Here is a 71,304-nt window from a genome sequence, read left to right as displayed (position 1 = left end):
TTGCTCTCTGAAAAGGTTACAGGGAAAAGAAAGAAAAATAATTCTTTTCTTTTGCTTAGAATGTCTCCATTAAAAAAAAAAAAAAAAAAAAAAAAAATCCTACCTATAATGGAAAATTCCCAATAAAGAATAGTACAATGGCCTCAGAGATAACAGTGCTTGCCTCAGGTTAATCAGACCAGGAATGCTCCCTGCTGAGTGAAATATAGCAGAAGTGTGCATAGGATTTTGTAAGTTATTTGCAGAATCGACACGGTTCATATGTTCCACGACCTCATTACATAGATGTGTTAGGGTCGTGATGAGGGGTAGATCATCAGCTAGAAACAATATCATACACCAAAACTACTTATTAATTATTATTATTATGCACCGTTTGAGACAATATATTCCCAAAGCTACGTCTTCCTGCAAGATTTGCAATAATCCAGAACTTCAAATATATGATTTGTGAAGCATCCAGAATCAAATCAGCTGTGAGTTCTCACAGCTACCATCCAACCTGTACCTGGGAAGACAAAGTCGTCTCCATTTACCCTCCATCTCTGAGCATTTTATGTGGGAGTACGACAAATGAAAGACATGACACAACCTGCAGCATTTTTTCTCTAGTAACTCAGAGGTTACTAGTTTCGCTGTAGAGATGCGCATAATTTTCGAGAGTAACTAATTATCACAGCTGTTTCAGTTCTTTATGGCCAGCTCAAGACATTTCTTACAGCTCTGATGGGAGTATTTCACTTTAAAGTCAGCCCCTCCAGCATGTCACAGGCAGTAAACCTAACTTGTGCAATGGAAACAGCTAATGAAAACCCATTGCTGCTGCCCTGAGTGCTTGTCTGCACTTACACAGAGCTGGACTAGGATGTCCTGAAGTCCCTTCCAGCCTGCATCACCTACGATCCTGTGCATAGTTCCTAGCAATACCTCTGCTCAACTCACATGGCTGTGAGGCACAGGATGAAGGAAATTCATCCCCAATCAGCTCAGAATAGCAACTCTTGCTAGGCACTGGGCTTGCAAGTTTCCACAATTTTCCTGTGCAAATAGAGAACTGGAGGGCAGTGGACAAAGCTAATTAAGCCAGGTCAAGGGAGAGGACCTGGAGCTCTCAGCACTTGGAACATATCTCCAAGGGGCAGGTCAACATGCAGCATGAGTTTCCTGGCTGACAAAAGGGCCAAGGGATTGAAAGCCCTAGGCAGTGCTTCAAACTCTGTCAAAGTGGCTGAGACCTACCTCTAGGGTTTCCTCTGGGAAGCACAGGTATTTTGTCTTATACAGCACTGCTTAAAGATCTGCAGTTCTGGCCTTCCTAAAAAGAAAGGTGAACTGCATTTCAGTAAGAACCAGCTTTTAAAAGAGAAAAACTAGTTCAGATGTCCTGATTTGCCCTTATTTGAACAGAAACTACCTCCCTTGACAAAAAAATGATGATTCTACAAAATTGATATGACTTTGCTGTGGGCTTCATGCTGCTCTTCTACTTCAAGCTTCATTATACTTGCTTAACTTAGATCCACTGGGGAGTAAATATGTGTTTTAAATGAGACGCAAATTAAATTAATGATTCCTAAACAGCAAAGTAGCTTCTGAATTGCTTTTAGTTGATCTGAAATGGATGAGCACCTTCGTGAATGCTGCTGGTGCAAAACCTTCAAAAAGAAATAACAGAAAACAAACTAGCTGGTCTGGCTCACATATGCTACGGGTGGCCTGAGGGAAGCTGATGCAGTCTTTTCTCAAAAAAAATTTCTACAGAGATCTTTTCGAGCAGCCAGAACAGTTTTTTAAAAATCACACTTTGAACAACTTCTCCCATTTTGCTGTATCTGTCTTCGTGCCTGGGCTGTAAGAGATGGCTGCACCATGCTCTGCTATGCCAGGGATTGCAGAAATGACACTTGAGCAGATTTTGGGAAGGATGCAAACAAACATCTGAGTTGGGGCCCACAGAGCAATGCAGGCACCCTCTCTCCTACCCCACTTGGAGGAACTGAGCTGCTGCCAACAGCTAAAAGTGGAAAGGGTGTAGCGGGGTTATCTTGAGAAGGCAGCTGCAGTGGAAAGGGTGTTAGGCTTGTAAAAAGTTTGAGGCATGCTAGTTTAGACTATAAAACTCATTTGGATGCATACTTTCAAGTAGCAACCAACTACAGGAAACAGAAAATTGGAAAGATGGAGGTCTTGTGATTTCTTAGTTGTCTTGCTTTCTGTTCTTCTGGATTAGTGTTAGATTTACATTAGGAAAGTCCATCTTAAATGTGGGTTGTGTAGAGAGTCCAGTCTGCCCCTGAATTTGGTCTGGTGACAGAGTTCCCTGGCTGTTAGTGAAGTGGAAACCCCATGAGGAAGTCTCTTTTCTGAAATCTTTTTTTCTGATATCTTTTTTTTTCTGTCATGCTTTTGCAACGGCGTTGATTCCAGAATGACACCTGAGATTCCAGTACAGGTCTGGCTTCTCAGGCAATGGTAGCGACACATCCCAGCTTTCTGCTGACATCAAGGGACAGTACTAGCTGTAGCCCTCTGCTTGCCTGGGGAGCTCAGGAGCAGTTATTTCTTTATAGTCACAAAGTGTAAAGAAACTTCCTGCAAGAAGGACTTTCCATAGCAGGTCTGTCAACAGCTCCTATTTCTCCCAAAATTTCACCAGTATGATGGGAGCGCTGCTATTGAGGCTTGCCATCCTTTCCCAAAGTCCTTTTGTTGTGATGATCATCAGTGAGTTTCCCACTCTTCTGCTGGCTATAATTCCCAAAATGTTCCCAACGTGATGGGTTAAAGCCGGGTTATTTCTTTCTCAGCAAAGTGAAACATACTCTTAAAGTGCTCCACTTTTTTTTTTTTTAGTATTCTTTATGCTTGTCTGGTAATGTTAAAAAAATGCATTAAAAATAGAAAGAAAAAATGAAATTTCTGAAGTAGTCTGATAATGACAGCATGTACTGCAAAACAACAATTTCAAAATAATGAAAAAATAAGGCTGGGTTACAGGATCCTGGGGACTCTTTCACTTTATCCTTACTCAGGGTCAAATTTTCAAGTCTGGCTGCAATAATATCTGCCTTTTGTGGCTGTGTTTTGTTGTTTTGTTTTGTTTTGTTTTTTTCTTTTTTTCTTTTTTCCTTTCCCTTAAAGATGCTCTGTAAAAGCAGTCTATTTTCTCCTCCTCTCTTAAGCAATGTTCCAGAGAAAGTTTTAGCATGATGTAGCTTTATAGAGCAGCAATTTTAGTGCAAAGCTTTATGGTAGATGGAAGGCATGAGCTCTTTTCCTTTTTCTTTTTCTCATTTGGAAGTTTTAAGAGCCTTGCTGCAAAATATTAAGAAAACAGTAATTCGGTAGGATTTAGCCTTGTGCTGTCATGGTGACTGGAAAAAGGAAGGTGTAACAAAAGTCAACAAGGTGAAGAAATATGCAGTGTGTTTTGTTTTTTGGTTTTTGGTTTTTTGTTTTTTTTTTTTTTAAATCAGCCTGTTTGCAACCATAAGAACACAGTTAAAGTCAACACAAAGTAAATAAAACCAGGAACTAATTTCAGAGTGTGCTTCATTTACTCAAACACCTTGAGTAAGAACAACCAAACATGCAAAAGTGTCCTGGGGACATCTGGGCAAATAACACAGCAAAGGAAGCTTTGTGCGGGCTGCATTTTTCCCCTTCTGTTTACCCATGTTTTGCTAGGATTTAACCAAATAATTATATGTTTTACTTTTATTTTTTGCCTTAAGACACTGGCCTTGCTCACTGTACACCCTGGATGGTGCTCAGCTCATGAGCAGTATGTCAACATGTTGTTCTCTTCTTGTTGCTCAGAGTTCAACCCTTGACTCGTGGTGTGGTATTTAAAGCCTTCTCTGGCCACCAAAATGTTGGTCTGGTCCCATCAGTATCACAAGAATTTCCTTCCATAAAGCGCCTTCATGTCAAGGGAGCTTTTTCTCATTTCACCGGTGGGAGGAGAAGCAACAAGAGAAGATGCTAAGGCACGTGTACTAATTCTGAGTCCTCAGGTTGGGAGACCCAGAGCAGGATCTTTGAGTAGCTGGTATTAAATTTTTTATTTATTTATTTATTTATTTTTGCATGCACAAATCCAAAAAAGTACATCTCCCACTGACCAAAGCCTCAGCTCTCAGAGTGCAGGCTCTGAGTCACGGTTCAGCAATCCAGAAAACAAGGAGCATGAGAACGGGGCAAGGCTCAGCTGATGAATATCTGTGTGTTGTGTCTGTGGTGGAGGCAGGGTGAGGATCCAGCTCTCCAAGGAAGCACTGGGGCTGTTTAGATCACTTATTTGTCCAGCCATTTGTGTGAATAATTCATGAGTGAAAGACTCTGGAGGCTCCTTGAGCCATAATGAAAATACGTCCATTACAGCCTGCTGATTGATTTTTGAATTTCAGCCTGGCAAGCCAAACAAATAAGGTAAACATTGCAAAAACAAACCCAGAGCTTGTCAATTGGCACTCCCCCGCTGCCCGCCTCCCTGAAATGGTGCTGATATTTATGATTATTGTTGCAAATCTCTCTCAAAGCACCCATCCAGAGTTACCATGTAGACTTCTGAATGCTTTCAGTGATGCCTTATTATTCGGAAAATTAATTACTCAACAGCATCCTCCGATGCCATTGTATGATCTTTACATCTAAAAGCATCGATTTATTCAGCCCAACCGCACACTTGAGTACATAACATGGCCTCTCTTCCTGGGCTTGCAATAAAAGAGGCACAGGAGAGTTGCTTTCAGCTGTCAGCCTTGGATTTCCATGGCTTCAGAAAACCTGCTGTAGAGTCCTGGTGTGAAAGCAGGGAGTTGTATAATTCATGACCACAAGCTGTCTCCATTTGGGAGTTTCTCGTGGGGACACTACTGCAACAGAGTGCAAAATGCAGAGCAATTGTTGCTACAAGAGCTATTTTGAAGGTATGGTTGTGTAAACACACAAGCACAAGGTGCTGAGAAGCACTGGGCACTACGTTGGCCACATTCATCTTACTTTTTAATGGCTAAATTTTTGTGTAAGTAGTGCTCAGAGCAGGAGTGCTCAGACTGCATGTTGCTCCACCACTTCCTCGTAATACCCACCGCCAAGCTGCTGCCCTTCAGGCAAAGACCTCCTCTTTATAGCTGTGCATTATCATAAGGCAGACTTTACAGCCAGCCTTTTCCACAGGGTAAATGACTGGCCTCAGGTGGGTTATTTTTTTTCCAAAATTGTTGTCTGCAAGTCTTAGCAAAAATGATGAGGAGGCAACACAGGTTCAAGCCTTTTCAGGTTAGAGAGGACTCAGAAACCAGGTCTGCTATTCCCTGGGCAAGACTGCAAATAAGTTACTAAGAAGAATTCAATCTTTTTTCACTCTCTTCTGAAGAGGAGACAGCCATAACTTATGCATACCAAGAAGAATGTATAAATCCCAAGGAAGCAGGTAGACAGGTATTTCAGGAGTACCCTTGTTTTTTTTTTCTCATTTCCTCTCTCAGTCTGAGGGAGGATGCTGATCCAATTTTGAGGCACTCAGCTCTCCCTCCCTCACTGGATAGATATGGCTTAGCCTTGAGATTTCATCTCCTGGAGCAAGCAGCTCTGTTCTGGGCCACACTTGAACATCACACCATGAAAGTCCGCTTTTTGCACCTTTCTTCAGTCACAGGAACAGTTTTATTTTTTGCAGCTAAAGATGCTCCCTGGGCTTCTGGCTTCAAACATGTTGGCAGGGTCTACCAACCCTCACACTAAAGGATGCCAGTACAGAAGAGACAAACTCTTAAAGTAGCTGAGAACTAGAAAAAGCTCTGCTTCAAAGGAAAATAAGGAAGCCAGTCTATAAGATTACCTTTAGCCCTCCTGAGTGAGTGGGTTCTTGCTGCATTAAAAAATACATGTAGGTTTTAGTCATTATTTCTAGCTGCCAGTATAATGACTTTGTAAATGGAAAGACTTTGCTGAATGTGAGTGGGTGCTAGTGTTAAAAAGAGGTAGAGGAGGGAAGAAAGGGAGAAAAAGATGAAAAGCAGAGGTGAACACGATGCCTTCTTGTCCTGGATCCACACAGCTCCATATGTGAGCACTCACATGGAGATGCAGTGCAGCAAAGAGCCCTTCTCCAGCTCTGGCAGACCCAACATCTGATGCAAGCTCAGACCTAAATCTTTGTTGGACCATCTTCAGCACCTTAGCACTTCTTCACAGACACAAATGGCCCAAAACATGTGAGCACAAGGCCCAGAGGAGGAAGCAGGTTGAAGGCAGAAGAATAACATTGCAAGAGCAATGCTGCAGCTTAAACAAGGTGTAGGAAGGATCTCCACCATGCCCATAAAGGCTGGACATGCAGCTCTGCCTCAAAACTCTTCAGTTTTAATAGCAAGGCGTCAGAATATTTCTAGCAGTGTTAAATGAGTGATTTCTTTTTTTTTTTTTCCTGCTGTCAAGCCAAGATAGTATCTGGAAAAACTGATATGAATGTTCACACACAGGCAATTCTCAAAGGGAAATATAGTGATTGTGAGGAGTTGGGGTGGGTGCTTTTCCACACAGACTGAGCTCCCGGGGCTCTTCCTCTGAGCAGAGGGATTTAGGAAGCAGGAGGCTTTGCTACTTTGATTGCATCTCAGCACATTGCACCAGGCAAGGCATTAAGCTTGAGCAATAAGGTGAAACTCAGTGCTGTCATCCAGCAGCGTTTTTTTTGTTGAAGCTCTACCCTGTTCTTGTATCAACAATAAGCTTTAATAAAAACAGAAATTAAGAAAGGAAGCACCTAATATGCTCATTTGATCTCTCCTTCTCCCTTGTGCTATGTTGCAGCAATAGCTGCATGTTTCCTAACTACTCTTTCCTTGTGCCTTCCTTCTTAATAATGCTGCCTCTGCGCCGTGGCTTCAGTTTTCATTAATTTTCTTCCTTTCTCCAAGACAAGCTACATTCCCACAGCCTCTTTCTAAGGCATGCATTGCTTTATTGTGCCCATAATTTCATTTTTTTTTTTCTTTCAGACCAGAATACAAAGTCCCCTTGGAATGGAGGAGCCGCAGCTCTTTGAACCATTTATTCAGCCATTGCTCAGCTGCACTGAAAGAAAAAAAAAACTCAACCTGAAGGAAGACAAAGCCTCTCAGTCCTAGCTTCATGCCACGTAGCATTTCGTTGCATTATTCATAGACGGTGACCTCCTGCGGTGTGGTAGGAAGCCAGGAGCAGGGCTGCACAGGTAACGGAGATGTGCCCTGGCGGTGCAGCGAGCCTTCAGCGCCAAGACCCTTCGGAAAACCTCCAGGAGGTGAGAGGTACTGGAAGAAAATTGGTGGTGGGGAAAAGAGCAGGAGTTCGAGGAAACAAGCGAGTGACAAAGGGAAAGGTGATGAATTAAAATGAATTCACTTAACCGCATGGGAATTTGACCCCTGGTGTTTGACAATCTTTTTCTTTCCGAGAAACTGGAGTTTTCTCACTTCTGCTAATTGTGAATCTTTTAGCACTTGAGTGAAAATTGCATTCACTTTATGTACAAGACCCCAGAAACCCTGTGTGCTAAAGGTTTCCATGAAACTCTAGCAGAGCAAGTTCAAAATCTTCCAGTAACACCAAGTGCATTAAAAATAGAGTTTTACTGAATAAAACATGCAAATGAATAATGCACCAAGCACACTATTCTTTGTGTCATTAATTTGACAATAAGTTTAATTAATTTAACGTTGCCATAAATTTTGATTTTCCTTGTGTTGCCGAATCTCAGGCTAGAAACACCAAAGGCAATACCGAAATTTTAGAGAAATCACCGGGTACTGCTGCAGGTGAAGAGGGGACAGCTGGAGTCCTTGGGGGATGCAGGGCACGGGCGACTGTGCAAGGAGGTGGAGCACAAACATAGGTCTCCTGGATCTTCCAAAATAACCAGTAATTGAACAATACACAAGGCTAGCACTGGAAAAAAAAAATAGTAATAATAATCAGAATTACTCTCTACCAGCTGAGGTAGGTTGGGAGGATATGCAGTGTCCCGTGAGCATTTGCCTAAGGAAAGTTGCCAAGTGAGATGCATGTCCTTGGGGTCACATCGTGATTATTGTTCCAATGAAAAGTTTCATTATAAAATCCATAAAGCTGACAGGTGGCTTTTTTTTTTATAAAGAGAATATTCAAAAGGAGCTGTGGTCTAGCAGCAAGGACCGCCGTCAAAGCGAAATGGCCTCTTCCTCGTTGCTTGGATGTGAGCATCCCACTGATGTGCTCTCTGAGCTCACAGCAAAGCAGTGATCTTAGAGGTTTCATTTCCCAAGTGATTTTCTCACAGGGATGCAATTGTAAGCCTGTAGCTGGCTCTGGTACCTTTGTGTAGTTACACCAAGCCACTAAAGAGCTGCTGGAGGGAGATGTTCACTCGTTCTCCAGGCAGTGAGATGGATCCCAGGGGGAAACGTTCAGGAAATCACGTTTTATCTATATATTTCCTTGGCAATGCTCCAGTGTACCCTTAAACACAGGGCAAGAGCCTGTCTGCCTTAATGTCAAGGTGGTCCAAAAGCCATCAGTCTTGGACAAAGGCACTCAGAGGAGGAGGGACTGAGGTAAATGCAGAGGTGTTCTGCCTGCCTTAGTCACTCCAGCAGCCAAATCTTGCATGGTTTGGTAAACCTGAGTACCTAGAATATATTGCTGTGCATCTTTCTTTTTTTTTTTCTTGGAGTTTATGTTGCACAAAGAGGGCACATAGTGTGCCTGGCTGTTTCACAGAGCTGCTTTCTAGCAAACTTTCCCCGTTTCCTCAAAGTTTTCATTGGTAAATTAAGTAGCTGCGCTGCTGGCTGGCTGCCACGCGGCTCTTTTCATTTGCAGCTACAAAACAGGATCCTCCTAAATAGAAGCTGTCACTGACAGCAGAGCAAAGACTTTTTGTCTGGAAAATGGCACAGTTGGTTCTTCGGGGAACCAACCTTTTTGCTCTGTTTTTCCAGACCAGTGGAGCACAACTCCAGCGTGCTTGCTCGCACCTGCCTCTGTGGGTTTTGATTCCCAGTCTTCATCCTTCCATCATCACAACAAAGATGCTTGATGGGGTTTGAAGCCAAAGGAGATCCCATGGACACCTCAAAAGAGGTGTTAAATACTAGCATATTTAATTGTCATTTTGAGGGTGTTCATGCCAAGCCCGTGTGGTGTCTCCTGAGCATCCATGGGCATCACATCTCCACCTAGAGGGGCTGCAGGGCTTACTCCTGCTCCTGGCAGGATCTCCCTGCTCCCCATAAGGAGCAGGCACCTCTTCAGTATCTGGGTATCATTCCCAGCATTTCATAGCATGCAACTGAACTTACCTTCCCCCTCCCAGCACGGCCTTTACTTGCAGGTATAGGCAGCTATGTGCATTACAGTTCTGTGTGAAAAGCCCACACAGCTTCCAAAATCTACAATGAATGTATTTTAACTCAAAAACATTTAGGTTCACTCTGATATTAACTCCACCATAAAGCAAAAGAAAATGTACCTATAGCAGGGCTTTGCTTCATGTGCTGCACACGGTTCTATTCGTAGAGTTTAATAGCACTGGTTTTCTGTAAAACAAATTATTTAAATTTTTTTAACCTTTTTTTTTTTTTTTTTTTTCTAGAGGCTAGTGGATATTCTTTCTCCTCCCTTCCTTCCTTGGGAAGGTGAATAGCTCCCTCAAGTGCACCACCGAGTCCTTCAGATGACAGAAGAGTACAGCTGCCATCTCCCTCGGGAATCCTTCTGTCTGTTCTGCACTTCAGACTGATCCTTACAAACCAGCAGCTGAAATACAAATCAACCACATCCCTTCCATTTTGGAGGCCAGGAGGGTATAATAGCATGGACACGGGACACCCCATGCCAGTCATCAGCCTCCAAGCAGGAAAAAAGTCCCACAAGCAGTTCATGGCATGTACACGTGCACAAAGGTCTGGGTGTGCTGTAGGGAACTTTCCCTGAAGAAAGCATAGCTGTGTGATTCTTTTTTTTGTTTTGTTTTTACGTTTTTCCGCTGTTCAGACACTGCAAAGCATGGGACAAGCTATGTCTCTGGTTGTTCAACCGCTGCCTGTCACCTGCAGGAACTTGGGTTTATTTTCATTATCACTCCTGAAGATAGGCCATTTGCTCACCATGTGCACGTGAACGTCTGTGCAGGGGCCTAGTTTTCAGTCACATAGAATCATCTCAGCACAGCTCTCATCTTGGGGACAGAGACTGTTCAATCTCAGCCCAGTTCATTTCTTTAGGATCAATTTCTAATTCCAGAGCATCCCCCACAGTGCTGCTTGGGGCTTTACTCTGGCATGAAGGACGCATGGGACATTCAAGAGCAGGACCCACAGGATCCTGACACACAGGATGAGCAGGACAGCCACCTTCCCAGCAGGCTGATGATGCAGATGTAGGACTGGGACTGTCAAAACCCTTCTCTGCAGCCTGGTTTCCATCTGTCAAGTGCTTTGTTAACTTCTCAGGCTGCATCCCGACAAGAAGACAGTTCTGCTTATTCCAAGGAACCATTGCCATGCACCAGCCGCTAGAAAGCTCCAGACTTGGCTGAGTCTCTGCCAATTAGTCACCAATTTCTGCACTCCCTGATCCTCCTGAAAAGGGTAAAGTTCCTCAGAATGATCACATATAGACACATGCAAATTAGAAGAGGACAGGAAATGACAGTGAAAGAAAATGAATGCATGAATCAGCAAGACAGCAAACGGGGAATACAGGGCAACACAATACAGACAGCATCACATCTCCCCGCAGTGAAGGGCAGAAGAGCAACGTGAGCTGAGAAATCAGGACAGATTTCAGTTAAACATTCAGACAGTGCAACCCAGGTAGGCTGGGACTAAACCAAAGGTTCATCCAGCTGTGGTTCCTCTGCAGCTTCAGTTCCAGCCTGCTCTCCTTCATAGTTCCTGCATTATTTTCTTTGTCAAAATAGTTCTCCACCCCCTTTAAACCCTCTGTAAATAGGGAGCGCAGATGGCGTTTCTGAGAGCAGCAGTCTCAGGGAACTTGAAGGAATTTAATTTTTGCTGTCAAAGAGGGTGAGAATTTGTGGAGGCAGCGGACTGCCCTGGCAGCGAGGAGCAAGGAGGCATTTCAAACAAGGAGGGATGTGCTTTGGAAGAGAAGACCCAATGTACATCCACTCTGCTCAGCCAAAGCAGACAGAGGACCCCTTGGTGATTACTTGATAGATCACTGCCTTTCTGTGTTTTAGACTGCTCCAACCAGCTTTCTTCAAGACACAGAGGAAGGTGGCCCAAATGGGAGGCTTCTCAGGAGCATCTCAGCTTCAGGAGCATGGATACTCACCTTTGCTACAGGCTGCATCCAGAGGACAGGAACAAATCCACCCCACCAGCTAAGAACATTCCCCATAAAGAAAGGAGCTAAGGGATGGTTGGAGAAGAAAGCCAGGACTGAATAAATCCAATATTCCTCACTCTTGGAGATACTCCTCTGGGTCCTCAGGGACCCTGAGCCTTCAGGTGAGAGAGCTTGGCCCAGGTTCATGTGTTTGAAGAGAGAGGCCAAGATTCCCCAGTAAGCCTGATGGGAAATACACCCTTCCCAATAATGTATCAAAAGCAGCCAAAATCTCCTGTTCAGAATAAACAAGGTGGCTCTCAGTGTCCCAGTGGTGATGCACAGAAGTGAAAGTCAGTCAGCCAAACGTAAATAAAAGCTGGTGAGAGTTATTAATTAAGGGAATTAATAAAGAGTTTTTATTAATAAAATGGTACGGGAACTCTTCCACTGCCTCACCACCAGTTCCTCACTGTGGTTGATCACAGAATAACAGAGCTGAAAAGAGTTTGGTGAGGTCCAAGCTTGCTCCCCCCTTGAGGCAGGTCAGCACTTCAGAACCAAAGGCGTGTGATGGTTTTAGCTTTGCCTTTAAGAAAGGACAAGGAGGAGGTTGATAAGTAAATAGAGGGAGGCTAGGAGGTGTTTGAGCTTGCAAGGATGAATGCTAAATATGGGAAGGTGAAGGGAGCAGAAAAGGATAAAAGAAAGGGACTGGGGAAAAGGTTTTCCAACCTTGCTCCTACTGTTGCCCATGTCACATCATCCTTCATCACAGATAAAGGAAATTAATATGCGATAGTGAGGCCAAGAATATGGAAAAGGAGAGAGAATGCACTCCAGCCACACTAAGCCACCTAGATTTGCAAAATTCGGACACACACAGGGTCATGCTCAGGAGTGGGGCACCCACACAGGCACTGACCCTCTGTCCCCCTCTCTGACAAGACAGTCAGGACAATAAATTTAGTACTGCCTAAAGAATACATAGGAAAGGATTCTCTAAGTATCAAATGTTGGTTAGAAAAGCAGGGTTATGGCATTACTTGTAGCAGACTCAGAGACAGCTGTGAGGGAAAACAATCGGCAAAGCTACAGAGTGGATACATCCAGGCAAGCTCCAAAGAGGTGGCAGAGGGGGATTCAAAGGAAGAGGGCAAGCAAAGGAAAATAGCTGGCTTTGAACATACCTCTAAGCTGTTCTAGATGCAAGGAATGAACAACAGAAAATAATAATACATGGCTAAAAAGTCAGGGGTGTATTTTTCCAAGTGAGTAGGTGGAAATAGGGAGGTTTTTCCTTTTTTGAATAGTAGCATCAAGGTGTCAGGTAGGAAGCTGGACATAGTGCTGAGCTGTATTTGTTTCCTTCCAAGAGCACCAAGCACCTGAACTGCTTTAAATCCATTTTCTCTGCAATGAATTTGCTCTAAGTGACTTAGTGTTTTACGGACCACGTCCCATGAAGGAGGAGGAAAGGAAACCACAGGCATCAAGAGGTGATAATGTCCCACTGCAGACACTGGTCACAGAGCTACTCCAAGCTGCAGCAGGCCTGTGATGGCAGCAAGGTTTACCTACCTTTGGGACAATGATAAATGAAAGTTAATATAAGGAAAACATTAGGAGTGTACTGACTATTCCCCTGAACAAGTTACACGATTAGTTCAGAGAAGAAGGGAAGGCAGCCAGCAAAGACTGGAAACTGCTCCCAAAGCTTCTCTGCCAGGAAGCAGCTCGGGGCCTTCCAGCACCCAGCTCTGAGAGGACCACGACTGCTGGTCACCCGCTGGGCTTCAGTGAGCAGACCTGGGCCTACAAGGTCATCTCACATCCAGTACCTGCTGTGCTTCTTTTTGGTGACAAGATGCAGGAAAGGTCAGATATTAGCAGAAATCAGCGACCATAGAGAGGGACAGAAGACGACACACTGGTGACGAGGTGAAGCAGCAGCAAAAGCTAGAAGAGAAGAGAAGCTGTAAGAAATGGGAGCACAGATAAGGCCCCTCACAGCATTTCTGAACTTCAGTGCAGATGGAGACCAAGCAATGAAGATCGTTTTAGTGTGGTGCAGCAGTTGATGCACTTTCAGAAGAGAGAGAGAAGAAAATACATACACATATTCCTGTATTTCCATTAAGGAAACTTGAATTACCAGGAACCATAGAGGCCTTAATTCGCAGCACCTGGGCTCTCGTACTGCTCTATGGAGTTCAGCTGTCCTAGAGCTAAGGAACTAATTGCTGCCTGTGAATAAAAAGGCAGCATTGCAGATATCTGCCCTGCAGTCACAAGAGACCCCAGCTTCTTATTAGGAATAAGCTATCCCAGCCACTATTGTTGGCAGAATTCCCTATTTCTGTAGTTTCTTGTGTCTTTTGTGTCAAGTTTGCAGTCAAGTGTTCCTTTTTTTTTTTTTTTTTTTTGTCAAAATTCTATTAGGAAGCCTTGAGCCAGACCAAATATGTCACATAAGACTTTAATTAAAAATATTTTTCTTATCAGAAAAGAGTCATGAGCATTACTGAGATGTTGCAAAATTGCTCATAGTAAATCTTGTCTTAAAAAACTAACTAGCAAATGTGATTGGAAAGTATTTTCTTCCACATGCATCTAACTATCTGAAAGTGGAGTTAACCTCCCAAGGACCATTGGCTTCCCTTGCATTACAACGCCCACATACCCTACAGCTTCAGCCGTGAGCAGCCTGTGACCACCCTGCCTGCTGCAGAAGCTGTTTGATCAGAGGTACTCAAGACTGAACTGAAATAAAAAAAAGCTCCCGACATGGGAACAAACACGATCTGGGAATCTATCCTCAGCTCAATTAGACCTAGATGCAGAGGTTTGAGCCAAAAGTGACAGATCTCTTGCAAAGAAAAAGCACGCTTCATCAAGAAATCAATTCTCAGTAAGGTTTTTCTTCAAAGTTTTATTTTTTTTCAGCAAAAATGTTTACTGGCTTTATATCATCCAACACGCCTGAGTGACTTTAATCCTGTTCCCCATTATCCATGGGAAAAACACTTCATTGCCTCCTCATTCCCTCGTTATGGAAGTCGCTGTTGCCACTGGTTGTGAATGGGGGGGGGACACAAACCAAGTGGATGGTGAACACCTGTGTGTATAGAGCCTTCATTAGTTTTCTTGCACTTTAGCACATACTTGAAAAACTTCTGTGACGGTTCAAGGATTGCTTAATTAGGATCTTACAAAAATAATTATTTCAATTGACTGAAAAAATGGAGCTTAGCTTGTAAGGTGTTTAAGCTATTCACCTCAAATGGAAAGAAAAGCACCCAATCTGTTAAAGAACAGGGATTCAGGGTCCAGCCACTACTGGTTTTGAAGATTTGCTTCAGTCGTATTCACCTCCAACTCCCAAGGATCCAAGCCCCAAATCACTGGTGACTGGGACAGTGTATTTGCAAGGCATCACTATTGCTTATCCAGATACCTTTCTTTCCCAGGCATCACACATTAAGCAAACCTTTTACACTCCCCGTACAGTACCTGTTACATAGAACAGCAGGAACTGAATTTTGCTGGTACTGAAATCCACACAGAAGTGGTAGTTCGCCTGAAATAGTTTTGCACCAAGTACACACCACCGAGGCTGATGATTTCCCAGCCTGGCTGGTACAGCAGAGCTTCAAATTAAATCTAGCAACAGTAATAAGCACTCTTATCTTCCTTCCTCAGGTGCTTGATATTTCAAAAGGCTGCCAAGAGCTTGGGAAGAGCAGATAGCTGCTGTCTTCTCCTTTCCCTTGGCCCCAGCCTGCTCGCTGGGGAGGCTGAGCTTTCTTCTCTCCCCTAACTTACTCCACAAGATGAAAACCTTCCGACACATCTTGCACTAAACACTGGCTGGTGCAGTTTTCTTACACACTGCAGCTTCCCAGGATTGGGTTACAGCAATGTTAAAGTTATGACCCGTGGTTCTATGATAGCCTTTGTCAGGCCAGAGGTTCGTCAGGCAGCTGACACTGTGTCTTTAGAAGCACGCCTTGCTACACAGACACAGCTTCCCTGCTCCCAAATAACATAAATTCACTGCCTTCTGCCTACAGTCCCTGCACTGCTCAAAGGTGAGCTATTGCTTCATTCATTCTCCTTTGTATCAGTCTGAAAATTGTAATTATATTATTTTTACATACATTTTTTAGCTTGCTATTAAGCCTCCATTAAATCCAGGGCTATTCTTTTACCTGACCAAGTTTTATAGTTTCACCTTGATGATACAGGAGTTTTTCTCTTTATTGTGAGTAGTTTCCCCATGGGGATGCTACGCTCGCCTTCCCCACACGATGTGCATCAGGCCTGTTAGCAACCCAAAATACAGCTTTATTCCCAGCTCCTTCGGTGCTTCATTTTCTACTTTTCTCTCAAACTACTCAGCATTGGATCTCTGACAATTGTTTTAACCAAATCTGAGTACGTCCACCAGTGGTGCCTACATTAACGCTACCTAGAACCCTACTGCCCGTTTTTCCATGAAAGTCAATTGTTTCACTGAATTATCACAGCAAAAATTGGTTTCATACATTAAACAGAAACCAGTTTGATACATTAACAAAAACAACATACGAGACTCAATCTTTTTGAATACTTACAGAATAAGATTTAATTTCCTCCACAGCTGTCTTCAGGCACATACCCCGTATGAAGCTATTACAGATTCCTAAGTCTAATACTGAGATAGTCATGGAACAGAGGAACAAATCATTTCTGAATCCCAAGGTTGGCAGTGGTTACACTTTAAAAAAAAAAAAAAAAAAAATTAAAATTTCTGAAATTTGAAACTTTTTAACTGTAAGAAGTTATTTACACATTTTCCACGTTTTGTTTGCTTTGTTATAAACTTTGCTTCTGGCTGCATAATTTTAGTAAGCATCCATTCTTGCATCTTTGATTCTTAATATCTTAATAAATTAAAGGGAAGAGGTTGTTTATAAGGCTTTAACATGATTCAGGTAGTTCCTAAAGCCTTAAAGTTATCAGCTACATGCCAAACATTAAGAGGTCTTGGTTGCAACATACTTTGTTTTATTCAGGTGAGCCAGTCTGAAGAACAATCAATACATACCAATAATTGGAAGGTCCCATAGCACCTTGTTAATTAAACTAATCTCCATGTGACTATTCAGTTGTAAGATACTTCACACTAATCAGTCACTAATTCTGTTTCATCACCAAATGAAATAATAAATGTTTCCAGACCCCTATCTTTGGAAAGTGGCAGGCCTGCCATCTCTGTGCACCACGCTGCTCATGGTCCTTCACGTCCAAGCTCCTTCCTTGCCTCCCACCCCACCTCTGGCATGATATTAAACATTGGAAAGAGCAGGATTTCCCTTTAGAAACAACAGTTTGGAAGTATTTGGATTACAAAAGCTATAAATACTGCTGACCTGCCTAAAATCAACTATCTTCCACTCTAAACTTTACTATTTTAGTGTTAAGAGTGATTTGGTACATTCTGAATGCTCCTGTCAGCAACCTACATGCTGCCACCCTGCGTCCTGCACATATTCATCCTTTTTCAAAGGATAATTACAAAAAAAAAAAAAAAACCACCACTTTCTGACAAGTTCATTATTTGTGAATACATTATCGAGCATTTCTGTGTCTTACATTCCTCTCATAGACAGAATTGATTTTCCCTTGGCTTCCTCTTCCCTATTCAACTACATTTAACAGTTCAAACAGAGCAAAAGGGGAATTTAGACTAACAGCAAGATATAGTTTTATCTCCATTCTAGCACAGTATTTATACTAAAAGACCATTTCCATTTCTCATTTTTGGCAACACCAAGTCACTTGTGTTTTATTGTTCCTCCCACTAATTTACAGAAAAACATAGGCTATAAGTATGGTTTTAAAAAGCCCACATTTCACATATCCCTTTTAAGTCTTTAGTTCATGCTTATCAGAGAAGGAATCACAGAATGGTTTGAGTTGGAAGGGACCTTGTAAGACCATCTGATTCCAATCCCCCTGCCATGAGCAGGGACACCTCCCACTAGACCAGGTTGCTCAAAGCCCCATCCAATCCAACTCTAAACACTTCTGATGATAGGACATCCACAGCTTCTCTGGCCAAACTGTTCCAATGTCTCATAGTAAAGAGTCTCTTCCTCATATTCAGTCTAAACCTACCCTCCTTCACTTTAAAACAACTGCTCTTGTCCTGTCACTGCAGGCCTTGGTAAAGAGTTTCTCCATCTGCTTTATAAAGGATTTCCCATTTTGAAATCTCACGGTAAACAAGTTCATTATTTGTATAAAATGTTGTTTAAACAACAACAGTCTAAAAAAATACAAACAATGAGTAACGGTTTCCAAACTCGATATTAAATAAACAGTAAATGTATCACCAGACAAGTTTCAAGCTGTACACAATGCCAAAATCAACAGTATTTTAAGGTGACAAAAACTACTTCCACATAAGTTCACATTTTTAACACACAATGCAATTTCAAGGTTAAAAAAAAAAAAAGAGCATGTTTTATTATAAATTTATTTCTAAAAGCTTTTAACCTTGCTACCTTTAAATCATGGTCTAATCCATGGGTTTATGCAACTGATCAAAAGGAGGAAAAAAAGAAAAAGACAGTAGAAGTTTTGGGAGACATTTTATTCATGTACAATTTTATCAGCAATGTACAATAAACATTCTAATTCTCTGTATATTTCATCTCCTTGAAATTTGGTAAATGCTTGTTCATATATAAAACTACACAATGCTTTTTTTGTTTTGCAAAGACCCGAAATCGTGAAAATCTAAGTGCTACAGTATACTTTGTAGTGATTAAACACGTTGTCCAGAAGAGTAACCAGCCACTTCAGTGAAGCACTTCTAAAAATGTTTCTGATCAAGCTCAAATGCACCTGTTCATAAATAATGATTTGTTTGCTCAAGTCCGTTACACCACTAAGTACAACTGTCTCCGATATAAAATACCGTTTCAATACATTTCTCCGCATGGACAACTAGATAATCTAGTCATATTTATTTTTAACCAAGGCTAATACAAATTTACAAGAAAAGTAACTTCAGAATTTATTCATAATTATTATCTTTCAACCAGAAGCTTTGCTTTGGACAATGCAAAAGTATGTTGCAAGTGACATTCTGCAGCAGAAGCTGGAGGTTTGAGAACAGCTAAGAAGGACTAAATATCAGCAATGCACGCTTTTACAAGAACTCTGCCCACTCTGAATGTTAACATTAAAGACCAGGTACTTCAGTTTGTGCGCCTGTCGAACAATCAAAACCTCCACACAAAAAAAAAAGAAAAATATCCCACAGAACACAGTATTTCAGAGAACATACTAGACGCTGGCATGACATTTCTCAGATCAAATCGGCAACTGAAATTTAACATCCACCTGAGCTTGTTTTGCTAAGGTTACAATTTCAGAGAGTTTCACCACCTGAAAAAGAAAACAAAGATTTAATTTCAAAACATTTCTACTCTGAGTGAGTTAGAACAAATCTCTTTAAATAAAGCAGTGCCAGAGAACAGTCTAAAGATTGTGTGCAAACTGATTTAGCCTAGTGTTTCTTAAAAGTGGTTAATTGAAAGATCAGTCAAATCTCTTGGAAAAGATATCGTGATTAAACAATGTCTGGCTCTTACTTACAAACAAACAAATATCATACTAAAACACTACTTTTAAAGTAGCATTTAAAGTTTTAAACTTCACGTACCACCTTCTTTTGGATTGGGAGGGGGAAGGGAGAGCACTGGCATCCCACTCACAGGAGAATTTATGTATCCAGAGGCTTTTCCTCCTGTATGTTTTTGTTGCAGACATTTCTGGATCGTATTTTGACACCCTATGGAGCCTAAACTTCTCTTGCATAACCTCTGTGCATTAATTCCTGCATAGGAATTACACCCTCTTGCTTTTTGAAGATTAAGATTCTTCATCTTCACTGTTGCTACACATTTGTAGTATTTTTTCTTGTCCACGTTACCTAACTTCAAACTCATCTAAAATCCTTGTTGGCCAGAATAATTTACACACAGCTAGTGAATATTTAGGTGGAAAAAAAAAATGTATTTATTCACAACTTTTAGCATCATTGGTTACAGTTACTGCTTTGAATGCTCAGCTTATTGCACTGACCCATCCTCATACATTTGTTTATCCCACCCATTGCATCACCTTACATAAATCTGTTTAAGGAATTACCTAAGGACAATAAGCACAAACAAATGGAACCCTCGCAAAAAGTGCTTCTCCAGGCACAGGCGATTTAAGGTTATAAAACTAAGTCCAACATTTGAATGGTTCCATTTTTCAACTAACAGAACATCGTCAGCTTTAAAAAAAAAAAACATTACAGAGATGAAATGCAGTTTAAGAACCCTTAAATACTCCTAGGGAGGATTTCCAAGAACCAAATCAAAGCTTTGTAACCAAGCAGGACTCAACACTATCCCATAAAACAGAGGGCTGCACTGTCAGGCTCAGCAAGTTCTTACTCCAAACAATCCCAAGCTTCAGGAGCTTCACCCCCAAGAAGCAAAAATCATAACCAACCTGTCTGAGCATCTAATTACTTTATTAAACAACAGGGCGATCAACTATGTTTGGTTTTAATCACACATATTGAAATACAGTGCTTTATCAAATGAAGTGTTACATTTTTCAGCTACCTGAATTTAAGAATTTCATTTCAATTAATAAAGCTAAACTCTTTGCCATTTCCCTGCCAAGGAAGGTGACTGACATGGCCATTTACCTGCCTTATTTTTCAAACCTTTTCTTTTTCTTAAACTTGCTTTTCAGGAAAAAAAGGCCAAATAAAAAAAAAAATCAGGGGCATAATAGCTCCTGACATCACAGGTGTTCTTACAAAATCTACTTTTACTGATTTGTAAAACATTTGCTTGCAGCCCTGATAATAACTGGCACTGATTTATCCTAGGCTACCTTTAGTTCGCTGAAAGGAGTTTGAATGTTTTAATAGTATCTAACAGATACTGAAAAGGATATTCACACCCAGCTCTCTTACCATTTTAGCAGCTTCATCCAAGTCATCACATGCAAGGATTTTGAGGCCACTTGCTGTTATTAAAGCTTTGGCATCATCAACTCGTGTACCTTAAGAAACAGAGAAAATGGAACTCTTACTGAATAGTGCACTACTATTTCTGGAGTATGCTCATATTTTCTAAGAAACCTGTTCCAGAACTAAGCTAGTGGATAAATCTAGAAGACAACTACTTTATAAATGATAAAAGCAAGAAATCTCTTTTTATTAACTGGCCAATCCTCATCATCTCAATTCTAAGTTTGCTTCATTTTTCCATAGCCTTCAGCTTATTACACAATGTATACTTGCTAAGTAGTATAGAAGCTCAAGAACATTTGTCAATACAGACAGAAAGATGTTTACCATGTACTGAAACACACTCACCTTGCAATCGTACCACAATCGGTATTTTTAGGTCCAAATCCTTCACTGCCATAACAATACCTTGTGCTATCACATCGCATCGCATAATGCCACCAAAAATATTTACCAGAATAGCCAGTACCTGCAGAATCAATAACAATACTCGTATTAAAAATGGCAAGAAGCATTTCAACTAAAAGCACCACTCACAGCCTTTCAACCAAAGGAAAATTCAAGCTTTGTAAGTGTAGTAAGGGACTCAGCTCAAGAAAGGCTTGTGTTTGTGTGTTTGTGTTCTGGAGAACACTGGCAACAAAAGCACGGTTCTATAGTCACAAACTTTACTTCAGGAAATACAGTTACCTCAGGAAAATGCTATTTCAAAAATGCCTAACCCAGGAAATTTCCATGTTGTCCTTCAATCCAGCACAAGTTTGCAGGCAACAGCTGGTCTCTTACTTGAGAAGATGTATTTTCTGTATAAACTCACCACCATACATTATTTCAGAATATTCTGAGCATGACTTCAGAGCATGATTGATAAAGATAAACCTCTGAGAAGCTTTAGATGGAATAAATTATCCTGTTGTACACTACAAAGTTATTTTATCTTACACTATATAGAATTAGTACTTTAGAAATTTGTTTGTGCACAGCACAAAGAATATTTATCTCGAACTATGTGCAAAACAGCTGCAAAACTAGCACAAAAGAGAAAAAATGGAAATCCATCTGAATACTGGTTTCTGTTTAAACAGCAGGCGTGGGCAGTTTGACACTCATAGAATCTCTGGAAAGATTCAAATACAGCTGTAATTTCAACCAGAGGACACAAAACTGCCTAGTCAGTACGAAGCTAAATAATTTATTTTTAAAAAAAGGAGAAAAAGACTTCAATGGGATTACAGACGTTCTCCATTTGCACCAAGACTTAGCTAACACCTCAATTTTCTTCCCTTTTTAATTTTATGCTTACAAAAATGTGCTTTCTGCAAAACATGCAGTAAGAATCGTATTTCAAAGCGTAGCCTATTTTGCCCCTCTATAGTCCCTTATTATTCAAGTCTTCCCTCACCTTTTTATCAGAGGTAATAAGCTTAAAGGCTTCTGTCACTTGCTGCACCGTAGCACCACCACCAACATCAAGGAAGTTTGCTGGAGTCCCACCGTGAAGTTTAATTATATCCATCGTGGCCATAGCTAAACCAGCACCGTTGACTATAAGAGAATAAAAATAACATTTAGGATGTCACTTTATAAATCCACTAAATCATCTAAAATTCATTAAACAGAACCTACCTAAACAGCCTATGTTTCCATCCAATCCTATGTAGTTGAGATCTGCTTTTGCAGCATCCCTGTCTCTTTGATCTTCCTGTGTCCAGTCTTGCATATCAAAGATTTTCTTCTGACGATAGGCTGAATTACTGTCAAAGTTTATCTTGGCATCCATACACATGACTGAAGGGAAAAAAACGGTTAGAAAGAAAGTCATTTCACGTCGTTACTACTAGAATAATACCTCAAATGCTACACAGACATGTTAAAGCATGTTACATCAGACTTGCAATCATACATAACAATGAAAAACAGCTGTGTACTCTGCTTAGATTCTCAGATTTTATATTTTATTAAATTTATTTTTCAACACACCACGTAAATGCCCAGACCTCCTGCTGTATACAGCTGCAGTTTTAGCTGAAACTCATTGCAAACTAACTCAGATTTACAAAAATGCCAAGCTGTTACAAGAAGAATATGAAATAAAAGAAACATTACCAACTCCTGATGCATCTTCCACCATAGGATTGATTTCTATCATGGTAGCATCATATTTCAGAAAGAGGTTATATAATTTGATCATGTTTTCAGCCGCTTCATCCACTAGATTAGGAGGAAATCCCATTTTTTGGGCTAGCTGAAAGTAAAAGATTGATTATCAGCTAACTGATGTTGATTTTTTGATTTACAGTTACAAACTAGGAATCTCTCACTAACTATTATTTCAGTATCAACTGAATATGTAGATACAGAACCTCTCCTGTCTTCCAGGAAAGAAGTAAATCTCAGGTTTGAAGATTAGTTTTGATATAAAACACTGCACTTATCCTAAAAGAGCCAGTAAAAAAGTTGTCACTTTATGCTTTTACGCAGCTATATAAAGCACTGCCATGCAGAGTTGGATTTACATTGACTATCAAACTGAAAATACTTAAATAACTCCTTCAAATCTGTTTCAAAATGGTTTAAGACAACTCAGCAGGCTGAACGCATGTACACTTCACAAGATTTAGAAACAACACTCCCATCCTCGCTAATGTGTACTTTTCCACATTAACAATTACCCTAACAGCTTGCTCCTTTTTTATGCCTTCTACTATATCAATGGGTTCCTTAATTATCGCATCAGGATTCTCTGCAGCAACATCTTCAATATTAACGCCACCCTGAGAACTGCCTATCAGCACAGGACCCTAGAAAAGGAGAAAAAAAAAAAAAGCATAAATAATTTTATACCATACAATTGAAAGTTAGTTCTTCACATAATGTACTGTACAACAATGAAACCCTGTTGTTAGCTGGGAATATTTTACTGGCTTGCTTTTACTGAAAAGAATGCTACTATCTTTTCTATTCAGTACGTCTATATAAACAACTTTTAATAATACTTTCTAAATTGTAAGGTGTGTCTTGAGCCCAATTTCTTTTAACATGGAAAACTTTTTTTTGTATATATCATAGCAACTGAGCAATTAACATAGACATACTAAATTTTAATAGAAAGATTCAACTTAGTAATTACATGCATTTTATGTTCTAGGTTGTTACCAAAGAACAGCCTTATCTCCCCCTTCTCCACTCACCCCTACACAAACACACATCAACTGGTAGAATGAACAAGTGCCTGCCATACTCCAAGGACAAATCTAGATCTGCAGAATCTAGTGATAAATTACGGCAAACTACTCCTGTTCAGTAGGATCATAGAGCTCAGTAACGATAGCCATCGATGAAAATAAGTCAAGGAGCTCTGAGAAAACAGTACTCAATTATTCAATAATACAAGAAACTAAGAAAATGAAATTGATAACGTTTGTAGAGGCTTCTCTGCTTTGTTGTTGTTGTTTTGTTTTCTCTGCTGAATCTCAAGGAAAACATCAAGGACTCACTACCACAACACCTAGAAATTGCTCCCTGTGGGAACAGTCCTCCTGTTTACTCCAAAGACACAGTCATATAATGTCAACTAACTTCCCTTATCGCCATCCATGCATGTGTTATGACAGCTGGTGTATTACAGAAGCATTGCCTATTAGCACAGGTCTTAAACACTAAAAAGCCTTCTATCTGCTGACAGTTAATTACTGAAAACAAGATGCTGGTTCAGAGAACATACTTAATAACCACGCTACTCCCCTCCCATCACCATCCTTCCAAAAGCAAACATGCAGACAGTGAGTTATTCTACATCAAACAGCAAGGTTCAGCACAAAGAGTACCTCTGGATATTCGTATCCTGAACAGTCAGGAAGCTACAAACACTTCACAAAAATAACAGCATTCCACAGAACTGACCAAAGTGAACAGTTCTGGGACATAAGAAGTCTTGCCCCTATTGCTAAATAATGCTTGAGACATCATATTCCACTTTCAATTACCTTAAAAGCTTTCTTCCCCATTTTAAACAAAGGGGTTTGTAGTAATACCAAATACTATGCCGTGTGCTAGTCAACCTTTCTGAAAGCTAGTTCCTCCTCATCAGCTTTCTGTACTAGTTACAGCAATTAGAAGTACTTCCAAAAGGAAGACTTAAGAAGTCAACAGTAAAAACAAAGAACATCCCTATCAAAAAACAATAATCCACATAATTATGCTCAACATAATCCAGTAAGATTTTTTTTTTTTTTAAATGCAAGAGCAAGTCAGGAAAATACATTTGAATTCTCTCCCAAAACTGCTTAAATCAGTTACAGTAATTTTTTCTTATTTCCATACGGATGTTTCTTTGGGTAGTACAACATTTTACAATTACAAAATCCAGACATTTGCAGTATTTTAATGCCACCTTGTGGTGAGGCTGGGAGGCATACTGTAACGTTTTGGATCTTCCAAACTTTTGTACAGTACAACACAACGTAGCTGCTGAAGTCACCTAACTGTCCTAAAACCCAACACAAAAGATACTTTATTGTAAGAAACACTACAAATGAAGAGGCAGGAACAAATGCAATACTAAACTTCAAATTTTTCAACAAAAATATGACTAGTTTCCTCCACAGAAAATTATTTCATACTCAAACCAGATGTACTCCTCAAATAACCAAGATCCATGCTTCTACAAACTCTTATCATCTGGATAGACCAAACTCAGTTCACAGAGCTTCAGAAATAAATGTTCCCTGCTTTAACCTGGCTTTTTTATTTAGCAATTCATGTTCTGTTCTTCTTAAGTGGAACACTTGTCTGTCAGGTAATACATTGACAGAGCTCAGTAACTGGGTTTGTATTGTAGCCTAAAAAACTACATACCCAAACACACAGAACGGAAAAGCCGAGGAGACTACAGTTTTCATGTTCATGAAAGCTGTGAAGGCAGACCTCAAATCCCCAACTTTCTTACCAGTTCCTGAAGAGTAATGGAGTAAGAAAGCTACCACCACTCTCAAAATTGAGGGACCCACCTGTGCATCCCTAAGAATCTCAATACACTGGTGAATACAGATGCTTAATTTATCCAGAACTATCGGCTCTTCCAAAACACTTTTACTTATCTTGTTCCCAACACCCTTAAATAGCATGTAGGGTGTACATGCACAGCTGTATCTTTAAATTAAACTCTGGTAGATAAGTGCAAATTCTAAAACCAAAATGAAAAGGACCCTTCTTTCCACCCACCTCCCCTTCAACCATATGACTTTGAACTTCAGATGAGGCTGCCAATACTCCTCCATTATAATTTAAATTTAAATCGTAGCATAACATTTTTAAAGCATATAAAACACTAAGACAACTATATAACTATATAACAACTTCATAGACATACTATGAAATGTAATTTAGCTCAAGTATTTTTCTGATTTTCAAATGCAAGCAACTGGTATAGCCAAATTTTTTTTTAAACGTATCTATAACAATTCAATTAGTTGACTTTATTTCTAATATTACTCACTTGAAACGACCTTTCCATTGTTATTGCAAAGTAGTATTCTCTCCTGGGATATCTGCGCTCACAGATAAATACTTGATTGCATATCCTGCCCTTCTCTCCTGTCTGCTTGGTAAACAGCTTCTTTCCAATCATTTTGGAGGAGATATCTTTTGCTTCTTCTGGGCTAGAATAAAAGAAGCTCAGAATGTGACAAAAACTCTTGGCAAAACAGAAGTAGCATTAAGAAAATCTTACTAATTTCTATTATTTTTAAGGTTAATCATTAAAACAATTTTAAACTAGGCAACAGGTTCCATTCATTATGTGAAAGTGAAGTTTTTCCACTTGGTTGGGTAATTTAGAAAGTTTAGAAAGAACTTACGAAAAAACTATTTTCACTCCACCTTTGAGGCCACCTTCAAAAGTTCCTTTTCCTCTACCACCAGCTAAAACCTGTGCTTTGACCACAAGATCCTTTGAACCTGGAATGAAAGAAAACCCAAAATTTGTCATCTGCAACTACTAAAATGAATTGTCCCAGTTAGAATAATAAAGACTGCTTTCATTTTATCCCTTCCTCCAAAACTCAAACATGAATTCAAAGACTGGAACATAACTCGCAAAGGCTCTTCCAAAAACCCATAAATTGCAGCTTTAGGCTGTTCTGTGAACAAACCTTCATGAGTTAGTATTCAAAAAACACCCTTCCTCTTTGAGTATTCTGATTATTTTTTTTAATGTGTTTGAATCCCAAATGATTAAGCCATCAGTAAGAAACGGTTAGTATCTCCCAGACCATTAACGAGATGACATCAAACATCTGAGGAATCATAATCCAGTATTTTCCTCAATTAAGTATAAATACCTTATGTCTATAACCATCACCTTCTCAGCAATGTTACACAACTATGGCACTTACCCAAGTTAACTTGCAGGTGCACCATGGCTTCTATTCGGCAGAGCACTGCTGCATAAGCTTGAGTGCTCTGCAGAAGTCAAAGGCCTAAGCAAAGCCACTATTTTTCTCAGAGCAACCAAGGTCTTTTAGTTGCCTTAAACTGTTTTAAAATTCCTCTCTAAAATATTCCTGTAGGTAAAGCCAGCTAAGCACTTGGGTTTAAAAAAGTAAAATCTGCGAATAGAATCATGATCAACTGGGATATTCTGCAGTGTCATTGAAAGACAAAAAAAAAAAAAATCATCAAGCAATTTAAGATGATAAAGGAAGAAAAACAAAGCCCCACGTGAGATATTATTTAACTCCAATCACACTGAATACACTGCAGAATGCAGCTAGACTGCAGGACGCAAGAGGTGCCCCAATCACATTTGTGTAGCACATCTCATCTTCTTTCATGCCACAGTTAGCTGAGCCACTCTGGTCTTTTCAGAGACTCTGGTCTCTGAATTTAACAACTGATATGAGGCTCTCTGGTACAAGAAGCATGAAGATTATAAACATGCAAGTGTACGTTGATTTATCATGGTCTGTTATCTAATTCTGCTCCTGAAGACAACTTTTTGTTATAACTACTGAGTACTGGCAATCAAGTTGTGCTTTATAGAGGGCATGTGAAACAAGATATTGGCATTTCCTATTCATGAGACCAACCTTTGTGCAAGGACTTTAAGTACAAAGCTAGCTTGCTTTAAGAAACATTATGCATCATGTACAAGATCATAGTTGCTTCATGGATAAATTAAAGCCATACGCCAGCTTAAAAATAAAGTTCCATTTGAACACCGTTTACCCTTGTACATATATAGAAACAAAATCTGGACAAGTATGATTTCTGAGTGGTAGTAAAAAAAACAAGGGGGAAAAACCTTCGCTATGGAGTGAAATTTACTCACAGGCACCTTCTTTGTAGTAATTACATCCCAGCAATGATGACCAGAATCTGAACAAGTCAGAACTAAATGCCAACTAAAGCTCTGATAAGACCTCAAGTGGAACATTATATTTAGCTCTAGGCAGGATCATGAAAGTAATTTTCAATTGTAAAGACTGGTTAATAGGATGATCACTGAAATAAAGAGCTTCCCTTACAAGAAGAAACTGAAAGAGCTTGGCATTTTTTAAACCTAGGAAAGGAGAACAAGGTGGGAACGTGATTACTGTCTTTAGCCATACCTGGTGAGGAACAGAGAAAGAAAAAGCATCTACAAATATACAAATATTTTGTATCACACCCACTGCCAGCTAAAAACAAATGCCACCTACCAAGGGAAGTCAATTTTTAAAAGATGCAAGAAAAAAAGAGTTTCTTACACAGAAGACAGTGAAGCCTGCCAGTAGACACGAAGGCAAAATGAGATTCCAAAAGCAGCCAGCAGAAATGCTCCCTCAAATATTCTGAAGACAACAATTAAGGATGCTGGGGAAAACTGAAGAGCACAGACTGCAGAAAACAGCCTCACAAGCTCCCTAAGTAACATGTTCTTTTGGCACCATAAGAGGCAAAACACTGGGCTACACTACATACAGAACATACACAGGAGCACCACTGGCCTGCTCCCAAGGGGTATTTCTTACAAGAGTTTAAGTAGTATGAATGGCAACACACAGAGACACCTGAAAAAAGCCTGCAAGAAACAACTTGAACCTTTTCACCATCAACTGTAGTCAGAATAAAGCTGTCATTGGACCACCCTTCACGGAGAGCATGCAACAATTTGTGGCATTACACGAGCAGCATATTCATTATTTGTAATCTGTTTTCCTGTATCACTGCAAGCAAACTAGCTGCTTGATTGTATCAACACACAAAACTTCAAGGGTTATCTGACCAGCTATGTTCACAGGCAATTAGGTTTCACAGATGTTTCTAAAACAAAAGTAAAGATATGTCCTGAGAAAACCTTAACCTGACCCATGCAAAAAGTCCACTGTTCAGTGAACACGGTTTTCCTACGGCTCCTATTTAAAGCAGCCCTAAAACTACCGAGGATGGAAATGTTTGGTCACAGACCTCATCTGCAGTGTTGCAGCTGCAGCACTACCACAGGTTCTGCCACAGCAGAGGACTGCTGAGCATGCAGGGCGCTGGAACAAACCAACAAACCTTCAGTACTGCCAGGGTCTCAGGGAAGCAAGCTGTGGAGGTAAGTGAGCTATGACAGCAACATGAAAAACTCAGAATTGGTGCTTGGTAAAAGCTCTGTTTCTATACTAATGGCAGTTAGCACTAAAACCATACGTAAGCAAGCAGGAAACAGTCAGGAAACGTTTACAATAATTAGAGTAGACACCAATTAGAAGAGCAGGTGCCTGAAATCAGAAAAACAGAGCCAGCATCTGTTCAGGACATCTTCAACAACTGTTTATTAACCAGACAGTGACAAAGAGTGACACGACCAGGAAACTTCCTGATCTTTATTTCTAGAAATAAGGATATTTATTGATTGGAAGGAATAACTTCTGATTCCACCACCTACGCTTTCCAGCTGGGTGAAAGGTCCCTGTCTCCACACACACATGCGCTGATGATCTAAGTACAACACAAGCTTATGATAAAGCTTATTAAGAGGCAAGAAGGCTTGTTGTTATCTTGGAGGTTTCCTGTGCAAGAAGAAAGTCTGATGATTAGGGCACACAACCTGAACGAAAACGTTCTGCTTTACAGGTTTCCATTCTCACTTTTGTCAAATCATTCTCACTGCCACTTCTCTGTGCCCAACATTCACCATGGTGGCAGTACTGCTTTCCACTCATCATGAACACCTCCACAATTACACATACCTAATGTGTTCTGACAAAACAGGGAAAACAGTAAGAGGCAGTGATAGGCTAATAACACAAGTGACAATCACGTTCTCAACTGCAAACGTACCCTGGGAAAGAAAGGGATTCAAATCTTTGCCTCAGTGACTCTGTACTTAAAAGTTTTTAGTTCCAGGCTAAATCTTTCTCCATTTATAATGCAAAGCAATCCTTTCTTGTTGCATGGGTATAATAAAAATTCTAAGTTTAGACAATCGTGTTGTGTTTACTGGAATTAGGGAAGGAGAAGATAGGCCTGTAACCAATAATGTGTTATTAGCAGTGAAGTCTCATAAACAGTATGCCAAACCTAACTCTGCCCACACATGCAGAGAATCTCTTCAAAGTATACCATGGCTTGTTAATAAGCATAGCTGCTTACAACACAACTTCAAAATTATTATTTTTTAGCCTTGGAAACGTTCAAGTTAGAGGAATCACTGCAAGCAAAAGTCTGATTATCGAAATAATTATGTGCCAACTCTTGCTAAGTCAGGAGAGCAAACAAGATGTTTCACACCTACTACAAATTATTTTCTACACAAATGGATCCTGACGTTAATCGACTGCATCAAGTTTTTCATCAACTTGCAAGACAGGCTTGGCAGTAGCTTAATTTAAGCAATTAAAATACAGCAGTCAAAATCTAAACCTGCTGGTTAGATGAGTTAGTTGAATCACTCAAGTATTACCAACAGCACGCTCCAATACAGGAACTTTAAAGGAGTGAAGTGCTACAGAAGAAAGCAAAGGATGAAGCAAAACATAAGCTTTGGATGCCAAAAAGCAAGAAAATATTGGTTTCTAGACAACAACTGCTGGTTATCTACAGACTTTGACCAGGTAACTAGGATCCTAATCGAGAAAACTGCTTAGCACTCTTACCAAATCTGGCCACTAGAGCTGTTGTATTTGAACACCTGGAGGATTTCTGTACAAGTTTTCCACCTAAGAGCATCATCCATGTCCTACAGCGTAGGAATAACTCTGTGGCGCTTCAGACTCTACAGACAAACTAAAATACATTATTTTTACTAGATTTTAGTTTCTGATTAAACAGAGCCTGGGATCAAAAGAATTATCTATAGATCTACCCACATTTAAGCATTACTTTTTGAAGGTTTAAGCAACAGACAGCAAAATAAAATATAAATATTGAAAAGAACTTAAAGGTCTGAAAACAAACATCTATTAACCAGAGAAATGTCATTAGGAAGACAGCCCTGCCAATCACTTCAGTCGTTCTGTGGAAGACCTACCAAAAAAGATCACTCCTTATAAACCACACTGATAAGGACACCAACTCAAGTTGCAATGGCAACTGTTATTAATTGTTAATTGTTATTAATTGTTAATAACAGCAGGAACAGGAAAAACTCTACTGCTTCCAATTTCCTTCCAGTAACTCAGGTGTGGGTAAGTGGAATGTAATACACTAGGTTTCTTACCACCTCCGCTTCCATACAGCTTACTTTATTAAACTAAAATTTGGAAGTCTGCCATGAACACGAAGCCATGGGATTCACTACCTTAAAATCCTACAACACCACAGGAACACTACCAAAGCTGCCTCAAGACACATCTCTCATTTCAGCATGAATGGAAATAGATGTGTTCCACGAAAGAAAAGAAGCTTTTCTGTGGGCATGCAACACAAAAAACTGTTACCAGAGGAAGGAGTTAGGAAGCATCAAACTTTCAATTACCACAATGCATAAACTTTCACATGCACTGTGTGTTTTCTAAGAGTGTGCTCTGCTGAGCTATCTGCTATCACACTGGTGAAACATCTGTTCTGCAAGGAGCAGTCTTTAGGTTTGTTAGTCATGGTTTTGATGCACGTATCGACTCCTCTAAAGCAGCACCAGTAAAAGTGTTAGCTCCAAAAGTAAACTCCAAGGCAGTCGTCAAGACATACTACAGTGTTGGATCAATACTCTACAACAGAAGTTACTCACATTTTCAAAATCTAAGTGAGACACTCACATGAACAGCCACATATTGCAAAGCCCACAAATGACTAAAAATACTTCACTGATTTAAAAAAAAAAAAAAACTTTAAAGACTGCATCAGATAGCAGTCTTCTCAGTTCTGAATAAAACACGTCCTTTCAGTGGCACAAATGAGAGGTGGAGGTCTTGAATGGAAGCAGTGAAACACTGGGGGGAAATTAACAATGATGTTTACAGGAGGTCCAAACTTGTTCCCAGGGTCTGCATTACTTAGTAATTACTTTGAAGGAATGTAGTTCCATGAACCAGTACATGGCAACAATTCCCTTGAAGTGGGATAGAGGGCAATTTCTAAGGAAAAGCTGCTTGATAAGTAATAAATCCCAGTAACTCTCCACAGAGAGAAAAAAAAAAAGAAGATAAAGCTACATGCAAAGCAATGCTTTAGTAGTGTCCAACTTTCCTATGACACAACGAAAAGCACTCTAAAAAAAGAGAAGGAATAATCAGTTGCAGAGTCTAGCCAGAACGAAAATCTGAGTTGAAAAAGCACTTTAAGAAATTCAACACCTGCAGCAAAGAAATCAAATTTTGAAAAATAGCAACAAAAATTGATTTGTAGTTTCCTTACAACTCAAACCATTAAGTGATCTGGCGTCATTGCTTAAAAGTTGCTCACAGCATCCAATTTCATCTCAGTTTCCTTTAAGAATATTAGAAAACTGTCATAGGGAAGAAAATAATGAATCTCAAATCCTCTATTTTATTCCACTTACGTTTTAGAATTACCTCACATATGGGTAAACAATTTGCTCTATTTAGGACACTTTGGTCTTCATCAGAAAAAAAAAAAAAATCAGTACAAGGAAAGCTGGGCAGAAGGAGGATAAACAAACAACCTTTCTGCCTTCCAGACCATTTCAGCTCACTTCGGACCTCAAGCTAAGTATAGCTTAGAATAAAATTCTAACAAATCCATTATTTTTGTTATTTAAAGATATACGACGTGCTCCTCTTACTCAGCTCTACAACAAATGGTAACATTAGTGTAGGGTAGTATGCCTCAGCTTGATTCTAGTTATCTTGCAGTGACAATAACCCCTGGGATGGTTAAGGTTTGGCTGTATTCATACGACTGATTTAGCTATACACACAGCTGAATTAGGATAATCTCTTAATAAAAAGCATTTGTTATGCTCTAAATGGGTAGAAATAACTCTAATTACCATTAGAAGTCACCCATTTCTAACTGGAGTGAGGCATCTGCAAAAGGAAACAAACCCAGAGCCAAGCTGAAGTTGACAGAGAGCAGATTTCTGACTAAAGGTTATCAGGAGCGCGTGGATCTGCACCAGAAAGACAGAGCGAGCGGTGTCACCAGCTATCTCTGTAATGGGTTAGACAAACACTTGAAAAAAGTTTGACACACGAAGAGAAGCAAAAAAGAATCCCCTATCTACCAGGACAACTCTTACACAACAAAAACAAACAAGGAACAGGTGGACAAAAAAGTGAGTTTTTTCATTCTAGAGATTTAGGGGGTTTTAAGTACATACTAAGTGAAAGGCAGAGGGAAATGGCTACAATTAACACAGAAAACCAAAACACTGGAGCAAAGGATAGTCTGCCACATTCAGAAAGAGCTCTGGACAATGCCTGAGGAAAGACCCAAAAACCCAGGCTTCTTCAGTCTTCCCTGTTTTAAGTCTTCCCTCTCTTATCTCTCTTACCAAACAAAGCCACAGTGCCAAAGATACACCAACTTAAAGGAAGTACACGACTGACAACCAGAAGCTCTGAATTCCTTCATTCTTGTTTAAGTGGTGCTACCTGATACACTTCACAACCTTATTCTCCTGACCCCTAAAGAACTGCAGAGTCACAGATGCCAGACAACAGGCATACCTGGGAAGCCACGTGGGCGAGCCTGAGCTATAACCTAGCAATTAACTACAGACATACCTACTTGGCTACACGTTTCCTCCCTGAACAAGGAGCAAAATAAAGGAATCCTGACCTGTGAGCTCGCCAGCTGTCAAAAAACTCAGGCAAAGGTCGTCTTATTTGCCGGTAGCAGAACTTCTGTGCAGGTACTAACGTAAGCAGAGGGTTATGCCCTACTTGTGAAGTTTAGGTGACTCCAAAGGCTCAGTTCTCACTGAAGTTGAGGGACTGGGATTTAAACAATTCTCAAAATAGCTGGAAAGGAATTGTTTTAAGATGTTTCCTTCATGACGATAAAGTCACAATTGTGTATCAGTTCCTCTCTACAAGGAACAAGACAGATGACAGGCAGAAAATACTTTAATTTCTGGGACATCAGATCTGAAGCTGATTCCTCTCTACATAAAGCAGCACAACTTGCTCTAGGAAAATATCTTTTTTTTCAGATGTTATTTCTTGCATTAAATCTATACATGAAACAGAAAGGAATCTAACAAAACATGTAACCTCAGGAATCACTCACTACAAATGTATCCACTTGGAGGTGAAAAGAGGTTAAGGCACTTGCATATAGGAGTAGAATACCTGTATGACAAAAAAGTAACATCCTCTATTAAAACAGTGTGAAAAGCTTAATATATTTGGGGGGTGAACCTCTAAACTTAAAATAAAAAGGTAGCATTGATGCTGCAAACGATAGCAGACTTCTACATTATAACTAAATTAAACACTACATTTTTACCGCAAAAGCAAAGGAGATTGGATGTTTTTCCATCAACAATCCAGGAATTCAGCACTAACTACAAGCCGCCAAAGACCTCCCCTCCCACGTGAAGTAGCTGCATCCTGACAGAAAAGCATATCCTCAAAGGAATAGGATTTAACCTTTCTGCAGCCTAAAACATAATAAACGTCCATTGCATCTTCAGCTCTATAGGATTTTGAACTACAAAAGCCTCATCTATAACCAACTACGAAGCTCTTCACAGAAGATTCCCTCTAACCTGACTTGAGAGCAAAAATAAATTTGGGATTTGCACAGTCTGTTACCCAAAAGAAGCCTAGGTGGTTGTATGAATCTAAGCTAATACATTCCTTCCAAACAAGACTCACAAGTTTCAGGCAAAATATCTTCAGTATTTATGATGGTGACTGAAATACATGTCCATAGCCTTCACCAAAAGCAGGGTTAGAAAATTCCCCACTGCAGTTTCGGGGACACAGTTCAGCTTCATAAACCAGTCTCTATGCACAGAGCATCGTTAAAACTGACACTTAAGTGATTTCACTGTGTGCTTATGCACTTAAACTTTAGAAAATTTTGTATTAGGAAAACATCAGCTCTAAAGTCTCATATCTGCAAGAAAGTCGCTCCATAGGAAAGGCTGTCTCTTGAAGAGAAGCTGTATTCACAACTCCAAGAAATGTCTTACCAGGAAAGACAGAAAAAGTAGTTACACCTTGTATCAATCCCATGCCTATATTGTATGTGTTCTCTTTAATGTTATACCTATTTCTTTTGCTATTTTGTAAGCTTCATCCGGTGTCCGGGCAACTACTCCATGTGGAACAGAAATACCAGCCTCCTGCAACAGTCCCATGCTCAAGTATTCATGTAGTGACAGCTTCCTCTGTTGCTGCTGTTGCACCTGAAAGCCATGATTATTGAGTATTCCTGGACCTCCACCAAGAATCTGAAAGAAAAAAGAAAAAACAAAAAAAGAACAAAAATAAAACAAAGAACATGACTGTATTACGAAAAGCTGCTGCTTAGGTTTAAAAAAAAAGTCAACGTATTAAACAAGTACAGTTAAGTGTATCAATGTAAACATCTGCCCACTTAATCCTATACTTCTTGTATGTTATCTTCCATATTAACCATTCGTGTCAGGCCTGTTACAGAGTCTTGAGGGGTTTTACTGGGGACATTGGGGAAGAGCTGGGGAGGTTGCTAGCTGTGGCAAGGGTTGGCAGGATTAAAAATGTGAACTTAATGCTATAAGGCATTAAGTATTTTAAGGAATATATCTGCAGGGAAAAGAACCTTAAGCAAGTCTGGAAGCATAAGAGAACAGAGAAAAGCATGCAGAATAGGTTTATTCTACAATTTCGGTTAACTATCTCCTTCTGCCAAACTAAAAACTAAGCTCTGGGTAGGAGGGGAATTAGAAACACCAACTTTAGCAATTGAAAATAGCTAATTACATTTGCTACAGGCTGTTCTGCCTTCATATGATTATCGTGAAACAGAGAAAACTAGGCACAACCGATTAGATACAAACATCAACCCCCGGTCAGAGGGTTGCTAAAAGATAACCAATTTTTCAAATGCTAGGTAAAAGACAACTGGCCTAACATACAGTCCGGGAAATCCCAATGTGGAGTGAGCCTGAATTTTTGAAGAGCACCCCCAGGAACTTCTGACTAGTTACTGTCTATAACACAGTCCTGGGAGAAACCAGTTTTGATGGTAAAACATCAGAAGCAGTACTACATAAGAAATGCATTTTAAAAAGAGCTACTCGTACAGTTTCAGAAGACAGAGATTTCCAAAGAGTAGCTTGTAAAGTAATTGTACTTCATAACAAAAAAGCTTCCAACCACAGAAGTCAAAAACATTGGCAGCATTTTGTATGTTTCAGTAGAGGAGAAAACCTTACCTTTATGCACATAGCGCAGCAAATCTGCAAGTTATGTACATAACTGACAGGTTCAAGGTGAAAAGCCTTGAAAAATTACTTAGGTTCAGGCAAAATTTTGCCTTTGATTGTTTAGTAAGTAGCGTTGGCAGAAGCACCACGTCAATAGGTGCGCATCTGGGCGTTTCGAACAGCCTGGGTCGTGAAAACTGGGTTTTCAGCAGACCCACGGACGCCAGGAGGACCTCCCTGTGGCATTTGGGGGCAGCCTAAGCCTAAACCCCGAGGATTGCTGCAGCTCCCAGGCAGCTCCTTCCCTTGGCAGGCAACCCGAGGGCGAGGCGCTGGCGGCGTAACACGAGAGGGGAGCTCGGGGCGACCTTCCTCGGGGTGAGCAAGGAGAAGCGGGTCCCGCGGGGCTTACCGTGGTTGTTTGTTTTTTTTCGTTTGTTTGTTTTTTAAGGGGTTATGAAAGCAGGCGGCTCGCTGACACGGCGTTTAGAGGAAGCTGAGGGGTCACCCCGGCACCGCCCGAGCAGGGAAGGACATTTCCCAAGCGATTTACCCAAAAACCTGAGGAAAACAAAGCCCAGGGGAGGGAAGAAAAAGCAACCAAGGGGGGGGGGAAACCCTGTGGAGAACGAGAAGGAGCCTCTGAGTCTGAGGGGACGCGCGGGCAGGCGGCCCCGCCACAGAGCCACCCCAGAGCCACCCCAGGGCCCGGCTGCCGCCCTCCCGGCCCCGTCCCCGTGCCCTCCAGCCGCTACCTTGGCCGTGGCGGTGCCCAGGGTGGCGCGGAGCCCGCTGCCCCTCAGCCCGGCCGCCGCCCGGCTGCGGATGATGGAGGCCGCCATGGCGGAGCCCCCTCGCCCTCAGCTGCCCCCCCCCTCCCCCGGTGCCCCGCAGCGCGCATGCGCCGCCCGCGGGCCGGGGAGGAGGCGGGAGGAGGCTCCCGGCCCCGCCATGGCGACCGCGCGGGGAGGGCGGGAGGCGGGGCTCCATGGCCCCCGGGGGGGGGAAGGGGGACGGGGAAATGGCGGTGCTGCCGCCTGGCGGGGAGGACTGAGGGAGGATGAGGTCTCTAGCCCTCGTTCCCAGCCTTCCCTTCACCAAGGATTAAAAAAATAAATAAAGATTATGTTTGGTTATTTGTTTGGTCATTTGTTTGTTGGTTTGTTTGTTTTCCCACAGGGATCGTTAAAAAGGGTTATAATTCCCACCCTCCATCCTGACCTCCTCACAGAACCATAGAAGGTTGGAAAAGCTCTTCAAGATCACCTGGTCCAACCATCCCCTTGCCACCAGTGTCACCCACTGAACCGTGTCCTCAGGCACCACATCCAGCCTCCCCTTGAACACCCCCAGGGACGGTGACTCCACCACCGCCCTGGGCAACCTGTCCCAGTGCCTGACTGCTCTTTCTGAGCAGAAATGTCTCCTCATTGCCAACCTGAACCTCCCCTGGCACAACCTGAGGCCATTCCCTCTAGTCCTATCACTGGTTACCTGTGAAAAGAGGCCAACCCAGCTGCGATGGCCTGCAGGCCCACCATGCTTTGGGCAGCCATCCCAAACCATACCAGGTGCCAAGCATGGCCCAAAACACAGATGTTTAAACACAGTCCTCTGCTCTGTGCTTGTGACAAAATAGCAATGAGCTTCCCTTCACCTTGGCAGACATAACTGCAGCCACCCTGCAGTACAGGTCTCTTCCCAGAGACCTGCTGTGGGGTAGCAGGATTTTCACACTACAGTTCAAAATAATAATTATTATCTTCACTCTGATTATATTTTTTCCTTATTTCATGGTGTCTTCATGCAATACATCAAATACGTCAATTATTAAATTGAAGACCTACCTGAAAGGAAATTGTAGGGAGCTGGTGGTCAGTCTCTTCTTGCAGGTAACCAGTGACAGGACCAAAGGGAATGGCCTCAAGTTGTGCCAGGGGAGGTTCAGATTGGCAATGAGGAGACATTTCTGCTCAGAAAGAGCAGTCAGGCACTGGGACGGGTTGCCCAGGGAAGTGGTGGAGTCACCAGCCCTGGGGGTGTTCAAGGAAAGGTTGGGCGTGGTGTTTAGGGACATGGTTTAGTGGGTGACACTGGTGGTAGGGGATGGTTGGATCTTATGATCTTGGAGGGCTTTTCCAACCTTAATGATTCTATGACACAATATTTACACATTTTTATTTTGAAACCCGTCTTTAATTCCCTAGCATTCCAGACTTCATACCTGACACCAAATTAATTTCTGCCTCATGCAGCTTACAGCTGGGTCTATGTTTTTACAAATTTTTTTTTTTGCTTGTATATGTTTACTGTCCTTGGATTATTTTACTAAAAAGCTTGTGCAGGAGACAGAACCCTCTGCAGAACCCAGTGAATAAACCTTGTGAGTCACAGGGAGACAAAACTTCTTCTTTAAGGGAAAACATTTCTTAGGAAATAAAACTAATGTTTAAGAAAACATTAATTCCAGGAAACCAGAGTGAGAAATGTCCTCTGTTAACAGTAAAGGACAGTAATAAGGAAAAATGCAGTTATTTCCATGCATTGTGAATGCCAAAGCTAAATCTTATCTCGAGGAATGCTATGACTTCTGTATGAATGAATGCTATGAGTTTTGTAACTGGAATTACCCACTAACCAGACAGGTTGCATTTTTTCTTCTGAAACTGAAAGTGCACAATAATAGTTTTTATTTAGGCAAGTATTGCAAAAGATAGAGTAGCAATAGCTTTTGGTCCTCTGCTGTCTGCATATAGTGTTACTGTTACCTGTTAGCATTGTGGTGAACCCACAGAGAGCTTAGGTCTGCACCTCTTACGTTCAGACATTCAAGTCATGAGCACGCCATTGAACCTGTAAGGAGCTACGAAATTTTGATACGCCATCCAAAGTTTTTCAAAACAGCAAACAAAATCCGAGACGTTTCCTTGGCAAATAACTTGCCTTTACCAAGGGAAAAAGTACTTGGTGTCCTTTCACCACCAAAATAACTCCTTTCTGTACATACAATGGCTCTTCTCTAAAAAAAAAAAAACAAACAAACAAACAAACAAAAAAAAAAAAACAGGCTTGCCTGTGGCTCTGTGTGAGAAACAACAGTTGTTTGGTTGGTTTGTTTGTTTGTTTGTTTGTTTTGCTGATTCTGCAACTGCTTGTCTTGTTTTTCTTAGCCATCCCCCTTATTTTGGGACAGTGGGACCTTCCACTGTCCCCTTATCTACTTAACATACCCCCCCCAGTTATGCCTGCACAATCACTTTCAAATATGCAAGGTTAGTGGAACTTTCTACTGCAAAAACACAACTTTAATTCTGGTATCTGTCACAGGCCATTTCTTGTGTGTCATATATTTCCCTATATCAAACATCAGGAAATCTTACAACTCTGGGAGACTTTCTGAAATGACCCTCCCCACAGAAAGGGGAAGAAGAGCATGCAACAAAGTTTACAAAGACAATGGAATGGGGTTTGGCAAAACTTAAAACCTGAAACCAAGAAGCCCAAAACTACCGTTCAGAGACCAGTACTGGTCAACAGAGCAGGCTGAGTGAGGTAATCCTTCCTTTTAGCTCAGCACTGGTGAGGCCACACCTGAAGTAGTGTCTGGTTCTGGGTTCCACAGTGCAAGAGAGGCCCGGACATACTGGAAAGGGTTCTTTGTAGGGCCACCAAGATGACAAAGAGACTGGAGCACCTCTCCTGTGAGCAGAGGCCAGGAGGGCTGGGACTGCTCAGCCTGGAGAAGAGGAGGCTCAGGGGGATCTCCCCCAGGGCTGGGAATCCCCGCAGGGAGGGGGCAAAGAGGCCGCAGCCAGGCTCTGTTCAGGGGTGCCCAGCGCCAGGATAAGAGGCAATGGGCACAAACTGGAAGACAGGAGGTTCTCTCTGAACACCACAAAGCATTTCATTACAATATGGGTGGTGGAGTGCTAGAATAGGTTGCCGAGACAGGTTGGAGACCTGCTGGTCTCCCTCCTTGGAGATCTTCAAAAGCCACCTGGACATGGTCCTGGGCAACCTGCTGTAGGTGGTGCTGCCTGAGCAGGGGTTGGAGCAGGTGACCTCCAGAGGTCACTTTCAACCTTAACTATTCTGTGATTCTGTGAAACCATACTTACACCCTGACTCAGTTGCTTGCTACTGCAAGAAATTTGGACAAATCTCTCTGGGCTTATAATTCATTCTTGCCTTTGAGAAGAACTGTGAGACCATCATAGTACAACTCCTACTGTATCTTCTTCTCACTACCAATGACATCTTCCAGTTATGCTGTTTGAAGGTTTTTATCTTATGCATCAAAAGAAGAAATGTTACATTTTCTTGCATTATTAAAGGACTTCTGGGAAGCGTATGGCATCTATTGTCATTGTGTACAGTCTGAAAAACAGCTGTATGGAGAGCTTTGATAATTTGGATGTTGCACTGTCAGATTTCATTGTCAGCTGTGAGAACTGGCCTAACTGGGATTTGTTGTAAAAAATCACGAATTTCTGTCTCTGCTTTCTGATCACTGATGCCATCATCTGGCTCAGACTGTCAGTACAAGGTGATCTGGAGCTGTGCAACTCAAAATAAATAAATAACATAACATAAAAGGACAATTCTTGGAAATGACATATTCACCATTTCTTTTCTTTCTTAGAGAAACAAGAAAAGATAACGATCTTGGCTACAGCCAGGCCAAACAGTGGGTCAGCAAACATCTTTAGCTGCTTGATTAGCCAAGGTCACAGGGAAAAACCTTACCTGAAGCATAGTAAGAAAAATTCTCCAGAGGTGTCTACAGTGCTTTACATAGCATGTCTTGCAGTCGGTTAACTCTCTATGTGTTGCTGGCCTGCAGGACTACTGTTAGGGATAACTCTGGACAAATTCCTAAAGGGAATCTCAGGAGCATCTAATAACATGAAATTATTCACTGCAGCCATCTTCAGTATGAGCAGGTTATTCCATCTGTCCTTCCAATGCCTGTCATACAGAAAGGCAATCCCATGTCCTTCCCTGAAGGTGCTCCAGTGTCCTGCAAAGGGTTCTGACATGGTCACCTGTGCTCACAACAGGCATTTGTACACAGTCTCAGCTCTGGATGAGTGCAATTTTCTAAAGAGGAGGGTATGAGCATTAAGCAGCAGAGGGTTAATGAAGCAAAAAGGTTTTGCTTGCAAAAGTGATTCTTCACACAGTGTTTAGTTAAGCTATGCAGCACCTTGCCGTGGATACTGCAAATGATGGAAGTTCACATGGGCTCAAGAGGGGTCTTTATAAGTTCAGATAAGAGAAATAAGAAAAGCATTACTAAATACACAAAAGCCACCTTTGCACTGAGAGGTCACTGAGCTGCAAATAGCTGTAGAAGAGCAGTCAAAAGCCCAGGCACATTTTCTCATCTATTCTTTCAGAGATCCACTTTGGACCACCAGCTACCCTTGATAGATTTTTGTTTTGAACTAATGGACATTTTTATATTCTTCTGTCTCAGTCTGTCCTGGCACTGAATACACACAGGAGATTTATAGAAGCTGGAGCATAATCCATCTTTGCCAGCTTCCAAGTTGCCCAAGGTCACTTAAAAAGTTAATAGCAGAGCTACAAATAAAGCAGACTTGTCTCACCACCTACACCAGATCTGATGGCTCAATCTCGTCTTTCTACACCAGAGCAAAGAAATAACTAGCAAGCAATTAAAACAGCAAAACACTTTTTTTACATGTGCACACCATTATTCTCTATAAATCATTGTGAAGACTGTGACCACTTTGGGCCGACAGCATATCTTAATGAAAAGAGTACTCTTAATGCAGCCAGATATAAATGATAATTCCAGCATTAATACAGAAAAGAATATTCTGGTTTTTAAAAAAGTACAGGAGTTAGTTTATGGCAGTCAGTGAAGGTTATAGGAATAAACTCCTTTTGCTCAGGCAGGCCCTTTCTGAAGTACGATATTAAAAGCAAGGATTTTCTGTTCCTTGTCTGTACAATAAGGAACTAGGTAAAGTAGGAATCCTTAAAGCTCTCATAAATCCTGATATGAAAATGTAATGAAGAGCCATTGTTTGGAGCTTAACGTGAGGCCAGGATTGGGGAGATTTATCCAGATCATAAATTTGTAATAAAGGTAAAATCAGGGCATAGGCAAAGATAAAGCAGGCTAACTTTTGCAAAATTTCCCTTCTTCATTTGGAAATTCTTGAGAAGTGGGATTGTTTGTGGAAATTCCAGTATTTCAGCTGAAGGAAAGCAGTCTTTATTTCTTTTTGTTACTCAGTATTCTTCATAGCTTCCTTGCTGGTCACTCCACCAAATCACTACCTACTCTGACAGGCCAGTGGCGCCGTACAGATACTGTGAACCCTTGCCTGTTTTTTCCCCAAGATTTCCTAAGAAAGACATTCTCTGGCATTATCTATTCTACAGCTGTGCAAAAAGGAAGAGACCAGGCTTAGAGACAAAGCCTGGACAGGAAATCAGGCCACATGGTACCTAACAAGCAACCCCTCTAAGTCAGCCCATCTTCCATTTTCTTCCACTTCCATAAGCTCTGGCAGGCAGATCAAGTTCATTTCTCCTTCTGCAGTGAAATCTAGATAAACATTGCAGCATTAAGCATGAAGCTTTACCATAATAACGCACTGACTACACCTTCAGGCATGAATCCTAAATTCTGGACATCTCCAGATCAGAGATACATAGCTCAGGGTCAACATTGATTAGGGTATTGAGTTCATGCTAAGTAAACTCTCTATTTTTTTTATTTTTTATCTGGTTGGTTGGTTGGTTGTTGTGTTTTTGTGTGTGTGTGTGTGTTTGTATGTTTTGTGACAGAGTTTAAGCAAAACCTGCTTTCTCACCAATCTTCTTTCTTTTTCCATGATTACAATTGAAATGCATTTGTTTGACTTTAGGAAGTTCTGGACGGAGACATACAAAGTATCAGACCTGTAGTATACTGAAAGGAAAAATTATTTGACAAGCAATTAATTGTAATTATCAATATAGGAGTATATTTGCTATTGCAGAGAACTAGTATCAAGGAAATTAAAATCTCAAATTATAAGAAAGTAAATTGAAGCAGACTAGATGCATTGTCAGAAATCTAGAGTTATCTCTAGTATTGCTGTCTGTCACATATGTATAAGGGGGAAAAAAGAGGGGATTTGAGAGTCAAAAGACAAATTTTTCCAAGTGGAAGTGCATCTTGGCTTGCCAACTTGCATGACAAACTATTAAATAGCAAATGACACCTGCCAGCTACTCTGTCATGTTTTACACAAGTAATGATAGGAATAATAAAGTGTTCTGATATATCTTGGAAGGATCTGGGTTCTCTTCCGCGAGAGCAAAGAGCAAGGATTGTTTTACTGATGTAGAACTAGACTCTAGTAGAGAATCCTGTTTTATCTAAAATCTCCAAAGCACTTATTGCACAATAACCCAGGAAAAGATTGCCAGCTTCATGCAAGACTCAACTTATAACCATGGTAGAAACATTTATGTTTGTTGAATCAGGACGATTTAATGATTGAATCTAAACGGGAAAGGCAACAACAACAAATTCCATTTGGTTTCTCTGCTTGTTTTGCCCACAGCAGATACTACTTTACTTTTGGACTCCCATATACGAGAAATTAAACATATAGGTAACATTAGCATAGGCACTTTCAAGGATAAAGCTTTGCAATCTTTAATATAATGCGTGCTTTGAGTGCAATTTCATGTTTTTAAGGTAAAAAGCTTGAGGAGAAAAAAAGGGAAAACGCCGATCATGAAATTCTAATAAACATGGATATCAGATACTCTCTTGTCATCGCCATCTCTTGGAGGCACCTGATGATAGCTTATTAGATCACGTCTCAGCTTTACGGAGTGTATGAGCATTTTTTTGACTGAATACTCACTTCTGAAGGTGAGTTAAATGCACCTGCTTATACTGAACATGGCAAGGGCATAGTCCCGATTTTTCATCTGTGAGGCAAAACTACCTCCCAGTTCTGACAGGTGAAATCATTATTTAAATCCAAAAGTGCAGACCTTTTCCCAATTTTCTGTATTTTTGCAAGTACTGAGTACGTAAGTTTTTCAGAAGAAATCTTATCTGTTGCCAGAGTAGAATTACACAGTAATTTAGGTTGGAATGGCCATCTGCTCCAACCCCTTCCACTCCCCTCATGGCACTCTTTGCTTAAAGCAGGGCCAACTTCAAGCAGATCACTCATGGCTGTGTCCAGTCGAGTTTTCGGTATCTCCAAGGTCAGAGATTGTGCAGCCTCTCTGAACAGCCTGCTGTGGTGCTCTACTACTCTCACTGCCTCTCATCCTATCACTCTAAAATAGCAGATCAAAGTAAGTCTCCAGGAGACTCACTCTAGCTCCTGAATCAAAGGACTGCTCTCGCTGCTATATTAGGTGGGAGCCAACTCTCTGCACAGAACCATAGAATATCCCAAGTTGAAAGGGACCCATAAAAGTCATCAAGTCCAACTCCTCGCTCCACACAGGACCACCCAAAATCAGACCCTGTGTCTGAGAGTGTTGTCCAAACACTTCTGGAACTCTGGCAGGCTCGGTGCCATGACCACTGCCCTGGGGAGCCTGTCCCAGTGCCCGCCCACCCTCTGGGTGCAGACCCTTTCCCTAACCCCCAGCCTGACCCTCCCCTGTCCCAGCTCCATGCCGTTCCCTCGGGTCCTGTCCCTGTCCCCAGAGAGCAGAGCTCAGCGCCTGCCCCTCCGCTCCCCTCGTGAGGGAGCTGCAGGCCGCCATGAGGCCTCCCCTCAGCCTGCTCTGCTCGGGGCTGAGCAAACCCAGGGACCTCAGCCACTCCTTTGGGCACTGACAGCTTTGTGCCCTCCTTACCCTGTGGCACCCAGGGTTGTCCCATCCCAGCTGCAGAACCCAGTGCTTGTTAACCTTCATGTGGCTGGTGATTGCCCAGCCCACTGATTTGCCAAGATCTCTGCAAGGCCTCTCTACCCTCAGGGAGTCAGCAGCTCCTCCTAATTTAGTATCATCTGCAAACTTGCTTACTATGCATTCCAGTCCTGCACCTGGGTCATTTATAAAAACATTGAAGAGAACTGGCCCCAGAATGGAGCCCTGAGGAGGCTCAACGGTGACTGGCTGCTGGCCTGACATAACCCCATTTACTATAACCCTTTGGGCCAGATCCATCAGGCAATTGTTCACCCAGATAAAGTACAGGATTTTATGATTTGCATGTGATAGGAGCTTAGTTATGTTTCAACTTAAAAAGAAGGTACCAAATATTTCCTAAATTTGGTGCTAATTTCTATCAAGGTGCAGCATGACAGTAAGGGATGATTTATCTAAGGCTAAAAGGCGACAATTTAGTAGAAGTGTGATGAGATGTCAAGATTATGGAATAAACACTGAAATATTTCTGATACAGTACTAGTGATGTACATTACATTTTTATTATGTATAATATATATAATTTCAGGATAACAACTATCTACTTGAATGCAAGTGAGGCAGACTTCACACATCTTTCAAGCTCATGTTTCAGCCTGCTGGGAGGACTCTGATGTAAGGCACTGCTGTTACATTCCACCCAGCTGCTCAGTGCCAGCTTTGCAATGTAAAACTTTTAAACATAATCCCTGTGCCTTCCAGGTCATACTTCTGCTAAGCGAATGTGAACATATAGTAAATTCCACAGCTAGGGAACCGCACGCGTGAGAGTCTCAGGAAGATGGATGATTTCTGTTCTGTACAGTGTGTGCTTTTCTGCCTTGGTTTCTGCATGTGCGCTTTTAAGGAGCGGCTGCATAGTCATTTCAATCCGACATAAATCTTGCCTGTCACTAACATGGTTAGTTCCATCATTCTTGCTCCCAGCTGCTCGTACTCTCTGTGCCAATTCAATCATTCATGTACCTGAGCTGTAAATCATATCAGGGAACCAATCCTGTTAAATAATAGTCTTTTTTTTTTTTTTTTTTCACAGTTTGCTGAGTTAGGTTTGGCTTCCTGCTATGTTTAATCTGATCTACTCTATTCTATCCCCTCCTTGTGCTGCCCAAAGCATGCTGAAAAACAATTTCACCAAAATGGGATTTTTTTGGCAGCCAGATTAGTTCACTCATCCGATTCACTGCACAGCCACTTCCCTAACAGTACCAGGACGAGGAACACAGAACAAGTGCTTGGGTCTGAAAACCAGGTGCCTCTTTCAATAGTAGCACAGACCCATGCTGGTTTAAATACAGTTTTAGCTATGTAGTGCACATCAGTACTGTCAGGTGAAGTATTAATAAACAAGATTGCAAGAGCATGTAAATCATAGTCTTGCAAGCTTTTCTACATATTACTAAGGTAGAAGATGCATTTTGACTTTCTTATTCTTGGTTTGTTCTCACCTCTTTTATGCAGTGGATGTCCGTTCACCATCACACTTATAAGTACCGTTCTATATTTCTTGCATGATCTGTGTAAAACCCCAGTGTTGCTTGTTTTTGTTGTTGTTGTTTTTTGTTTCTATTTCCAAAAATTCCCCCCAAAAAAGCTGTTTTGAAGCCCTGCAAAGGAAAGGACATGTCCTCCCTGTGATCAATAGACTGCTAGAGGGAAGGGGGAAATCTTAGCTCACTGACAAATAATCCAATTGTTTATAAGGACAATGACAAATACTACAGATGTTTATAAGGACTTTTGACACTGTCTCACACAACATCCTTGTCTCTAAATTGGAGACACATGGATTTGATGGATGGACCACTCTGTGGGGAAGGAATTGGCTGGATGGTTTCACTTGAAGAATTGCAGTCAACGTCTCAATGTCCAGCTGGAGATCAGTGACGAGTGGTGTTCCTCAGGGGTCAGTACTGGGACTGGTGCTGTTTAACATCTTTGTCGGTGACATGGACAGTGGGATCAAGTGCACCTTCAGCACATTTCCTGATGGCACCAAGCTGAGTGGTGTGGTCGGCATGCTGGAGGGACGAGATGCCATCCACAGGGACCTGGGAAGGCATGAGAGATGGGCCTGTGTGAACCTAGAGGTTCAACAAGGCCAAGTGCAAGGTGCTGAGTCTGGGCCAGGGCAATCGGAACCAGATGATCTGTATGGTCCCTTCCAACCTAAATCGTTCTGTAATTCTGTGTTGATTTTGTTTTATTTTGGTTTTATATATGTTACACATATAATAAAATATTTGTAAAAAATGGCATCCTGCTACCATTCTAACAAGCATAACAAACATACAAGTATTTTTTATAGGCTAAATGGTATGAGCAGAATGGTAGTGGGTCATCCTCAAACTCATTTGTAAACGGTGCTTGGAGTAAGATACATGAAAATGGTTGACATTTGGCACAAATACGGTTTTGATTCTTGTTGATGTAGTGCTGGTGTTTTAATATACTCTACCAGAATGAGCTTAATGGAGGAGGAGTCTTTTTTTTTAAAGTTTATCATCTTGTCAACATGCAAATGACATAACTGACTGACATTTAACCTGGAGAATAAAACACTCAAGTTGTACTGGAAGACAAGATATAAATGAATGAGCTTAGTTTACAAAGCCACTTAGCTTGGGATTTTGCCCAGATTTTTTTATTATTATTATTAATGTACTAATGCCTGTCATTCAGTGTGTGGGCTAAACAAACATTACAGCTAAATAAAAGAGCCAACTGCTGTTAAAGGGCAGCCTTACTTCTAGGATAACCCAGCCACATACTCCTGACATTTCCAGCGTGCCAACACGGGGACTCGCTTGATGCCAGAATGATCCAGTTCTGGCAACTAAACAAATCCCACTAAAAGTAATGACCAATTTTCAGTCAGATTGGCCGCATGACCTTCATAAATAAATAAAAATGTATCTATAGAAATGAATTTCAAAACCTTACAAAATATATATATATATGTAGATAGATAGATAGATAGATAGATAATGTTGAAGTCCTGCAAAGATAAAGTACTTCACATTCTTGTTGTAATAAATATGCTGGTGAAGGGGAAAATCTTAGCCTGGCAAATATTGCAGTTGTTTGTAAGAAACATAAGTTAAATAAATATTTTTTTTCCTTATATGCTGTATAGTCATTCTGGAAGAAAAAAAAAAAAAGGAAAACGAAGGTAAAAGTGTTTGCATGAACAGATTTTGATTTCTTATTCAATTTTATTAGTACAGAACTGTTATTCTGCCTAGCTATGGTTGTAATTTTGTTTTAAACAATTTCTAATTGACTCTCGTCCAGTTGAAACCATGGGCTAATGTATCAAGCCACTTCATTTCGTCCAGATCTTGGATTTGAGAACATTTGGCACTGATTGCAGTAGGTGGATGTGTATGCACGTGGGATTTTCATGTTTGTTTTAGGAAAGCCCCCATTTGCCTGCCTGGGAAGCTTTTAAAGTGTTTTTTGCTCAACTCCCCGCCCTTGATCCGTGAGGAGGAGGAAGCCGAGGGGTGGCCGTGTGGAGGCTCCGCCTCAGGGAGCTTCACCCCTCCATGTGGGGGAGCGCATGCGTGCACCCAGGAGGAGGAGGAGGAGGAGGAAGAGGAGGAGGAAGGGCGCCATCTCCTCCCCCCTCCCCTCACTGCTCCCATGGGCGACGCAGCTCAACCCCCGCGGCCGGGCGTCGGCGTCGGGGTGGTGATCACCAGCCCCGCGCACCCCGGCTGCGTGCTGCTGGGCAAGAGGAAGGGCCGGCTGGGCGGCGGCATGTACCAGCTGCCCGGCGGCCACCTCGAGTTCGGGTAGGGGGCGGCGGGGAGCCGGGGGAGGGCGGGCACGGGCACGGCCCCTTCATGAGGGAGCCGCCGTCGCCATCTTCACGGCTTCCCCCCCCTCAGGGAGAGCCTGGCCGAGTGCGCCGCCCGTGAGGCGCGGGAGGAGGCGGCGCTGCGCCTGCGCAACCTGCGCTTCGCCTCCGCCGTCAACGCCGCCTGCCCGGCCGCCGGCTACCACTACGTCACCGTGCTGATGAAGGGGGAGGCGGAGCCGGGGGCGGAGCCGCGCAACAGCGAGCCGGACAAGAATGAGGGTGAGAGGGGCGGGGCGGGGGTTTATATAGGGGGCGTGGTCACGTGGGGTGGGCGGGGCTACACGAAGTGGGCGTGGCCATGCGGAGTGGGCGTGGCCAGGGGGAGTTGGCGCGCTGGGGGGTGCACACCCCGCCCTCCCTGCATCCCTCCCCTTTTGCTCATTTATTTTTAATTTTTTAATTATTATTATTTTTATTTTTATTTTTTTTTCTGCAGGATGGGAATGGGTGAAGTGGGATGAGTTCCCCCCCGCGGAGCAGCTGTTCTGGGCGCTGCGGTGCTTGAGGGAGCAGGGCTACAACCCTTTCAGCGAGGAGCTGGGGCACCTGCAGGGGTACACGGGCAGCCACCAGCTGGCCTAGGATGGAGATGCTTCATCTTTACCATGCTAGCATCACCCAGGTGAAAACAGCACCCTTAGTACAACCAAAAACTGCCCGGTGTTCCAGCCCATCCACCCCTGTTGTCATTCCTTGAGGGCGAGCAATTCAACAAATGTTGTTAATGATTCATGCTTTATTTTCTATAAAAGTCATCATGTTTTATCTGGTACGTCTTCATGGAGATGGATAGCCCTTTGGAAGTCACCCAAACCCTTCGGAGAAGCTTGGGAATGGTTACAGCATCGTGCCTAAATGAAGGTGATTTAAGCCACTGTCCTGCTTTCTGTGTAAAGCTGCGTGGTACATCGTGCTGCTTTCCTCTCATTATAAATCTTGGGCCAGTTTCTAAATTTGGCCTTGTTTCCTGACTTCAGTTAACATACTGTCAACATCCATACTGAAGAAAAATCCCATTTTCCAGAGAATACCTCATTTTCATGCAGACAATTGAAAAACACAGTATTATAAACACAAAAAAGTTGCCCTGGCTGGTAGGGAATGAAGATTCTCTGACCCTTCCTGCCACTGCCTTTCATCACAGAGGACTGTTGGCAACCTCAGTGACATGAGAATTCATCTGCAGAAGTGTTAAAGATATCTGTGGTTGATGTTCACTTCTGCCCATAGAACTTAACACCTTACTGGAGAGGTGCCTACAGTGTTCTGCCAGGCTGATGTAACTAACACTGTGAAAACTAATCTCATTTATAGCTGTAACTACGTCAGACAGCTGCACTTCTTTGCTGAATAGGATTGTCACTATTATACAGCATGGTTGGGTGTCATTCTTTACAGCTACTGAGGCTTGATAGAATTCTTAATTTTCAGCATGATATGAACAGATGATTAAATTGGTAGAGAAGGAAGGGACATATGTGCATACGCACACAAAAGCAATGAATTTAAATGTTATTTTTCTACCATCTAACACAATTTGATCTGGTCATTAGGATTTCAGCCATTAATTTTAGGGTAAGGATGGACTACAAATAAAAAAAATCAGAATTGCCTTCATCTTTTTCTCTTTAGGGTTCTTTTAGAACACATATTTTTTCCTTTAAATATGCTCATTGTAAAAATGATGTGAGATGCATTTAATTTCTTTTAAATAAACAATATTGGAAGATTAAAATTGTCTGAAATTGTGAATTGACTTGTCAATTCTTAAAGGAAATGAGATTGCATGCTTGAAGCTTTTCCTTACTTTACACAGAGCCATCTCCATTTAAGAAAGTTTTTCTCCTGTGAAACAGGCAGAGTGATACAAAGTACAAGGGTGCTGATGATGATTGCAAGGCTCCTGTGTTGAATTCAAAGCATTAACTATGGGCAACTTCCCTCCCAACAGATACAACGTGAAGCTAAGAAAGTAGCTGTGGTTAAAAAGCAGTTTTGAAATGGAAGATATCAGTGAAACTTTCTTCACAGCCCTATCTTTGTACAGAACATTTTTTTCTGTTGAATTCAAAAGCGGAGATTTTCCTCCCAAAAGCAACTTAATGTACACTGAAAATTATTCTATTCAGCTGTCAACAAAGAGGCTGTAGGAAGAGTAGACAGATGTCCAGCCCATCTGTCCCAAAGAATAATGGAAAAAAAAATAGTAATTCAAACAATTTAGTGCTGTTTTAAATTTTAAAAGGTATCTAAGTCCTGATGGGAAAACCCAGGTCACTGTAAAATCGTTTGTATTGCAAAAAATATTTTGTTACAGTTAATGGCTATATTCACTCCATGTGTTGTAAACAGGCAAGAAGTTTCTGAAATTAGGACAGATAACATCTCCATATGTCAATTACTGTATCCTTGCTAAGCGGCCTGATTAAATGACAGCACATTACCACAATCAGTTGTCAACAATCCCCGACTTGCCTCGTTCTGAATGCATTTTGCATCTGTCCTTCCCGCACCACACACCCTCCCACACACTCAAAAAATTGATGCTTGGTCTTTCTAGCTCTTCAGACTTGCTCCTTTCAATTAAATTCTAGGTTTAATTAGATTTTTGGTACATTTAAGCAAGTGAGTAACAACATGCCATTAAACCTTTGAGGTTTGTTACATTGCTTGTCATAGACAGAATTCACCTGAGCTGTGGCATTAGTTACCCACCTTTCAGAAAAATGCTGCTGAAGAGTAAGTACATAGTTTGGAGCACTGATGCAATGAAACTTTATCTAGGATGCAACCTAACAGCCAAGTCTCATTTTATGTACTGAAGTGGCCAGTGGGAAGAGCTGACTTCTTACCTACTTCGTAAATGTAACTCACTGGTCCCATTTAATCCTTTAATAAACAACCCAGGAAAACGTGTGGTCATTTCTTGAGAGTCTTGCTGCTGTTCCTTCTTATTTGTATCTGGAAACAATCATCTAACTTCACAGTATTTCAGTTAGTGAATCACATATGGACATATCAGACTTTTCGGGTTGACTGTACACAACACTTCCCACAAGTATTAATTATTTCTATTTGGATTTCATTCCAAGAAAAAACTGCTTCTAAAGAGGGTGAAAGAAACTGGTGAGCTGTGGCTGTGCTGTAACGTGTTAAAGGAGGTGCCTTTAGAAGAAAACACTAATCCCATGGTACAAAGCAGCAATATTATGTATGATTTTGATCATGCATGTTTAAGAAAAAAATTGAGGCAGAATGGGGATAAGCAAGGTTAATTAGGGTAATTTAGGAAGGCCAAGCACATTTGGATTAACATATATTAAAAGGTGAAATAGTTACCCTATAGAGACATGGGAGGAGTAAACACCAAAGAGGAAAAGATGAAACTGGCATAGAAGTTAAAATATCTATGTATATGCATCACTTGAGACTGCAAAATAGAGATGCAATCTTAGAAATTGAAAATATTTTCAAAAGGAGTAGCTAAGACAAAACCAAATTCTCCCATCTCCCTTTTAAAACAAAATCCACTGCCCAATGTTATGTGACTGAACCTAACTGAAGAGGTTGTTTTCATTTCTACATCCCCATGGGACTTGTACATATGTCAGTTGTCTGGTAGCATTACTGACATCACTGAAGACTGCCTAAACAAATAAGAACGGACTTGATTACCAGAATTTCCTGCAAGCAGTATAAAAAAAGTAAGAGAGAATTCTGATCTGTGCATCTGGTAGCCTTGTTGCAGGGGAGAAACCTCTAACTGGCACGAGCAACAGTTTGCATAAGTAACTTCCTGATAAAATCAGAAAAATAAAAGTGGCTGTCATCATATGACTCCCTAAGCAAAACAGAACAAGGAAAGGAAGGCCAAGGAAAGCGACTCTGGAAAGATGAAAGAACGCTATAGCTGAGGCAGGAAGTACAGCTGAGGGAAACAAATTAGCTTCTAAGAACTGCAAAAAAACTATAGGTGACAAGAATGAAGAATCTGTGAGTACTTCAAATTGAAAGTAGCTGAACCTGCAGCGTGCCCCAAAGCACGTCATCTGTGGTGGTTTTACTCAGCTGGGCAGCACGGTTCCACCGCTACCACTCTCTCACTCACCTGCTGCAAAGGGAAAGGGGGAGAAAATACGATGGAAAGGGCTCGGGGGTTGAGATAAGGACAGGGAGATCACTCAACAATTATCATCACAGGCAAAACAGACTAAGCAGCTCCCCCCAGCCCCCTGCTCCTGCGTGGGCTCCTCTCCATGGGCTGCAGCTCCGGCCTGGGGCCTGCTCCTGCGGGGGCTCTCCATGGGCCGCAGCCTCCTCCAGGCCACATCCACCTGCTCCACCAGGGGCTCCTCCACCCATGGGGGGGCTGCAGCGTGGAGATCTGCTCCATGTGGGACCCATGGGCTGCAGGGGGACAGCCTGCTCCACCAGGGGCCTCTCCACAGGCCGCAGGGGAACTGCTGCTGCCTGCCTGGAGCACCTCCTGCTTGATTCTTCTCACAAAGGCCACCCCTGAGGCCCTCCACTACCAAAACCTTACCATATAAACCCAATACACCATCTCCAGGATGCCCAAACAAACTATCAGTGAGGTCTTGCAAACTGGCATGTCACACCACTGCCTCAGGATCTGCACTTTTAGGTGTGTACTCGCTAAGCTCAGCTGGAAAAGAGGCTTTCAGCTGCTGACTGCTCAGCTGCTTCTAATACTGACACGGCACTTTGCAAAGGGGAAAATGGAGTACAAACTTCTGAAACTCAATCAGAAATCAAAAAAATGCTGGCACAAAATGTGCTGACTAATGAAGTTACCACATCTGAGATTAAAGTTTGCAAAATGCAACGAAGTAGCATCAAAGGTGAGTTTATTTATGACAAACCATTCATTATATATTACAATAATTACAAACTTTTTTTTGCACCTTGCTGCCGTGTTTTTGTTCTCAGAACACAGTAGACGATCAAGAACATGGATTTCAGCAGTAACAAAAAAGATATTAAAATTACAAATTTTATGCCTTATTTCTGTGCTGTAGAAAAGGCTATCATCAAAAGAGTGAAGTTACTAACAAACATACAAGGGGATTCCCCTTACACCTTTTTTCCCAGGAACTTTTATCACCTAACATATAGTAAATATTTATATACATGTGCCCATCTCTTGCATACATACACATTCACACATTTACATAATCACTGGAAATTTGACATCGCTCCTCCAGCAGAAAGCTCCCATTTTACTTGAGCATCTAATGGGGGAAAAAAATATCAAGTTCATGGTTTTAGATCAGTCACCCTTCCTTTTTTGAGCCAGCTGCATCTTCTCCTTGCACGGGACTGCCAGCAAAACCGAAGGGTATTGCATTCTGTGACTAACAGCATCCAACCTACCTTCACCACAGGAAAGGTCTAGTAGGGATACTGTCCCTCTGCACCTAGTCTGAGTCACTGCTGCTGCTCGAGGAGTCTGTTGACATAACTTCTACATCATCTTCGTTCTCTTTATTGTGTCCTGGAGGCTCCAACATGAAGTCATTACTGTGATTAGGAGGTAGCATGTTCATCGACATATCACTTGACTGCCAAGGATACTGAGGAGCGAGCACATCTGGAAACAAGGGGCAAAGGCAATCAAATACAAAGCTGATATTTGATTTTATGTCTACAAATCAAAAACAGAACTCCAGTGTAAAATTAGAATTAAATCTTAAAAACATGACTGATTTTTGGACAGTTGAAACACTCAAATAACACCTGGAAAACATCTCATGGTGGAGCCATTCTATCTCTGTAAAAGCCTTTTCTGCCAGAGTGGCCCATTTTTGTAAGTGGCTCAATCTCTCATCACTCCACATCAAAACAGTAATATTCAAACAGTGCTTTGAAGATGAAAAGCTCTATAAGAGCTGACTTAACAGGCACAAGCACCAGCAGCAATGAAAATGGCCACCCTGTCAGTATGCAAAAATAGATGAAAATATTAAATAAATTAAAAAAAAGTAAGGGAGATCACAGAAATTTAGACTCAGGTTTTGCCTGAATTTGGGTTAAACACCTTTGGTTATTCTTTTTCCAACAGCAAATATGGTGCACCAAGGAGAAGACAGTCCTATAACAAGCAGGTATCTCTTCCTTACAGAAGGAATTACAGGTAATTAGAGCCAAAACTGAACAAAAACCTACCCAAACGGGACTTTCAGGACAGAAAGGGAGGGCCCTGCCAAGGCAGGAGGTTGCGTACAGTAAACTCACTTTGCACACAAGAGTGGCTTCAGATCTTGAAGCCTCCAGACACCTGAGATTCCACATCTGGTACTACACAGTCCCCTAGTACCAGATGTGTGCATTCCTGCATTATCTCACTGCGCAAATCTGACTTACCACCAGATGTAAGGCCACAACACAGCCTGTATGCCAGTTCTCTGCCTGCTTTAGGAAAACCGACAATAGCACCAGGTGGTTTTAACACAGCTGTGACGTTAGCCAACTTCATTTAAACCAGCTGAGACTATAAACTGATGTTTTACATCTTGCGGCCATGTTTTCAACACCAGAATTAAAGTATCACTAAACCTGGTTAAAAGTGTGTACTGAACAGCCTCAGAGTTGTGAGGATACCCAGCAGCCCAGTGGCTGGCTCGCAGGCTCATTACGGACTCAGCAACTGGGCATTTCTCTGTAGAAGTCTCTGACAGTGCTAATTATGGAATTTAGTCCTCTCAGGACATGCCCGCCACACAGCAGCAGATTCAGGATCCCTATGCAAAATGCTGTGTCAGTCTCTTTCTTTTAAATTGAGGTTTTTCCCTCTTACCTGACAGTCTGGTAATTAGAGGATTTCCCCTGACACAGGAGACCCAGATTCAATCAACTCCTTTCCTTGAGTTCAAATCCCACTTTTTCCAGCCTCTCACGAAGAAGCCCAAAGGAGTGAGCTTTCAGTTCTAACAGAGGCGACACTCAAACAAAAAGAGCAAGTCTGACATAACACAGAGGAGCCAGCCAAAATAGGCTCTGCTAAAATTTAGGGAAACATCCAAATTACAGCGTGCTACAAGACACAATCTTGACACCTCTGACCACAGACCCATCTCCAGCACTTCCCTGATGGGTTGCTGTGAACAGACTTCAGGGCCCCGTTCCTTCTCCTCAGCTCACTGACTTGAATCCTACAGATTTCCCTATTGTATTCAGGGCCAGGGGTTTAGAAAGGGAGATGATGCAGAACTTCAACTGACTTTCTAAGAGGTGACATGAGGATTAGGTGATTGGAAACACAAACTCCAAGTTTATTGTTTCTCCAGTGGAGTTGCAATATAGGCATTTCTGTTGTTTGTGTTTTTGTTTTTTGTTGTTGTTGTTTTGTTTTTTAATATTTTTTCTGTAATTTTTGAAAACAAGCTTTTCATAACACCTGCAACAGGCTTAACAGACAGCAGGAACTGTTACAGATCTCCTCTGAATCCAGACTAAGAATTTTTCCACAATTTAGTCAATCCATGGTAACTTAATGCTGCAGAGCAACAGATCTACTGAATTCTTCATGAAGCTACTGTCATTTACCATTAAATTATATTATCATGTAAATGAATGAATCCCACCAAAGTCAGTGAAAATGCCCTAGGCAATGCACTAAGCAATTAACAGATTAAACCTTAATTCCTACACTCAAGGCACTGCCTCACCAGCAGTCCTTGCCAATGGCTTTTCAATCCAGAAATTCTAACCAGTCTTGCTACACAGAGCGTAAACTTAAAGGAAAGCAGTGGATGACAATAGATCTCCTGTCTTCTGAATACAGCTTTCACAATGTTATTGTCATCACTGCTGAGACAAAGTTGGTTTGGAAACGCTTTATTTTGATGTGATTTAATATCACTTAGTTTATAGCAATCTAGAACAAGAGACTTGAAGGAACACAGAGTTTTGTTTATATTGACTTAGCTCTAGTGTCTGCAGTATGATTTAGCATGAAATAAAATGATGTAACTTCTGTTAACTCTATTGACTACCCCTTCACTGCTACAGAACAACGTTGGCCATAATTTTTGTTATTTTAACTCTGACTTGCCACTGCTAAGTAATGTTTGTTCTGACAGTAATATAAGAGAAGCCTTTTTTCCTTACCTGGCAGTCTGCCAGCTGCAAGGGCATCCCCTGGTAAGTGTCCATTAACCCCATTAGTGGATGGGTTGTTCATCTGACCCAAGAGGCCACTCCTCATTTCTAGATCTGTAGGATAGGGCCTACGTGGGTCCCCTTGAAAAGAAAAAAAAAAAATAACAATTGCCTTGCTCGCGTTATTTTTCTCTCTTCAGTGCCTAGTTTCCCAATTTAAAAAAAAAAAAAAATACTCGGGTTGAATCAGCAATGAGCATCACCCATATTCTGTTAAAATACAAGACTTTCCTTGTTCACTGGCACCTGGCAATGAACAAGGATTTAAGAATTTAAAGTACATTTTAAAAAATAATCCACATTTAGAAGATCACTTTGCTGTCTCTGCTACTTCACAGCTAAACAGCAAGGACAGGGGATGAACAGATTGACAGCAGCCCTGAGGAGAACCGTAGGGTGCTCTTGGCTGTCAGCTCACATCCAATTTTTCAGTGAGCACTTGCAGCCCAGGAAGCCAACTGTATCCTGGGCTGCATCAAAAGCAGCATGGCCAGCAGGGTGAGGGAGGTGATTCTCCCTCTCTACTCTGCTCTTGAGAAACTCCACCCGGAGCGCTGCATTCAGCTCTGGGGACGCCCAGCATAAAAAACACAACAGGGACCTGTTAGAGCACACCTACAGGAGGGCCACAGAAAAAAAATAGAGGACTGCAGCATCTCTCCTATGAAGAAAAGCTGAGAGAGCTGGGGATGTTTTGCCTAGAGAAGAGAAGGCCTCTAGGGAGACCTTCTGGCAGCCTTCCAGTACTTAAAGTGATCTTCTAAGAAAGATGGAGAGTGATTTTTTACAAGGACATATAGTGATAGGACAACAGTTAATGATTTTAAACTGGAAGACTGGAGATTTAGATTGGTTCTAAGAAATTCTTCACTCAGAGGATGGTGAAGCACTGAACAGGCTGCCCAGAGAAGCTGTGGCTGCCCCATCCCTGGAGGTGTTCAAGGCCAGGCTGGATGGGGCCTTGGGCAACCTGGTCTAGAAGGTGGCGTCCCTACCCATGGCAGTGGTGGGTGGAATTAGGTGGTCTTTAACATCCCTTCCAACCCAAACTATCCTGTAATTCTGTGAGAAGTATTGGAAAAACAACGGTTTAGACAGGGTGGGTGGTTTCCAAAGCTATCATAACATAACCTAACACAATGAAAGCCCTACTTCTATCCCCACTGATTACTGACATCCTCTGTAAAAAATACATACAGTGGTAAGAAATTGCATTATGTTAAAACACTGTAAGGTCAAACACCAACCATGCTTTGTTATTAAAAAAATTATCAGAAAAATGTTATTTACCTGGTACCCATGTTAGTGGGGCACAAACAGCATTGCTAGCACTGATCCTATGGGCATATTTAATTATTTCTTCAGATGAAATGGCACCTGGAAAAAAGGAAAGAAAATCACTGTATTTTTTAAGAGACTGCACTCTTCAGTTATTTCAGAACATTGGATACTGTCATATTGAAAACATTAGAAGTGTCATTTTGCCAAACATCAAGAGTGTTCTTCAAATGCAATGGCTGCTAAGATTGTGTGGGCTACACAAGAGAGTTGCAGTGAACTGACTTTTCAGCCACAAGTTCAGTACGCTTTCCATGCCAACTGACTGCTCTCCAACCCTATGAAAAAAACAAACTAATCTCTTTCATGTTGCAATTCAGCACTTCTGTTATGAAACTTTCTGTAGTAATTAAAATTTCTTTTTTTGATAATTGTAGATTATACATGTAGCAGACCTTACTTAACAAATGCATCTATATTACAGGTAACTAAATCTTTATGAAAATCCTTGATTTTTTAGAAGAAAAATGACAAAATGATAAAAGATACTGTAAAGGAGACTAGAATTCAGTCTAGCTTGGCAAGTGCCACAGAGTAGCAGTAATTGATACAAATGCAAACCAGTATCACCATCTGATCAGTCTTTCATATACAATGTTATTGTACAAAGTACAAGCACACACAAATTATTTCCCTTATTTAAGTAGTTGGACTGAGGCAATTTGCCTTCAGTAAAATGTTTACACAAGCAGATACACCACTAACAGTCCAAGAAGGGCATCGAGAAACTTAACTCAAGTCTAATATTAAGATACATTTGACACAGAAAATAATTCATTTCTGAAAAACACATTTTGCCTTTATTCTGTTGAAATGGTTTACAGGTTCATAATGAAGTGGAAATTTGTTTTATAGACAAACCATCTGTGGTGACAATATTAAAAAAAAAAAAAACTTGAGCTCACTAGCAACTTTCTGTACATCTGTGTTTGTGTATTATGGATACTCACCTTTTCTTGCCTTTTCAATTGATTTCAGCTTTTCCTTTGCTTGATAAACAGCTGTTGCCTAGTTGTAGGGAAAAAAAGAAATAACCAAAACTTAAATACATCTTTCATTTGCATATTTCTACATGAAGTCAGCTCTGTGAATAAACTGTTGCATTTAATTGCATTTTGAGAGAGAAACTACTCAAGGAACATTTTCAAAATAAACAGGCATAAAGTAGGTTTGGAAGAAAATTACCATTATAAAACTAAATTGAATACCATGATAACTAGACAGTATTTGACTACTGAAAGAAAAAAAAAAATAACAACACTAAAGCTCTCACAAAGTTTTAAATATTTAAATCTTCTCAAACTAACACAACACCGCCTTCTCCAGAACCATCTTTTTCACCACGTAGGCGCTCGAAAGCAAACACATCATTAAGAACTTACCAGAATATGCTCTGCTTCTTTCAGTTGCTTCTGCAGCTGCTGAATATCATTATCCCTCTTTTCTACCACCTTTTCTAAAAGCTGCATTTCGTGATGGATTTTCCCCTGTTCAACTGCCAACTTCATTAGCTCTTGAAACTCTCCATCTCTCTGAATCAGCAGCTCCAGGATCTATTTGACAAGAGTTTTGTACAACTTTTAATTAGCTCAAGTAACAACATACCCTCAATCGTGCTGTAAAGAACAACTGACATCCACAAGAATATTTCTGTTTGCATGAAAAATGAAACTGAATTTCTTGCTCTTTTTGCAGACACAACCTAGGAAGCACACAACAAATGGACAAACAAACACCAACATGAGGACCAAGAACTTTTTAGTAGGGCCTCAGCATCACTATTGGCCTAAGTACTAGCATGGACAAAGGGAGAAAGTAAAAAATGGAAAAAAAGAAGTAAATGATAGTGCTCATCCACACGAAGAACTACAATTAATAAAGTCAGTTTACCTGGCTCTCTTCTCCTGGTTGTGGAAGTTTCTGGTTTCTTGAAATTGCCAAAATTTCAATCAGTTCCCTGAAAGGAAAACTGTGCGTTTATGCAATTTTCTAAGCCATTATTTGTAAATTACATCCCCATATTATCAAAGTATCTATATCATTATAAAAGCATTAGTGTACTTGAGTATTTTACAGTTTTATATTGTGGTGACGGCAGGGATTTTGCAACTAAAAGTAATTCTGTGAATAGTTTCCTGACTGGAAAATGTTCTCTTTTTTGTTCTTTGAGCTCATGCAGTAGTTGTATATTTGTACTCAAAGCATGCTAAGTTCTTGCCAAACTGCATAAAACACAAGCAGAAGCTGAGAAAAAACAGCACAAAGAAACACTCTCATATCCTACTTTTACTGCCTTTGTTGCAAGAGGGCATGAAAGTTTAATTTGTCAACATTATTTTTGTTCTCCGTTTTTCCTCCACTTTTACTGCAGAGCAAATATCACACTTGGGTTTACAGCAGTTAAGTCTGTGCTTTCATACATTTTAAGTTTGTTGTGAAACCGCTTCTATAAAAACAGGTATTTCCACAATGGTATATTGGCTGTGTATCAAACAGACACAAACACTGGAAAACTGGCAATAACCTAGGGCGAGGTGAGAAGTGCTTCTCAAACAAACTTCTTGATCTTGCTTCATGGTACCCATTATCTGTTATGAAGAGCCATCAAGAACCTCAAAGGGGATTCAATAAACAAAACCACGCTGCAAAAAGGCATTTTGCTATCAAATGTGTTTGATTTCGAAGGCTATGGACAGCACTGTGCAGGAGTACTTATTTATCCAAAGTAGAGCCTTTGGAACAGCACCGACCCATTGCTTGGGCTGGAGCAAGCAGCTCAATAAAGATATGACTAATATAGTTGTGGGGTCATAATCTTAAAATGACAACAGGTACTTTCCGAAAAGTCGGAAAAAATACTTCACCGGTAAAGCCATGAACAGTATCTTGGTCTAAACACCAAAATCGTTTAGTTCCATGCGGCTGTGACACCACTGGTCAACAGGAGGACTGCCTTAAATACTGCTAAGGATGCTCTGGATTCGCTATGGCTTCATTATACTAGGATTAAGGTGGGGAAAAAAACGTTGTGATAAAGAGCACATATGGTTTTTTCCAAGGAGATTAGACATTCTCCAGCAACCCACACATCACAAGAAAATCTAAAACTTGGAATAACTAGAAATTAATTATGAACTTAACTAGAAAGACACTAGCAACTTTGCAGCATGGTTTCCTTGGGGCACCCGTGGTGGCCCTGGGGAGCGAGGCAGCCCCACAGACAGCACGGGATGCTCCCTCGGAAAGTTTTCGGAAGCTCCTGCTCTAGTTGGGAGCAGGAAGGTAATTAAGGAGCCGTTTTAATTACGCTGCCAGCCGGGACACACAACATGGTGGCCAGCTTGGCTGGGGCTGGCAGCGTGGCCTCGTAGCAGCCGGGACCGCCACCTGAGCACCGAAATCACCTTTATCACTGCCTTGGTAATGACCAGAAAAGCTTAAACCGCGAATTATGACTTTAGCGTGATGCGCATTGAAAAATAAAAAAAAATGAGGGGGAGGGGGCACGCACACACACCTACCCCGAGCCCCCCGCGCCCCTCGCTCCCTCCTACATCCCCACACCCATAGCAGGCAGCAGCGGGGGCAGGTCACGGTACCTGGCCAAGAGCTCCAGGTCCTCCAGCGCCGCCAGCAGCCGCTCCCGGGTGCTGCTCCGCTCCCCGCCGCCCGCCACCGCCGCGGCGGCCGCCGCCATTACGCTGCCGGCGGCGGAGGGGGGGGAGGAGGAGGAGCGCAGGGCGCATGCGCAAGGCGGCTCCGCGGGGAGGGAGGCGCCGCCGCCGCCATTACGGTGCCGGAGGCGGGGGGGAGCTGCGCAGGGCGCATGCGCCCCAGCGGGGAGGGGAGGCGGGAAGGGGCTGAGGGGAGCGATGGCTCCCCTGAGGGGAGGGGGGTGGCGGCTGTGTGGGGGTGCCCTCTGCTGGAGCTGGGGCTCTGCTGGAGGCGTTTTGGGGCCCAGGGTTTCCACAGGAAAGCCTCCTAAATGGGATTCAGATGTACTCTTAAGGTTTAGGAAGCGAATGGCGAAGGAAGGGCTTGCGGCTTAGCGTTTTTACCTCACTGTCTGAGGGGCTTGATGTCTGAAGATCCCTTAGGTGCTCTATGCAAAGGGAACCATTAAGTCCCTGACACGCACATGCAACAAAACCCCAAGCTTGATGTAGAACAGAGCCAAGAGCACCTCTCACCTAGGCTTTCTGTCCCATAAGCACAACCTAGAGGAGACACGACCTCCCCATGGAGGCTAACAGCACCTCCGCCTCCATTACCCAAGCCTACGTGCTGTGATCAGACAGTGGGGCAGCAAACATGCAAATCCTGCCCTCAGTCCTGCAGGCAGCTGAGCTTTAATTAAAAAATACTGTTTGGCGTTTGTGTCTTTCAATGTTGCTGCATCGGGGCTGGTGCTGTCAACAGGCCGCTAGCTCAGGGTGGGGTCGCAAATGAAGCCAGTGGAATTTTTGACATTCGTGAAACTTTTGGTAATGGGAAGACATGGAGACAGGAGGTGGAGGGCAGCTGAGGGAGTGCAAACGAGCCCGGGGCCAGGGTTTGTAGCAGGGGTAAGCACTTCCACGGAAGAGCACGGAGTCCCCAGGCTCCACATTCTTCTGTTGCCAGCAGGCAGCTGCAAAACCCGCCAGCAAACAGAGATTCCCTTCTCCCTTGATGAGAGAAAGCACTAGGCGAACGATAACATCTCTGGCTGTTCTGGTATTTACTCTGAATATCCTTTTTTACCTTCTGTAATAACTATGTCCCTGAGAAATTTACACTTATTAAGAAAAAAAAATGAAAGGCAAGAAACTCATTAATCAACGGTTCTTCAAATTGCGGTTTGAATAAACGATTCGGCTTTATGAGATTCGTGATAAAGTAATGAGATTTGGCAACCCTGAGAAGAAGATAACTCTGCCAACAAGAGTTATTTAAAATTCGTTTACAATGTACAACAACCCTCAGAGTCCTGATTGCAGATAGTTTGGGAATTCTCTTTAAACTACATAGATAAAATCTCACCAAATAGTTCCACTCTTTAAATAACTTTTGCTTTTTTTTTTTTTTTTTTTTTTTTTCCCAGTGTTTCAATGATTTTGTTCACGGAAGGATATAATCAGTGATGTTGTCTGGTTGTGCATCCACTTCACTGATTTGTTAGAGCGTCTGTACGGGTGCAGAAACAGAAGGAAATAGCAGCTCCAGAAAATAAAGCAATCCTTCTGCTAAATCATTTCCTTTCTCACATTCATTTTGGCACCTGAATGATTTAGACCTGAAGGAGCTCTAATACATTTCAGGGCTGTAAGAATAGTTTCACTAGACCCAAAGCTTGCAGCATTAATTGGATGCCAGAACCTGACAGGCCAAGGAGTGGATGTCTGTTGTAGAAGGCTCCTGCAAGCTGATTTTCCCTCTCCGTCCTGGTGCCCAGGAACCTGTTGCTTTGGGTTTCTGACCTCTTTTGACAGCAGCTCTTCTCCTGCCCACCCATGCCACCAGGCTTTCACTGGAGCAGATCCTTCTTCCCAAACTGCTGACCTCCTCGAGGCAGCACGGACGTCTGGCAGTTTTCTGGTGCCCCTTTCCTTCCCCAGTGGATGCAGCAGTGGCTGTGAAACGCAGGTTCCCAGGCAAAGACTGAACTGGAGCTCCTGCCTCTATGTGGGAGGACAGGCTGAGAGCAGAGGCATCAGGGCATGAGACACAGAAAGGCATTCAGGCTGTGTCCTTCAGGACAAAGGGGAAGGCTGGGTGAAATGGGCTTGAACCCCAAATTTGCCCCGTGGGCCCACTGGTTGAAGTGGATGATTTGCTGAATAGGCTTCTGAAACAACCATACAAAACAAGAGAGCCTCTGTTTCCCCCATGCTGGTTCCTCTGTTTCCTCAGTTCTTCAGTGCTTTTGGCCTTCTTTCCCCTGAGTAAACTTTTTTCATAATTGTGTTGGTTTTGAGCCAGCCCTGCTCCTTTAAAGCGTATGCCTTTCCTGAATAACTAAGCATTGTTCCCTCATTTTCTTCAGTCGTCTGAGAAGATTTTATGTTGTGTGGCCACGAATGCATCTTTCCATGCACAGCGAGTTTATTGGACATTTCGGAGCTCTGTGATTTCAGATGGTCTTTTCAACGGTATATTGAACATATTATTAAGAAGCACTTAACTTGAGTCTTCTCTCTTCCAGAATGGACCTTTAATGACGATCTGCAGAGCAAACTGATTTCTACAGGTACAGACCCGTGAGCAGCTGAGCTGATCTGATGGTTCGCCAGCCCTGAGAAGCAGAGATGCTGCTGGCTCCTCTCCCAGCCGCAGATTTTCAGTCTCCCTTACGATCCTCCTTGGTGCTTGTCGTATGCTTCCACGAGCCCCTTCGACTCCATTACAAGCCCCCCAAAAAATGAATTTTGTTGTTGTCGTCGTTGGGTTTGTTTCCTGCTGGGTGAGTGAGTGAAAGCTGCTTGTGGGCACGCAGCCAGGAGCAGAAGGGGTGGGAGGAAGAGGGTGTTGTCCGTGAAAATGGCAGGTCACCCAACCTCATCTGGTGAAACCACACCATCAGAGTGCGGTTTCGTGTTTCAGCTATTTCAGTATGACTGCGGGTCAGTGCTGAAAAGTGCAGTCTTCCCCATCTGTCTCCAGCCATGCATTTTGTCTCGTTCCTCTTTACATGACAGAGTGCAGAGCGAATCAGGTGGCGAAGGAGTTCAGTGGAAGAGCTTCACTGTTCTCGTGGACTTTGTCTGACGAGCTCGTTGAAGCAATTGGCTTCAGGGTAGCCAGGGCAAGAGGGGTGCTTCCCTTGTTCCTAGTTAAGAGAAATTCACGCCTCTGATTCTTCTGGTCGAAGGATACGGCCGGAATTTAACCCCTCACTATTCATGAACTGGAAGATCACCGTACCTCAGAAGTTGAGCTGTGCAGAGCCCAACTCAGGTGCGTGTTTCAGCCTGCGCATTTTCCAGGCTCCAGTGCTCTCCATTTGTCATCTTGTTTATAAACTCCAGACACCAAACACCAAGTGCTCAGTTGGCGTGTGGTGTACCACACCTTGAAATACTAATGGAAGCTGCTGCCTCCATGAGATACGCAACTCCTGAAGGCTCTCAGGTGTCTGACCACGTGTAATAAAACAACACAGATAAAAAGTCAGCAGGGCAAGCAAGAGCAAGGACAGAACAAATACTCACAAATCCACTTCCCCTAGATAATGTAAAAATAAAATCCTTTCTGTGAAACGTAAACTAAAATAGAAATTAAACATCTTGAGCACTATTTGGGAGGATGCCACCGCTGTACTTTGGCCTGTGGAAAAGAGAATGATCATCCCTTATTTGTCAATCTGTTTACATCATTAATATTTTTAAATGCCTCTGATAAACCATCCCTTTCTTACTGCTATTTAAAAAGAAATCTTTACTTCCCTGCTCCCTTTGGGGTTGGATAGCGATTTTAGACTGATGAGATAAGAGGAAAAAAAAAAAAAAAAAGTGTTTTTGCTTAGCCAGTGTAATTCAAAAATAGGCTAAAAATGAGGTATAAATAGATGGCGTTATGAGCCAAAGCTTATTTTTTTTGTGGAAGGAGTGTGAAACACTCGTACATATGGCCAAAACCAGCGTTTGGTACGCCGTTCCAGACTGTTCCCGAACAAAATTAGCCCTGCTTTGTGCTATATTAAACCCGAGTTACACTGATTTCTGCTGGTGGAAATCTCAGCACGGAGCCCTCAGGACAGGAAGGCACCCAGGCAGAAAGCAGTCGCGGCTTTCGGTGTGCCGGAGGGCTTCCTGGGGCCACTGCTGCCTGGGAAGGAGGAGGTGTCGAGCGGGAGAGAGAATCAAAACTGGCCCTGGATAGCGTGGGGGGAGAGAAAATGGCATTTGAAAAGGGAAAGCTTGTTTGACAGCTTGGCCACTAGAGATGTTCACAGTCCTGCCAAGCGTTCCCAGGAAAAAAAAAAAAAAAAAGAAATTTGGGGGCAATTAAATATGAGAGCTTCTCCCTCACCAAGCTAAAGTTAACACCAGCTACTTCATAAATAATCTAATTAGGGATAATGAGCCTCCTGGGATAACCCCCCAACACATATGAATGTTGAGTTTTCATTAAGTTAAACTTGTTTATTTGGAAAAAAAAAAAAAATCTGACTTTCCTTGTGGCTCCTGCCTTAACATGTTTACCAAACACTACTGGGACACTTACACAAGCTTCTCTAGGCTGAAATTTACAGTTGTTTACTTCCCTTAAAAAAAAATAAATCCAAGGGCAGTGATGACAGCAGAGTCCCCGCTCTCCCACGTGGTGAATTCCAATGAGGCTGACAGGAGTGGTAACTTGCTTCCGATGAACTCTTCCCACACCTCCCTCATCCCTTTCTTGTGCCCCATTGCCTGCTACAGATCAAAGCTGTCACCTCTTCCCATTCAGACTAGGTCACCTGTCTTTTAACTGCCTGAGTTTGTCCGCTGATCTCCAAGGTGCTGCTCGAAGTTTCACCTGGTTCACAGGAACACAACTTCCAGACAGCTTTTAAATACCTGCAGCTGACACCAGCTCCAGCCCAGGAGGTGCAGAAAGAGCAGAGCAGCAGCCAGAAACAGCGGTATCTGGTTTAAATTAGCTGTGAGCACCGAGTTCTTGGCCGAGGATAAAATTAAGATTTATTTAGAAAGCTACAAGAGCAGAAATAAAGGGAAAAAAAAAAAAAAAAAAAAAAAAGTGGTTTTCCTCCTAGCAGTTGGAGCTGGGAAGAGGTAAAATTCCTTGTGAAAGATGAGTCTTGGGAGAAGTGAGGCAAGCTTTTATTGGCAGCTGAGGAAACAGCACGACAAACTATTCCAAAAGCAATTACGGGGTGACTTGGACTGAGCAACCGAGCAGGATCCCAGGGGAGATCCTGAAATCTGACTGACTGCTGACAGTGCTGGTGCCACGTGAGGCGAGGGGAGAGCACGAAGCTCCTAACCCTGGGAAAGGCTGTTACAGTCGCTGCGTGAAGACAGCCACAGGGCCCTCTACTTCAGGACTATGGCATGTATCTGGACCACAACGTAGCATCCAGAAAGCAAGCCCGCTCTTCTTTTAAATGCTGGCAGATTTATCATGTCCATGGATGCGTTGTTCAGTAGAGGTGGGGCCACGTGAGGAGTTATTTCCGTAGTGCTGAGCATCCAGAAATGCAGACAGCACGCTGAAGTCGTTTTTCCTTAGTGTCTTTAGAGATTTCACCTCACCTGCTCACAAAAACAGCAGCATTCCCAGTGCAGACTCAGAGAGTGCACCTCAAATTCACACCAAACCTCTCCCCAGCAGGTAAATCCTAACTGCAGTTCATGTTTCCTCATGTCATGGCTCCTTTTCAGCTCAAACTACAGCACACTTTCAACATGAGGTCATTAAAAGCCACGCAGTTGTATCGTGTCACCCCGTGCTAGGTAGGTGGCAGTCAATGAAAATAATCTGCCAAGAGTTTATGCGTAATTAAAATAATTGTAGCACTGACATCCAGGACATTTTGAAGCCATGTTATTGTTTTTTTGTTTTGTTTGTTTGTTTTGGGGGGTGTTTTCTTTTGCCTGTTTAATCTAAACTCCTTGTGCCAGGAATTGTCTCTCGTGCCTCATAAGGGCACAGGAGCTTGTTCAGACGCAAGCTGCTTGTCAGAATTTCATTATATGGCAACGCCAGCACTGGGAAGTGCTTCATTAAGAGCCTCTTTGCAGGCATGAACTCGGGCACATAAAGCATATATGCAAAATTCACTGCGGAATAGAAGACATGTAAAGCAACTGGCACCATCTGTTGCATTTTTCCAGGCCCTGGAGAGTGTCATGAGAGGAGAATAATTCACGTGTTGCTGTTTCTCTTAACCTCACAAAATTCCTTTCCTCATCCCTCACCTTCCCTGCTGCCTCCCCTAGGAATATATTCCTTGCAATAGGAGGGAAGGTGGCTGGGCTGGGATCCCACATAATTCCCGTCCCCAGGTGCTTCGCAAATTGCATGTCATCACCCTGAGATTATCTGGCAGTCAGCTTGGCAACGAAAAGGACGGCGTAGCAGCGAGTTACACGCATTGGCAGGCAGCGTGCCACGAAGCTCACCCCAGACAGGCGTCTTGCTCAGTCGTCTGCCTCTTCCCCCACAGAACCCCTTGTGCTCCTGATTCTCCCTCCTCTCTGATCTCGTTCTGGTTGCTCAGTGCCTGAGTCATACCCCTTGGAATAACAGCCACCTTCACTCCCAAATTCGATGGCCACCTTCCCTTCCAAATTCAGGACGCGAAGACAAATGAAGCGTTGTGATACTTGAAGAAATGAGGGCTCAATTTTGCCAAGGGCTGACCTGATGAAGTGCCGAGCACTCTGCCCTCAGCCTACCTGTCCCAGTGTTTAGCTTCAGGCTTTGGACTCCTTGTTCATCATTAATTAGGTGTTTAAGCTCTTTGGTAGCCTGTAGCCTGAACACACAGCATCTGGCAGATTGCAGCCTTTCTGTAGGTAGCAATATACCGTACTCTCCCTGCCAGCACTGACTAAAACGTTTTATTACATGCAGCTTTAAGTCAAGGAATCTCATGGGGTATGTCTTAAGCTGCAGAACCTAGGAGCGCTTCCACCGTGGTCCCAAGTCTAGACACAGGTCTTTTGGGTGTGCACCAACTTCTTCTCTTGCCTCACCCACTTCTCCACTCCCTGGTTTCGTGGGAAATAAACTCAGGCCAAAAGACAAGCACGAGACATTCCTCCAGACCCTCAAGCAAAGAAAAGGTAAGCGAGAAACGTACTGAGGAGTCTTCTAGCTCTACGCTGCAGATATAGCCACGTGCCCACTGTCGTTTTAGAGACTTAGAGTCTCCTTTTCTGTTAATTCAAACTACCAATCTTAGAATACCATTTTAAAATTGTATTTTTCCACCAAAAAATAGGTATTTCGTAAACAACCTCGCTTATGTCTCTGTGAAAATGCTATCCCGTCCCGCTCACACATCCACAGTGTGGGATTTCTCCTTCTCTCTCTTCATCTATCAGATGCCTTGCAAAGGTGACCCTTGCTCACTGGGGATCCACATCAAACTCCTGTCTTGTGAATTCGCACTTGCCTTTGGTTTTGTCAAGAAATGCAGAATTTGAAAGAGGGAAAAGTGTCTTTATACATGGTAACCTAATGCTACAGAGTATCGTAAATAAGAGAAGGATTCGATTCAGGTTTGTAAGATTATTTATGCAAGGACATGATACAGAAAGCATATTCTGACATAAGCAGTTAGAAATGGGCTTTGGGCATTGAAAATTCTGCCATTATCTTAAAAATTTTTGCAGAGAGACTTTTGTTTTGCTTCTTCACATGATTTTAGTGTCTATTTGTTGCAAGTCCTCAACCAAGTATTTGCTGTTAATGCCACGTGCCTGATTACCTCAAGGCTTGTTTTTATCAAAACAAAATGCTGTGGTTTGTTTCAACATCTGAACATCAGAGGTGTGTTTGTTGCAGGAGCCATGCAGTGCCCCCAGTTTCAGACTGACCTCTGGCCATCCTATGTCCTGATGGAATAATAACATCACATGCTCACTTCCAAACACCTGACAGGCACCAATTTTCCAAAAGTAACAGTATGTGGCAAGGGAATCTGGCCCTCCATCAAACCCTATTGCTTCTATCTTCTGGAGAGATGACAAACTTCTATTGACAGAAGGAGAATTGAAACAAGTCCTTTCCAATTTGAAGTTTCACACTTCTGCAGGGATATGCTAACCAGAGTTTGCTGAAAATAAAATGGAAAGTGATGCGGAAGCTCGAGGAACTTCACGTGCTATATTCAAAGCCAGGCTGTGAGCGGATTTCTTGAAATACCAAATTTTAACTGTAAAGAAGCTGTCAGAATGCATCACATATGAACACAGAAAGATGTTACAGGCTGCAGGGAGATGAATATCTCTGATAAGAAAAACAACCCAACTGGCATGTGGAGGAACGCTTGAAGCCTCCTTTGTTATGACTACAGTGAAAATACACATCTATTTTTCCTAGGATAACAAAGTGTTCATTCTGGATCCTGCTCGGAGCCATTGGGCATTTACAGAGTGTTATTAGCAACCGTGCAAATGCCTCGTGTTTTTGAAAAATCAAAGGAATTAGTGAGCAAGGAGAATTAATACCTTCCCTATAGCTTTGCCCCAGGATTTGCTTATGTGTTTTCCTTTAAGGAGGCCCTGAATAAAAAATGCAATCTATGCTGGAATCAAGGCCTGGCGCCTGAGACCTCCATCTCGCAGGGGAGCACCTCTATAATTAAGATACAAAGTTGAGGCTCTTGTTGTTGCTCGGGGTCTTGTTGGCTGGCTGATCCTTCCGTGCTTTTTTGCCCAGTGGGCGCTGCTGCAGGAGGGAAGGCTCATGCTGCATGGCCTCTTAGCTCCTGAACAAGGAGCTTTGAGAAGAATGGAGCTTCAGGTTTGAACGGTATCCCTCTGGGGAGGACCCAGATAGAACCCCCAATTTTTTAAATTTTATTTTTTGTGTGGATAACAAGCCACTACGTATTTATATAATAGATAAAAAAGCCACTTTCTCCTTGGAGGCCACATTTGTTCCCCAGGGCAAGAGCTAGTTACCTAAATCTAGAAGTGAATGAATGGAAGAAGGCATCAAAATATGTTCCAGTCTCCCATAAAGTCTAATTCTGGGAAGAGGAAGAATCTCGGCTCTCGTCTTTGCCTTCTCATTTCATGCTGGCTGGTTTCAGCAGATGCTGCTCTCCCTTATTCAGAGGTTTTGTTGCTAGGAAAAAGA

General features: G+C 42.1%; 3 protein-coding genes across 4 annotated transcripts; 1 reads left to right on the top strand and 2 right to left on the bottom strand.

Annotated features, from left to right (window-relative positions):
- Positions 1-17,940: 17,940 nt before the first annotated feature.
- SUCLA2 (succinate-CoA ligase ADP-forming subunit beta) lies at positions 17,941-37,109 on the bottom strand. The gene is made up of 11 exons (XM_068674793.1): positions 36,950-37,109; positions 35,054-35,237; positions 26,266-26,365; positions 25,905-26,067; positions 23,080-23,208; positions 22,514-22,652; positions 22,034-22,195; positions 21,810-21,952; positions 20,756-20,876; positions 20,351-20,439; positions 17,941-18,759 (listed from the first exon to the last, which is right to left on the bottom strand). The coding sequence occupies exons 1-11, from the start codon at positions 37,034-37,036 to the stop codon at positions 18,685-18,687; spliced, it is 1,392 nt and encodes a 463-aa protein (XP_068530894.1). The 5' UTR covers positions 37,037-37,109; the 3' UTR covers positions 17,941-18,684.
- An 11,592-nt stretch (positions 37,110-48,701) lies between these two features.
- On the top strand, positions 48,702-50,725 carry NUDT15 (nudix hydrolase 15). The gene is made up of 3 exons (XM_068674868.1): positions 48,702-48,922; positions 49,019-49,209; positions 49,427-50,725. The coding sequence occupies exons 1-3, from the start codon at positions 48,771-48,773 to the stop codon at positions 49,570-49,572; spliced, it is 489 nt and encodes a 162-aa protein (XP_068530969.1). The 5' UTR covers positions 48,702-48,770; the 3' UTR covers positions 49,573-50,725.
- Positions 50,726-53,841: 3,116 nt separating this feature from the next.
- MED4 (mediator complex subunit 4) lies at positions 53,842-62,263 on the bottom strand. Of its 2 annotated transcripts, XM_068674856.1 has the most exons (8): positions 62,109-62,263; positions 60,400-60,466; positions 59,892-60,062; positions 59,460-59,517; positions 58,462-58,548; positions 57,121-57,252; positions 54,385-54,601; positions 53,842-54,242 (listed from the first exon to the last, which is right to left on the bottom strand). In XM_068674856.1, the coding sequence occupies exons 1-7, from the start codon at positions 62,204-62,206 to the stop codon at positions 54,429-54,431; spliced, it is 786 nt and encodes a 261-aa protein (XP_068530957.1). In that variant the 5' UTR covers positions 62,207-62,263; the 3' UTR covers positions 53,842-54,242; positions 54,385-54,428. The 2 variants fall into 2 exon arrangements, with proteins under 2 accessions (XP_068530957.1, XP_068530946.1); XM_068674845.1 differs by having other exon boundaries at positions 53,842-54,601.
- Positions 62,264-71,304: the final 9,041 nt, after the last annotated feature.

The sequence above is a fragment of the Anas acuta genome, chromosome 1, assembly GCF_963932015.1.
Source record: "Anas acuta chromosome 1, bAnaAcu1.1, whole genome shotgun sequence".
NCBI lineage: Eukaryota > Metazoa > Chordata > Aves > Anseriformes > Anatidae > Anas > Anas acuta.
The sequence above is the reverse complement of the archived record's forward strand: the minus strand, read 5'-3'. Positions and strand labels throughout refer to the sequence as shown.

Bases quoted from the DNA above. Each gene is read 5' to 3' on its own strand.
- SUCLA2 (XM_068674793.1), bottom strand. From the start codon at position 37,036: ATGGCGGCCTCCATCATCCGCAGCCGGGCGGCGGCCGGGCTGAGGGGC. The intron at 21,953-22,033 runs GTAGGTTCTGTT...ATTCTCTTATAG, and splicing joins TGGAAACATAGGCTGTTTAG to TCAACGGTGCTGGTTTAGCT. The intron at 18,760-20,350 runs GTAAGAGAGCTG...TTTCTTTTTCAG, and splicing joins TGGATGAAGCTGCTAAAATG to GTGGTGAAACTCTCTGAAAT.
- NUDT15 (XM_068674868.1), top strand. From the start codon at position 48,771: ATGGGCGACGCAGCTCAACCCCCGCGGCCGGGCGTCGGCGTCGGGGTG. The intron at 48,923-49,018 runs GTAGGGGGCGGC...CCCCCCCCTCAG, and splicing joins GGCGGCCACCTCGAGTTCGG to GGAGAGCCTGGCCGAGTGCG. The intron at 49,210-49,426 runs GTGAGAGGGGCG...TTTTTTCTGCAG, and splicing joins CGAGCCGGACAAGAATGAGG to GATGGGAATGGGTGAAGTGG.
- MED4 (XM_068674845.1), bottom strand. From the start codon at position 62,206: ATGGCGGCGGCCGCCGCGGCGGTGGCGGGCGGCGGGGAGCGGAGCAGC. The intron at 58,549-59,459 runs GTGAGTATCCAT...CCTTTTTTCCAG, and splicing joins AATTGAAAAGGCAAGAAAAG to GTGCCATTTCATCTGAAGAA. The intron at 57,253-58,461 runs GTAAATAACATT...TTTCTTTTCAAG, and splicing joins CCCACTAACATGGGTACCAG to GGGACCCACGTAGGCCCTAT.